General features: G+C 45.0%; 4 protein-coding genes across 4 annotated transcripts in view; 2 read left to right on the forward strand and 2 right to left on the reverse strand.

Annotated features, from left to right (window-relative positions):
* The first annotated feature begins 2,328 nt into the window (after positions 1-2,328).
* Positions 2,329-29,863, forward strand: LOC311116809 (cohesin subunit SA-1). Its single transcript, XM_084191845.1, has 26 exons — positions 2,329-2,474; positions 17,479-17,682; positions 17,879-17,999; positions 18,113-18,362; positions 18,508-18,584; positions 18,826-19,030; positions 19,372-19,523; positions 19,600-19,673; positions 19,754-19,877; positions 19,973-20,151; positions 20,285-20,392; positions 20,492-20,724; positions 21,033-21,319; positions 21,469-21,743; positions 21,875-22,136; positions 22,473-22,647; positions 22,940-23,079; positions 24,953-25,054; positions 25,153-25,301; positions 26,270-26,398; positions 26,482-26,690; positions 27,351-27,528; positions 27,607-27,717; positions 27,840-27,954; positions 28,095-28,175; positions 28,290-29,863. The coding sequence occupies exons 2-26, from the start codon at positions 17,654-17,656 to the stop codon at positions 28,311-28,313; spliced, it is 3,789 nt and encodes a 1,262-aa protein (XP_084047971.1). The 5' UTR covers positions 2,329-2,474; positions 17,479-17,653; the 3' UTR covers positions 28,314-29,863.
* Positions 29,864-36,279: 6,416 nt separating this feature from the next.
* On the reverse strand, positions 36,280-39,840 carry LOC311116808 (propionyl-CoA carboxylase beta chain, mitochondrial-like). The gene is made up of 13 exons (XM_084191844.1): positions 39,580-39,840; positions 39,366-39,485; positions 39,171-39,239; positions 39,013-39,069; positions 38,804-38,917; positions 38,533-38,643; positions 38,186-38,415; positions 37,965-38,046; positions 37,764-37,887; positions 37,498-37,605; positions 37,123-37,322; positions 36,880-36,979; positions 36,280-36,803 (listed from the first exon to the last, which is right to left on the reverse strand). Exons 1-13 carry the CDS (start codon positions 39,823-39,825, stop codon positions 36,682-36,684), a joined length of 1,683 nt encoding a protein of 560 aa, XP_084047970.1. The 5' UTR covers positions 39,826-39,840; the 3' UTR covers positions 36,280-36,681.
* Positions 39,841-40,351: 511 nt separating this feature from the next.
* On the reverse strand, positions 40,352-44,308 carry LOC311116810 (neutral cholesterol ester hydrolase 1-like). Its single transcript, XM_084191846.1, has 6 exons — positions 43,864-44,308; positions 42,659-42,902; positions 42,356-42,425; positions 41,989-42,160; positions 41,738-41,877; positions 40,352-41,646 (listed from the first exon to the last, which is right to left on the reverse strand). The coding sequence occupies exons 1-6, from the start codon at positions 44,002-44,004 to the stop codon at positions 41,160-41,162; spliced, it is 1,254 nt and encodes a 417-aa protein (XP_084047972.1). The 5' UTR covers positions 44,005-44,308; the 3' UTR covers positions 40,352-41,159.
* A 9,197-nt stretch (positions 44,309-53,505) lies between these two features.
* Positions 53,506-60,000, forward strand: part of LOC311116807 (serine/threonine-protein phosphatase 2A regulatory subunit B'' subunit alpha-like) — a gene marked incomplete at its 3' end in the record, with an annotated part of 28,545 nt that continues 22,050 nt past the window's right edge. The window contains exon 1 of the mRNA XM_084191843.1: positions 53,506-53,685. The remainder of the gene's footprint in view (positions 53,686-60,000) is intronic.

The following is a 60,000-nucleotide window of genomic DNA, read 5'->3' on the forward strand; positions in this document are numbered from 1 at the left end:
GGGAGAGAGACTAAAAAAGGTTTGGAAATTAAATTAAAAATAGAGCAATACAGACACACACACAAGCACGCACACACCCACATGCAAACGCACACTCACATACACACACACACACACACACACACACAGTGGCTGTTTCTGCAAGGTATAGAAACATCACCATTACATAACTCTGTAAACAGAGTAGTCCACTGCTGTTGTTGTTGTCTGGCAGTCCTGCTCTGGTTGTTCCTTCTCAAGCGCTACAATACTTTTTATGTAAACATCATTTTAAAATGTCCACAGTGATGTTCTATTACCATGGAAACACAGGGTCTCTATATGGGCTGTGACCTCGTGTGTGTTTATTTGTATTTGCAAGTAGGAGTGTGAGTGTGTTACAGAGAGAGAGAGAGAGAACATTCAGTGTAATTGGATTTGAGAATCTCCAATCCATGAAGTTGCTTACAAAAAAGAATGACACAGTCACACACACACACTCAGTCTTTCTTTCTCTCTCACACAATACACCATAATGACAAAGTGAAAACGTTTTTAGAAATATTTGCAAATTCATTGATAATGAAATACAAAAATATCTAATTATATTTCTAGAGCACCTTTGGCAGCGATTACAGCTGTGAGTCTTTCTGGGTAAGTTTCTAAGAGCTTTCCACACCTGGATTGTGCAACATTTGCCCATTATTCTTTTTAAAATTCTTTAAGCTTTGTCAAATTGGTTGTTGATCATTGCTAGACAGACATTTTCAGGTCTTGCCATAGATTTTCAATTAGATTTAAGTCATTACTGTAACTAGGCCACTCAGGAACATTCTTGGTAAGCAACTCTAGTGTAGATTGGCCTTGGGTTTTAGGTTATTGTCTTGCTGAAAGGTGAATTAATCTCAAGTGTCTAGGAGTTTGCCTGTGCTTAGCTCCATTCAGTTTATTTTTTATCCTGAAAACACGATGCAGCCACCACTATGCTTGAAAATATGGAGAGTGGTACTCAGTAATGTGTTCTATTGGATTTGCCCCAAACATAACATATTGTTCAGGACAAAAAGTGAATTGCTTTGCTACATTTTTAGCAGTATTACTTTAGTGCCTTGTTGCAAACAGGAAGCATGTTTTGGATTAAGTTTATTCTGTACAGGCTTCCTTCTTTTCACACTGTCAATTAGGTTAGTATTGTGGAGTAACTACAAGGTTGTTGATCCATGCTCAGATTTCTCCTATCACAGCCATTAAACTCTGTAACTGTTTTAAAGTAACCATTGGCCTCATGGTGAAATCCCTGAGCGGGTTCCTTCCTTTCCGTCAACAGAGTTAGGAAGAACGCCTGTATCTGTAGTGACTGGGTGTATTGATACACCATCCAAAGTGTAATTAATAACTTCACCATGCTCAAAGGGATATTTAATGTCTGTTTTTCTTTATTTTTATCTACCAATAGGTGCTTTTCTTTGCGAGGCATTGGAAAACCTCCCTGGTCTTTGTGGTTGAATCTTATTATGTGACTTGTTAAGCACATGTTTACTCCTGAACTTATTTAGGCTTGCCATAACAAAGTGGTTGAACACTTATTGACTCAAGACATTTCAGCTTTTCATTTTTTATTAATTTTTAGAAATGTCCTAAAACATCAGTCCACATTGACATTATAGGTTTTGTGTGTAGCCCACTGACAAAAAAAATCTAAATGTAATCATTTTAAAATTCAGGCTGTAACACAACAAAATGTGGAAAAAGTCAAGAGGTGTGAATACTTTCTGAAGGCACTGTATGTCGCAGATATTGAGATAGTCTCACCTCAGCAGGACCAACCAGTGTAGACAAGCAAAATAAAACCAGAGAGAGAGAGAGCTTTTTGATGGATCAGCTATTGAACAAAGGTCGTCTTTGCACTTCAAGACCATCTTAGCCCATTGAGCTAAAGCCTAGACATTACAACTTGGAGCTAACATGAGTCTTCAGGTCTCAGGCAAGATACTGCACTAACACTGTGACATGTGTGTATTGTAGCCTGGTAAATTGTGTTTTGAGGGGTAACCTACATGTTACAGACTCCTACATATGCACTCTGTTTAGGCCTATTCACCATCAAACCACTGACTAAAACACTGCCAGCTGAGCTCGCCCCTCCCCTTCTACGCGTGCCCGTGGCTCTTTGCGCGCCCCCCACTGTTTCCCTCTTTTCGCGGGGTCCTGCAGTGCCTCCCCTCTCCTCGCCCCCGCGGCGCGCCCCCGTTGCTGTAATCCCGTCTGTGTCCGCCAGGAGGCAGTAAGGTTGCAGTGAGAGGCTACGCCACCAGAGCAGCATTACAGCGAGGAAGGCTCCACCAGATGGCAGTTTAGGATTGTTCCTTTCTGTTCCAAGGCGCGGTTCCCGCTTCTCACGACATATTTACAATATTAAAATCTACACACTTTTATCAGATATATCGATTTTTTATTTCGGAAGACAGTAATCGATTGGTCAATGGCCGGTAAAGGTGAGTTTGTTGGTATTTTGGTTGTGTTTTCGGCTTGTGGGAAAAGGGAGACGGGTCTCAGAATCAAAATGGTGGATTCAGAGAGCGAGAGAGAGGGATGGGGAGAGAGGTGGGGGATGGGTGCTGCTCTGCAAGCTAGCGGAGAGAGAACTGGATGTGCTTTCTCTCTTCGGCTAGCTAGCTACATTATCGAGAGCCATTAGCAGGAATGTCTCAACATGTCAGCTTGGAAGAACGCACGAGAGACTTGACCGCTGTGTTTTGCTAGCGTCACTTTTCATCACTCGCCCTTAGTTTTCCCGTTATTAAGGCAATGGGTGTGACTTGTTTTATTGCTCTTGATAGACGGACAGAGATTCAAAGCATCAACACAATGTTGTATGCAGACTCTTATTGTAACGTTAGAGTGCCGCCTGCGCGAGCTAGCTAACTAGCCAGACATATTGCTATTGTTGCTAGCTAACCCTAATTCATTGCATATGTGTAGGGTTTACGGATGATATATTTGGGAGCAATGTAGCGTTAGTGTTCTATCGCTTTAGCTAGGTTGCTGTCACCAGTGTTATTTGACATCCATCCTTGCCAATCTATCACGCGATTCATAGAGATTCTGTAGAATTTTCACCAGTAACATTAGCCTCCTCGTTTTCCCACCCATTGATTTGACATGTTACTTATTGTACCGAAGTTCAACGTTGGCATTCTTGACAAATTGCAATATATTGACTAGTATATTATGTTTTGTAGGTGCATCTAGCTAACCCACTCCGCCCCCTTCTCTGCTAAACGAAATTTAGCGGGGAAGTGTGGAAGGGGGATGGGTTCCAAATCCAACCCTATTTACAGTCCAACCCTGTTGATTTCCATTCTCCCCACTCCAGACCTCACTTTCCCAAGGATCCATTCTAATGTCAGAAGTCAGTTATGGGTTATTGAGGATATCTGTTCACTTATACCATTTCAAATCTACATCTTTCTTTATTAATGAACTAGGAAATCTGGAGTTTGCACCTGCTAGCTAACTTTATCACATATGCTAACTTAAGCCTAACTCTTTGATGTTTGTGTTACACACCCAGAGTATAGAGTCTTGAGTCTGATGTTTAGGGTAAAGGGCTATACAGCCAACCAGCTTGTGTCCTAGGGATCATTCATTGATTGTAAACAGGGTGAAACAAGCTGAGCCATATGACTTTCCACCACCAGATTGAACTAGCAGCCTACCACAGACTATGCAGCCTGGAAAACCAACTGACTGTAAACTACCACTGGTGCTAGAGATAAAATGAAACTTTATTGTCCCACATTCCAATGTTGCTCGTCTCCTTTTGCGTACAGCATACAACATAGACTGGCAATATTTAAAACACCACACACTGCAGGCCAGGATATGATCATCACTTGGCAGGGCTGGTGTTGACACAGCTCTTGGTTGAGTAGTGTGACTTGGTAAGATTTCCAGTGTATGAGTAACCAATTACATAAGGCAAATTAACTTGAAATGGGAAACGTTTCAATGCAATGGGCTATACACTGTACTTCTCTGAGCAGCCTAGTTATTGACTTTGTTGAGTCGGGGGCTGGGCTACAAGTCTACAAACCTAACATTTTAGCAATTACAGCAGAGATGCCCATCTTCTGCAACTGTCTGAAAGTTTATCTCTTCAGACAGCACCTTGCCTCCTCTACCACTCTTACCTATTGGACTTGTATTGCCACCACTTTCACCAGTACTGATTCTGCTCTTGATCATGATGTCGTTGTTTTATGTACTCTAGTTGAATGCACAGATTGTATCATACATGTTCAGCTAAAAAAGGTTGATGTCAAGCCCTGGTTATGTCCATGTGGATAAGACTGTCTGCTAAATTACTACAATTTAAAGTAGCGTCATTTTAGATTTTATTTCATGGTTCTAGAAGAACATGGGAGTAGAAATTCCCTTTCTTAATACCTAAATAATATTATCCAAAAACATCTGTTGGAAATAGGCTAGAGCTGTAGGCTAATAATGTTTTCAATGAATGTGAACCAATCATGAAACAATAGCAAGCTGCTGTTTACACTAAAGTTAGCCGGATGCGCTAGTTGTGGATTAAAAGGCAACGTTAACGCTTTAAACAGCATTATATTGTTTTTCGTATATTTTTATTCCTTTACTACTAATAGTAGCTGCTAATCTGCATATACTTGGTCGCCAAGCTCATAGTCGCCAACCATTAAGTTGCAGAATGTAACCTTGTCTGCGCCACCCATTGAAACTGGATGGTCTCTGGTAGACCATTAGAGGTAGTGACTGGTGTAATCGTGGCATTAGGCTAGGCCACATGTAAGACCTTGAACTAAAAAATTCATTTTCAACTGATTTGAATTTGTTTAGACCAGGGGAAGAGCTAGGTGGGAAGCCTTCCCTACCTCTTCAAAGGCAGGGGAAACACTGGAGTGGCTGTTCTGTAAGGAACGTTGGCGGAAGTTGCCGTCACTCTCTCATTTGAAAACAATGACATCCGGTCATCCTGCTGTTATGTAGCAGACATTATATGAATGCAGCAATATAGGTCAGGCAGATGCATCTTCTGCCATATGGGGTGGAGTCTACACTAAAGCAGGGGTAGGCAACTAGATTCAACCACAGGCCGGTTTTTGTCAGAGCGGATGGTTGAGGGACCGGAACATAATTATAATAATTTGTACACTGGATATTGAGCACAACTAAGCCCAAAAAGTGGTTGTATTTTAAAATTAAAATAATGTAATATCTTGCTTACATTGAGACACGATCACAGATGTCTCTTTTTATTATTCATGGTAATACTTGGGAACACATTTTTAGCTGAATTCCTTTAGATTTTTTTTAAAACTAAAGACTTTGGGGGGGGGGGGGGGGGGGGGTCTGAACACATCCCTCGCGGCCCGGTTTTGGCCATCGGGCCGCCTGTTTCCGACCCCTGCACTAAAGCGTAACGGCTACAGTGTGGGTTAGATGTAAAATCTCTGGCTCAAGCCCTGCTCAGACTACCACTGCCTTTGCCACTGTGTAATGACTAGTGTATTTATAGTAAGTTATTCATTTGTAATAGCTAGTTGGTTTGTGCGGATTAACCCGTTTTGATTTGTAACTGAATGAGTATTTTATAGTCTGGCCAATTACACCATAAATGATACTTTAACGTTGCCATTCCACAGCTCCAGAGTGTTTCCCTTGACTTCAGCAGACTCAGCTTAGACATTGTTATTGAATCCAAGCTGAATCCAGATTTAGCACTGCGTTTGTGAAAGTGTGTGTGTGTGAAGAAAGTAATGATTTCAGTTTTAGGGAATGACCGTTAACAAGCGTGTTCGCAAAAAGAATAATGAGAACATCTTGAAGCTAGCTAAAGCAAATAGTATGTATACAGGGAAGCTGTCAGGACCACTCGCAGGTAAAATAAAAACTTTATAGCTTCAATTGACATTTGAACAATCTGCTGCTATTAGTTAGCTGTCTGGTTGTGTTGCATAGTAAGCTGTGGTGTAGTTAGCAAGCTGGTTGTGGTGTATTTTGCTAGCTGGTTGTTGTGTAGTTGGCTGTGGTGTAGGCCTAGTTTAGCTAGCTGTTTGTGGTGGAATCAGCTAGCTGATGTTTAGCGGGATGGCTAGCTGATGTTTAGCGGGTTGGCTAGCTAATGTTTAGCGGGTTGGCTAGCTGACCTGTAGCATCAGATGGAGGAAAATAAATGTGGGGCTGAAAATGCTTGGTTGATTAATACAATTCCCTGAGACCTAGTAGACTGGTGTACTTGTTGGCTACTTGGTTCAACACCCAGTTGGTTGTACTAGTGTAACATTAACTGTATGTATCTAAAGGCATTGAAAGCACACAGTCAAGCATGTTTCAGCACGGCAGCATCGCATTGCATCTAAAGCTAACATGATGCTGCTAATATTTCTCCAACCGATGCTTGGCTGATTGTTTTTATAGCACAGTATTCTCCAACACTACTGCTGCTGGTGACAAACTTAATGTAGCCCTACCCTCGGGGGATCAATAAAGTACATTTATACACACATTTTACATAGTTGTCTGCCTAACCTATATCATGCTCCTGAGATTTTCTGGTGGAGAAAGCCTGCTCACACTTAGATTAAGTGTGTGTGTGTGTGTGTGTGTGTGTTGTCCACTTCATCTGCCCTCATAGTCTCATGTAGGATTAAGGGTTTCCCTGTAGCACAGTAGATTAAATAACCCTTCTAACCCCAGATTACCCCATTACCAGTGTATCAGCAGTGGTCTGGTAAACTACACTCATGCATGATGAACATTGCCTGTTTGGGACCTTAAGACTAATGTTAAGATGTTTAGACTTTAGCTCAATGGGCTAATGCAGTCTTGAGTTGAGATGAAGAGAGGTCAGGCCCTAGGTTCTATATTTGGACAGTCACACCAGCACATTGACAACCTGGAAATGTAACTTTCCCCCAGTAGCATCTCAAGGTAATCCAAACACCTTTGGCCAAACAAACATCTAGCTTATAAACAAGTGCAGCAGAACATTACAGACTGGACCTTTAGCCGTATGTAGGCTGCCTTCATGACCGGGCTGCAGAGAGTTCAGCCCTGGTGGATATGCAGTGCTCTTGAACCCACAGTCTTTAACACACACACCGATTCTGCTAGTCACAGTAATGGGTTCTCTGTAGTGAAATGATAACGTTCTGGTGCCTCTTATGTCATTAGGATATAATAGCCTCAGCTGGAGAAATCAAAGTGTGTGTGTGTGTGTGTGGGGGGGGGGGGGGAATAGCAACAGACCGTGAATGTGGGCCAAGGTGAGAGAGACAGAAAGATGAGAGACAAACTAATGAGTCTCTCTCTCCCAGCTCCCCCCCAGCCCTTCTCGCCTCCTCCTCTGCTCCCGCTGCTCTCCCTCTGTGCTCTCGTTCTCTCCTCCATTTCACTCTCCCTCCCTCCCTCGCTCTCTCTGCGTCTCCATTTTGCGATAGCTGCAGTGAGCCAGGCGGCCATTGCAGAGAGAATCTTCTTTCTTTCCCTTTTTTCTTTCTTTCTCTTGAGATAAAAAAAAGACATATTTATTTAGGCCAAAGCCTACACTAGAGCTCTGTAAAACCACTGTATTACTGTAGAGCCTACACTAGAGCTCTGTAAAACCACTGTATTACTGTAGAGCCTACACTAGAGCTCTGTAAAACCACTGTATTACTGTAGAGCCTACACTAGAGCTCTGTAAAACCACTGTATTACTGTAGAGCCTACACTAGAGCTCTGTAAAACCACTGTATTACTGTAGAGCCTACACTAGAGCTCTGTAAAACCACTGTATTACTGTAGAGCCTACACTAGAGCTCTGTAAAACCACTGTATTACTGTAGAGGCTACACTAGAGCTCTGTAAAACCACTGTATTACTGTAGAGCCTACACTAGAGCTCTGTAAAACCACTGTATTACTGTAGAGGCTACACTAGAGCTCTGTAAAACCACTGTATTACTGTAGAGGCTACACTAGAGCTCTGTAAAACCACTGTATTACTGTAGAGGCTACACTAGAGCTCTGTAAAACCACTGTATTACTGTAGAGCCTACACTAGAGCTCTGTAAAACCACTGTATTACTGTAGCGGCTACACTAGAGCTCTGTAAAACCACTGTATTACTGTAGAGCCTACACTAGAGCTCTGTAAAACCACTGTATTACTGTAGCGGCTACAGCCCAAAGCCTACACTAAAACTCTGTAAAACCACTGTATTACTGTAGAGGCACTCTATATTATAGAGACCATGATACTGCATTATTAACTGAGCCTCCACTACAGATACCTTAGAGCAGGCCAGGGGAGCACCACTCATTTGTCAAGGGGGCATGAGTTTATTGACATGATTCAAGGGACCAGAGAATGAAAATTAGGAAGGTACTTTGTTATGGCTAATGGGCTGGAGACAGTGAGGAGACATGTTATTCCCTTATTACATTTTACATTTGAGTCATTTCGCAGATGCTCTTATCCAGAGCGACTTACAGGAGAAATTAGGGTTAAGTGCCTTGCTCAAGGGAACTTCGACAGATTTTTCACATACACACACATTCACTACAATATCTACTATGCTGATGTTTAAAGACTCATTCCATGTGGGATTGGCAGAGAGAAAGAGATAGAGAAGAGTAGGAGAGGGAAAAGATGGAGGAATGGGGAGTGAGTGAAAGAGAAATAGGTTGTGTGTGAGACACTTAATCCCATCATGTCGGAAGTTTACATACACCTTACCCAAATCCATTTAAACTCAGTTTTTCCACAATTACTGACATTTAATCCTAGTAAAAATTCCCTGTTTTAGGTCAGTTAGGATCACCACTTCATTTTTAAGAATGTGAAATGTCGGAATAATAGTAGAGAGAATGATTTATTTCAGCTTTAATTTCTTTCATCACATTCCCAGTGGGTCAGAAGTTTACATACACTCAATTAGTATTTGGTAGCATTGCCTTTAAATTGTTTAACTTGGGTCAAATGTTTCGGGTAGCCTTCCACAAGCTTCCCACAATAAGTTGGGTGAATTCTGGCTCATTCCTCCTGACAGAGCTGGTGTAACTGAGTCAGGTTTGTAGGCCTCCTTGCTCGCACAAGCTTTTTCAGTTCTGCCCACACATTTTCTATAGGCTTGAGGTCAGGGCTTTGTGATGGCCACTCCAATACCTTGATTTTGTTGTCCTTAAGCCATTTTGCCACAACTTTGAAAGTATGCTTGGGGTCATTGTCCATTTGGAAGACCCATTTGCGTCCAAGCTTTAACTTCCTGACTGATGTCTTGAGATGTTGCTGTAATATATCCACATAATTTTCCTTCCTCATGATGCCATCTATTTTGTGAAGTGCACCAGTCCCTCCTGCAGCAAAGCACCCCCACAGCATGATGCTGCCACCCCCGTGCTTCACGGTTGGGATGGTGTTCTTCGGCTTGCAAGCAACCCCCCTTTTCCTCCAAATATAATGATGGGCATTATGGCCAAACAGTTCTATTTTTGTTTCATCAGACCAGAGGACATTTCTCCAAAAAGTACGATCTTTGTCCCCATGTGCAGTTGCAAACCATAGTCTGGCTTTTTTATGGCGGTTTTGGAACAGTGGCTTCTTCCTTGCTGAGTGGCCTTTCAGGTTATGTCGATATAGGACTCGTTTTACTGTGTATATAGATACTTTTGTACCTGTTTCCTCCAGCATCTTCACAAGGTCCTTTGCTGTTGTTCTGGGATTGATTTGCACTTTTCGCACCAAAGTACGTTCATCTCTAGGAGACAGAACACATCTCCTTCCTGAGCGGTATGACGGCTGCGTGGTCCCATGGTGTTTATACTTGTGTACTATTTTTTGTACAGATGAACGTGGTACCTTCAGGTGTTTGGAAATTGCTCCCAAGGTTGAACCAGACTTGTGGAGGTCTACAAATTTTTTTCTGAGGTCTTGGCTGATTTCTTTTCATTTTCCCATGATGTCAAGCATAGAGGCACTGAGTTTGAAGGTAGGCCTTGAAATACATCCAGTGTGTACACCTCCAATTTACTCAAATTATGTCAATTAGCCTATAGTCCCGTGTAGCTCAGTTGGTAGAGCATGGCGTTTGCAACGCCAGGGTTGTGGGTTCGATTCCCACGGGGGGCCAGTATGAAAATGTATGCACTCACTAACTGTAAGTCGCTCTGGATAAGAGCGTCTGCTAAATTGCTAAAATGTAAATGTAAATCAGTAGCTTCTAAAGCCATGACATCATTTTCTGGAATTTTCCAAGAAGTTTAAAGGCACAGTCAACTTAGTGTATGTAAACTTCTGACCCACTGGAATTGTGATTATAAGGGAAATCATCTGTAGTCTGTAAACAATTTTTGGAAAAATGACTTGTGTCATGCACAAAGTAGATGTCCTAACCGACTTGCCAAAACTATAGTTTGTTAAGAAGAAATTTGTGGAGTGGTTGAAAAACAAGTTTTAATGACTCCAACCTAAGTGTATGTAAACTTCCTACTTCAACTGTATGTGTGTGTATATATAAACTCAGCAAAATAAAAACGCCCTCTCACTATCAACTGCGTTTTTTTCAGCAAACTTAACATGTGTAAATATTTGTATGAACATAACAAGATTCAACAACTGAGACACAAACTGAACAAGTTCCACAGACATGTGACCAACAGAAATGGAATAATGTGTCCCTGAACAAAGGGGGGGTCAAAATCAAAAGTAACAGTCAGTATCTGGTGTGGCATCTCCTCCTCATGGACTGCACCAGATTTGCCAGTTCTTGCTGTGAGATGTTACCCCACTCTCCCACCAAGGCACCTGCAAGTTCCCGGACATTTCTGGGGGGAATTGCCCTAGCCTTCCGATCCAACAGGTCCCAGACATGCTCAATGGGATTGAGATCCGGGCTCTTCGCTGGCCATGGCAGAACACTGACATTCCTGTCTTGCAGGAAATCACGCACAGAACGAGCAGTATGGCTGGTGGCATTGTCATGCTGGAGGGTCATGTCAGGATGAGCCTGCAGGAAGGGTACCACATGAGGGAGGAGAATGTCTTCCCTGTAACACACAGCGTTGAGATTGCCTGCAATGACGACAAGCTCAGTCCGATGATGCTATGACACACCGCCCCAGACCATGACGGACCCTCCACCTGCAAATTGATCCCGCTCCAGAGTACAGGCCTCAGTGTAACGCTCATTCCTTCGACAATAAACGCTATTCCGACCATCACCCCTGGTGAGACAAAACCGCGACTCGTCAGTGAAAAGCACTTTTTGCCAGTCCTGTCTGGTCCAGCGACGGTGGGTTTGTGCCCATAGGCAACGTTGTTGCCGGTGATGTCTGGTGAGGACCTGCCTTACAACAGGCCTACATGCCCTCAGTCCAGCCTCTCTCAGCCTGTTGCTGACAGTCTGATCACTGATGGAGGGATTGTGCGTTCCTGGTGTAACTCGGGCAGTTGTTGTTGCCATCCTGTACCTGTCCCGCAGGTGTGATGTTCGGATGTACCGATCCTGTGCAGGTGTTGTTACACGTGGTCTGCCACTGTGAGGACGATCAGCTGTCCGTCCTGTCTCCCTGTAGCACTGTCTTAGGCGTCTCACAGTACGGACATTGCAATTTATTGACTTGGCCACATCTGCAGTCCTCATGCCTCCTTGCAGCATGCCTAAGGCACGTTCATGCAGATGAGCAGGGACCCTGGGCATCTATCATTTGGTGTTTTTCAGAGTCAGTAGAAAGGCCTCTTTAGTGTCCTAAGTTTTCATAACAGTGACCTTAATTGTCTACCGTCTGTAAGCTGTTAGTGTCTTAACGACCGTTCCACAGGTGCATGTACGTTAATTGTTTATGGTTCATTGAACAAGCATGGGAAACAGTGTTTAAACCCTTTACAATTAAGATCTGTGAAGTTATTTTGATTTTTACGAATTATCTTTGAAAGACAGGGTCCTGAAAAAGGGACGTTTCTTTTTTTGCTGAGTTTATATATATATACACAGTGCCTTCAGAAAGTAATCACACCCCTTGACTTTTTCCACATCTAGTTGGTACAGCCTGAATTTAAAATCAATTAAATTTATATTTTGTCATTGGCCTACACACAATACCCCATAATGTCAAAGTGGAATTATATTTTTAGAAATGTTTACTAATTAATTAAAAATGAAAAGCTGAAATGTCTTGAGTCAATAAGGATTCAACCCCTTTGTTATGGCAAGCCTAAATAAGTTCAGGAGTGCAAATTTGCTTAACCCTTTGAGCATGGTGAAGTTATTAATTCCACTTTGGATGGTGTATCAATACACAGAGTCACAACAAAGATACAGGCGGTCTTCCTAACTCAGTTGCCGGAGAGGAAGGAAACCACTCAGGGATTTCACCATGAGGCCAATGGTGACTTTATAACCGTTACAGAGTTTAATGGCTGTGATAGGAGAAATCTGAGCATGGATCAACAACCTTGTAGTTATTCCACAATACTAACCTAATTGACAGTGTGAAAAGAAGGAAGCCTGTACAGAATAAAATTATTCCAAAACATGCTTCCTGTTTGCAACAAGGCACTAAAATAATACTGCAAAAAATGTGGCAAAGCAATTCACTTTTTGTCCTGAATACAAAGTGTTGTGTTTGGGGCAAATACAACACATTACTGAGTACCACTCTCCATATTGTCAAGCATAGTGGAGGCTGCATCATGTTATGGGTATGCTTGTCATCGTTAAGGACTGGGGAGTTATTCAGGATAAAAAATAAATGGAATGGAGCCAAGCACAGGCAAAATCGTACATGAAAACCTGGTTCAGTCTGCTTTCCACCAGACACTGGGAGATGAATTCACCTTTCAGCAGGACAATAACCTAACACACAAGGCCAAATCTACACTGGAGTTGCTTACCAAGAAGACAGTGAATGTTCCTGAGTGGCCGAGTTACAGTTTTGACTTAAATCTACTTGACAATCTATGTCAAGACCTCAAAATTGTTTGACAGAGCTTGAAGAATTTTGAAAAGAATAATGGGCAAATGTTGCTCAATACAGGTGTGGAAAGCTCTTAGAGACTTACCCAGAAAGATGCACAGCTGTAATGGCTGCCAAAGGTGCTTCTACAAAGTATTGACTCAGGGGTGTGAATACTTATGTAAATGCGATATTTCTGTATTTAGTTTTCAATTACTTTGCAAAAAATTATAGAAACATGTTTCACTATGGGGTATTACATTTACATTACATTTTAGTCATTTAGCAGACGCTCTTATCCAGAGCGACTTACAGTTAGTGAGTGCATACATTATTTTTATATACTGGCCCCCCGTGGGAATCGAACCCACAACCCTGGCGTTGCAAACGCCATGCTCTACCAACTGAGCTACATCCCTGCCGGCCATTCCCTCCCCTATCCTGGACGACGCTGGGCCAATTGTGCGCCGCCCCATGGGTCTCCCGGTCGCGGCTGGCTACGACAGAGCCTGGATACGAACCAGGATCTCTAGTGGCACAGCTAGCACTGCGATGCAGTGCCTTAGATGGGTGAAAAAACAACTTTTAATCAATTTTTAATTCAGGCTGTAACACAACAAAATGTGGAATAAGTCAAGGGGTATGACTACTTTCTGAAGGCACTGTATCTGTTTGGGATTTTTGCGGTCAAATTATTTATAACTATGTTCTGGCCCCCCGACCATCCGCTCAAGGAAAACTCGGCCCATGGCTGAATGTAACTGGGGACCCCTGCCTTAGAAGGTGTGTGTCTGCTTCTCCTGGCCTTCCTTGTATGACTGGGTTAGGATAGTTCTATATCTCTCATTTACCTGCATGGGGCTGCTACTGGCCGCCTCCTTTTCCTATCAGTTCTTAATTTATTCTCACTCTTCTCAGGCTCTCTGTTGATCGGTATAATTTGATCCTCCTTTCTATTTGTCATTCCCCTTAGGTGAAAACTCTTGTTATTATACCACTGAAGGATGCTATGGTCTCTCTGTCTTTCTCTCTCCCATGCCAGGCTTGTTGGCTCTCATATAGAACCTCAGGGATAAGAACCCCACAGTGGTCAGTGTTCAACTGAATGGGCAGTATTGAAATGAGACATAAGTAAATAGCTGGAGCGGTCAGTGTCATCCGAGTCCTAGTCGTAGCTAGTGTAGCGTGGTGTTAGTACCACGACTGAGTCCTCTGGTCTCTCTCTGCCCTCATTTCTCTGCAGTCTACAACTGTTTTAGATCAGAGGACAATTACACGGCAAAAATTCCTCATCCAAATGACATGATATTATGTTTCAGAAAAATATATAATCATGTCCTTTTTTACTAGTAGGCCTAGATGTCTTTGTCCAGATTGAATGGGCCAGTAATTGCAGGCAGCAGTGCTGTAGAGAGCTGTCTTTTAATATGCTATTTCTCTCTTTCTCACCTCCGTCTAGTTGCCGTTGGAAACACCTGGGGTGTTTCGGACAGGATTATTTTCTTATGAGTGATGCTCTTTAGAGTGCAGAAGCTTTAATCGTGGGTCTGCTCGCAGCAGCAAGGGAGAAACTGAGATTTCTGCATTGTTCCTCTGAGGATGTGTGTGTTTTGATCTCTAAGAAGAAGAGTACCTGTTCAAATGCATTATTGATGTAGGCAACACCTTTTCTCTCACTATCACATGGAGCTGTCTGTGAGTGAAGCTTCATGCTCTGCCAAATGAAAGGATATTTGACAGTAGACTACTGTCCTCCTCCTCCCAAGAGATGTGTTTTCCTCATCTTCAGTGCTGCTGTTAGTTCCCACAGCTTTGTTGGACAGAGGCAGCCTAGCGGCAGGTCTCTCTTTCCTTGTTCCCATTATGACAGCATTCTCATGGCCGACTTTATTCAGGTGAAATATGATTGTATAATGTAGGTGATTGTCATAAGGATAATGTGTTATTATCTGACAGGTCATCATAGTTGAAAGCAGTGGAGATTCTGAACAACTGCAGTGAAGGGACTTCTAACGGATCCCCAGAGATCACAATGGATCTCTTCATCTCTTTTGTGCCATCTTACCCCCTGTCCCTCTCCCCCTCCTCTTTCCCCAATCTCCCCCTTCCATCACTCTCTCTCCCCCTCCCCACCCGGTCCCTTCTCTCTGTGCTCAGCTCACTGCTCAGCCAATCAAATCAGTTGGGGGGGGGGGGGGCTTATGACCCACAAGGGTTGCCATGGTAATGCCTGCCTGCCTCCCGGAGTACATGTCATGCATGTTAAGTGGCTTACACACACACACACACACACACATAGTTATATGTGTGTTCGGTCAGACCACAGATGATAAAATATGAGCACTGGATAACTGTCTCTGTAACCTGTTATACAAGCCCTTGCGGCCTGCCTCCAGGTTTGTGTGTGTGATCTCTCACATTGATTCTAAGCAGGATTAGCCTATTATAGCAGAGGAAGCTCTGGTTATTCTGTGTAGTATGACACACACATTCCTGTTGCCACAGCACCACCTGGAATGTCAGGGTGAGGGCTTCAGAGTGCTCTGAGCAGTACAATCACACAATTCCACTCTCTCTGTCTCTCCTTGTGGAGCTGCTCTGCTCAGTGACGAAGGGACACACACACACCGACCTCTCACCCAGGCAGCTCCCAAAGCAGTCAGAGCCCAGTAACTGGAAAACAGAGACCACAGGTGTACGTGTGTGTTGGCTGCTCTCTTTTTAACAGGGAACAGACACTCCCTCCAGGCTTCGTTGTGTGAGACGGAGAGAGAGAGAGATCTATGTTAATTAAGGAGTAGTAGTAGTATTCAGTTGATGGTCAATAACAACTCTGGCAGACACCCATCTCTGGCCTTCTGCCAAGGTGATACACAGCACAGCTTTCAAATACTGTCTGAACCCAGTCACACAGATTTTCACTGTTGCTTTAGCCTTCTTTCTCCAGAGAGAGAGAATATAGAATTGGGGAGGGATGGAAGGAAGGAAGGAGAGGGACAGATGAGAAGGAGAGCACATTTCAGCCAACAGTGGGAGCGTAGTGATCCTTGGAGAGATGTTGCTAGAAGTGTGGTGGTGGTAGGGGGTTGTACTACATAATGACAGTAGCTGATGGTTTTCACAGATCTTCACAACCCACAACCTTTTATTAGTTAAAACCTCAAAATGTGTACCAATGTTATTGGGTAAAAAATAAACGGACATCTTCTACCTACAAGTCCAATCAACAATTTACTTTAATCGATAAAATAAATCAATAAATGATCATATGTATATTATTATATAGCGGTACAAACTAGCTATATTTTGTAAATTATCTCAAACATCAAATACATTGTTAGACTATAAACAAGAGTAGATAGACCTAGCTATAGCTGAGATAAAGCTGAGAATCCATCATCTCTTCCCTCTCAGTACTTCTCTGTGTGCCCTGCTGTGTGTGACAGACAGACAGACAGAGGGGTAAGTGTGTGCAATGTGCATGTGTTGGTAACAGACTCTCTCGGCTGGTGTGCTCAAGCTCTCACCAGTTTCTCTGTGTGTGAGAACATTTAAATACAGTCTCTCCTAGCCTGCCCCCTACTGTTGTTTAAGGCCAGTCTCAGCCACACACACACACTCACACACACACTCACCCTCCATAATACTCCCTAGACACACTCAACTAAGAGACAAAACACTACATAAACTCACGTTTAACTTATTGAGAGGTTAGAGGATTTTTCAAATAATTAAAACCTTGTTAAAGCCGTATAAAGTGTGTTTATGTTGGTGGAGGTGAGAGGACTTTGTGGATCATACTGCCACTGGTGGCTGAAGAAGGGTACTGCATCCACTCATAATATATATTTACTACACTAGGCCTTATATTTAGTAATGACTGTTATTTTGTATAAATAGGGTCAGACAAGCAACCTGACTAGGACAAACTTTGAATCTTACTTATAGCCTATAGAAGGAGCCCTAGAGTTTTCCTGACCTTGCAACCATGAAAAACTCTGGGGTCTGACCAGGAAAAAATGATTGTCCCTTTTCATAAAGGATCAGATTTGACAGCAAAACATTCTGGGTTTGTTATGGGATTCGTTGTGAAGATTTTTTTCAAGATACTTTTTCTTCACTTTAAAAGTTGAACTCATGTTGTTTGAAATGATTATAATTTGTAATGTTGTGGTTGAAATGATTAAATGTAATTGAATTGGTTAGAATGTTGTTGAAATGATTAGACCTCTTTCGGGTTTGCACACTCTTGACACGCCCCCTCTAGACTTTACTGTTGCACTTCCTAAAGTGGCCAGTTGGTGTCTCCCTTTCAACTCTTTCTCCTCTCCTCTACCTGCTTTCTTTCTCTCCTCCTCCCTCCCTTCTATCTCTCCTCTACTACTCACTCTTTCTCCTTTCTCTCCTTTTTTCTTTCTCGTTTTTAAGTTGCATAAATGTTGAGAATATTCCCAACTAAATCACCAGGCATTTGTGACAAATGACTAAACTGTGTGTCTCTCCTCTCCCTCTCTCTCTCTCTCTAGGGGCTGGTGTGTTGTGAGAGCTGTGTCCCCAGTGTTGAGTGAACCCCCCCCCACACACACACACACACACACGTGCGCACGGCTGACCCGCACCCGAGCCACACCCCTCCCTCCAGCAGACCACATACACACATCCTTTCCTGAGGACACATATCCCTCCCCTGCAGCAGTCAGGATGATCACCTCTGAGCTGCCTGTCCTACAGTGAGTCTTTACCTGTTGCTTCGTCAACCAAAGCCTCATTAAGAGTTCACAACACATCACAACACACCCCTGATGCGGTAATTAGTCGAACGTAGGTGTGTGTGTAATGTATGTTGTGACCGCTGAGTGTGGGTAGAATTATGTATGTGTATCCCTCTCGGTATAAGTATATTGTGTGTGTGTGTGTGTGTTGCAGGGACTCGTCCAACGAGAGCGGAGCGGCAGACACAGTGAGTCTGAGTATGAGTGTGAGTGAGCTGGAGGACCCGACAGACACTAAAGGCAAGAAGAAGAGAGGGAGGCCTGGGAGACCACCGGTAAGAACACCTTTCTATGGGTGCGTGTGTACGAGGGAGTGAATGTGTCCGATTCCATCTCTGTACATAGTTTCTTCCTGTATATCCGAACCCTTTGCTCCGCCCCCTTTTAGGCAGCCAATAAGAAGCCTCGGAAGTCCCCAGCGGAGAAGGCTACAGGCGGTGCTAAAGGGAGGAAGGCCAATGGGGTCCCTCAGACCAACGGAGAGGGAGGAGACCCCGTCACTCTGTTTGAGGTGGTCAGAATGGGGAAGAGTGCCATGCAGTCTGTGGTAGATGACTGGATAGAGTCATACAAGCAGGACCGAGACATCGCTTTACTGGACCTCATCAACTTCTTCATCCAGTGTTCTGGCTGCAAAGGTGTTACTCATAGTCTACTGTTAGTTAACATACTGCTATCTACACACGAGCCAATATTCTGATTCTATAGGCCTAATTTCGAGGTTGAATGGTTGTATTGTGGTTGTTAAAAGGTTGTATTGTGGCTATGTGTAACCCTCTTCAGGCACAGTGCGCATCGAGATGTTCCGGAACATGCAGAACGCTGAGATCATCAGGAAGATGACGGAGGAGTTTGACGAGGTAATACATCGACGCTGTCATTGGTCGGATGAGTGGATGGTGGGAGGGAGGGAGGGAGGGATAGGTGGGGGGATATAGACTGATGTATGTATTGACGTATTGATGTATTGACCCTAAGGACAGTGTGACTGCTGATATAAAAAGGGCTTTATAAATACATCTGAATTGACTGACTACTCTCTCTATGCCCTCACCCCGGTAATAGATAAACATATTGATCATGTCTGTCTGTGGTCTACAGGACAGTGGGGACTACCCTCTCACCATGCCCGGGCCGCTGTGGAAGAAGTTCCGCTACAACTTCTGTGAGTTCATCTGCGTATTGATACGTCAGTGCCAGTACAGCATCATCTATGATGAGTACCTCATGGACACGGTCATATCCCTCCTCACGGGACTATCTGACTCGCAGGTCAGAGCCTTCAGACACACCAGCACACTGGCAGGTAAGAGACTCCCTTTCCCTCTCTCTTTTTGTCCCCTCCCTATCTTTCTCTCTCTCTCTCTCTCTCTCTCTCTCTTTCTGTCTCCTCTCTCTCTCTCTCTCTCTCTCTTTCTGTCTCCTCTCTCTCTCTCTTTCTGTCTCCTCTCTCTATCTTTCTGTCTCATGTCTCTCTCTCTCGCTCTCGCTCTCTCTGAAAGAACTGGAGACCAGTGTCATTGCTCTGTGTAGATTACAAGATCTATCTAAAAGTCTCTGGAATATATATTTTTGGTTCTTGAAGATCAGTTTTATTGTGGCCCTGTCTCTCTCTCTTTTCATCTCTCACTCTCCCTCTCCCTCCAGCAATGAAGTTGATGACAGCGTTGGTTAATGTAGCGTTGAACCTCAGTATCCACCAGGACAACACCCAGAGACAATATGAGGCTGAGAGGAACAAGATGGCCGGAAAACGAGCCAATGAGAAGCTAGAGCTGCTGTTGCAGAAGAGGAAGGAGGTACGTGATTGGTCTGCTGGTGGTTGGACACACACACACACACACACTGACCTAACTATGTTGTTTCCCCCAACAGCTCCAAGAGAACCAGGATGAGATTGAGAACATGATGAACTCCATCTTTAAAGGAATCTTCGTCCACCGCTACAGGTACACACACACACACACACACACAGTAATGAAAGTAGTGATGATGGTGATGATGTTAAAGGTATTGGTGTGTGTTTCAGGGATGCTATAGCTGAGATCAGAGCTATCTGTATTGAGGAGATTGGAGTTTGGATGAAGATGTACTCTGACGCCTTCCTCAACGACAGCTACCTGAAATATGTAGGATGGACCCTACATGACCGGGTAGACGCACACACACACACACACACACACACACACACACACACAGGGGCATGCATGTATACACTTACACTCTTTCTCTCTCTCTCTCTCTGTAGCAAGGTGAGGTACGTCTGAAGTGCCTGAAGGCTCTCCAGAACCTCTACACCAACAGAGAGCTGTTTCCTAAACTGGAGCTGTTCACCAACCGCTTCAAGGACCGCATCGTGTCCATGACTCTGGATAAGGAGTATGACGTGGCTGTGGAGGCTATTAGACTGATCACACTCATCCTGCAGTACGTATCAACACACAGACACACACGTTTGCCTTTACACACATACTCCTATAATGGGACCCTGTGTGTTTATTGTAATGGTTTGTGATTGGCTGCGGTGTTTAATGTAACTGTTTGTGATTGGTTGTTCTAGGGGCAGTGAGGATGCGTTGTCCAATGAGGACTGCGAGAATGTCTACCACCTGGTTTACTCCGCCCACAGACCTGTCGCCGTGGCAGCAGGAGAGTTTCTGCACAGGAAGTGAGTCTGTCTGAGTGTTGGAACCCAACCGATAAATCCATTCAGCAATATTATTGGCTGATATTGACCTTTTCCAGCAACATTCCACTTTGTGTGCAGGTTGTTCAGCAGACATGACCCCCAGGCGGAGGAGGAGTTGGCTAAGAGGAGAGGGAGGAGCAGCGCCAACGGAAACCTCCTCCGCATGCTGGTACTCTTCTTCTTAGAGAGTGAGCTCCATGAACATGCAGCCTATCTGGTGGACTCTCTGTGGGAGAGTTCTCAGGAGCTGCTGAAGGACTGGGAGTGTATGACTGAATTACTGCTGGAGGAGCCTGTACAAGGAGAGGAGGGTAAGACACATACATCTCTAGAGTTTTACCATAACTCAGTGGTTAATTGTTTTTATCACGATATCTGTTTATATCACGATATTTGTTTATATCACGGTATTTTTTTAGATCACGGTATCTGTTTATATCAGGATATTTGTTTATATCACGGTATTTGTTTATATCACGATATCTGTTTATATCAGGATATTTGTTTATATCACGATATTTGTTTATATCACGATATCTGTTTATCACAATATCTGTTTTTAAAGAGTTGATTGACGATCAGACAGTGACCTCTCTCCCTTTCCTCGCTCTCATCACAGTGCTGTCAGACAGACAGGAGAGCTCCCTGATAGAGTTGATGGTGTGTACCATCCGGCAGGCAGCGGAGGCTCACCCACCCGTCGGCAGGGGCACTGGGAAACGTGTTCTCACGGCGAAGGAGAGGAAGACTCAGATAGACGACAAGAACAAACTGACAGAACACTTCATCATGGCCCTGCCCATGCTCCTGTCCAAGTACCAGGCCGACTCTGAGAAGGTGGCTAACCTGCTACAGATCCCTATGTTCTTTGATCTGGACGTGTACAGCGCCGGGCGTATGGAGAAGGTAGGAGTGTGTGTGAGACAGAACGGTGTGTGTGTGTGTTCATGCTTGGTTTTGTGTGTGTGAGAGGCCTAGTTGACGTTTCCGTGTGTGAAGTTTTCTTTATGGGTGACTTTATGTACTGTAGTTACTGACCTCCCTCCTTCTCCCAGCATCTAGATGCCTTACTGAAGCAGATCCGCCTGGTGGTAGAGAAACACATCGAGACAGACGTCCTGGAGGCCTGCAGTAAGACCTACAGCATCCTGTGTTCTGAAGAGTACACCATCATGAACAGAGTGGACATCGCCCGCTCACAACTCATAGACGAGATGACGGACCGATTCACACACTCTGTAGAAGACCTGCTGCAAGAGGCAGAGGAGGCTGATGATGACGACATCTACAACGTTCTGTCGACCCTCAAGAGACTCACAGCCTTCCACAAGTAAGACCATCCTTCCTCTCTTTCTCCCACTGTCTCATTTCAGACTCCCTCTCTCCATCCCTCTCAGTAAGTCTTGAAGATACAGGTCCTCCCTGGACTCTGACTGTCATGCTCTGTGTGTGTGTTCCCAGTGCCCATGACCTGACGCGGTGGGACCTGTTTGGAAGCTGCTACAGGCTGCTGAAGGCTGGTATCGAGCAGGGGGCCATGCCTGAGCAGATTGCTGTCCAGGCACTACAGTGTTCACACTACTCCATACTGTGGCAGCTGGTCAAAATCACAGAGGGAGCTCCTAGTAAAGATGACCTGGTGGCTCTGAGGAGAGTGGTGAAGTCCTTCCTGGCTGTCTGTCAGCAGTGTCTGTCCAACGTCAACACACCTGTCAAAGAACAGGTACAAACCAGTTTACACCTGTTGGACCAGCCTTAATCGAGTTCAATAAACCAGTCTCACTCCAGTTACACCTGACTAATCTTACTCCAGTTTAAACTGATGATGAGGGCAGTGTGTGTCCTCCCTGCTACACCAGTCTCAAACCTGTTCAACCAGTCTTTTTCAAGTTTAGTAAACCAGTCTCAAACCAGTTTAAACTCCAGTTTACACCTCTTCGACTAGTCTCACTACAGTTTAAACTGATGATGGTAGTGATGATGGTGATGTTAATAATAATGATGATGATGATGATGGAGAAAGGTGTTAATGATAGTGTGTTCTCTCCCTGTACAACAGGCCTTCATGTTGTTGTGTGACCTGCTGATGATCTTCAGTCACCAGTTGGTCTCTGGGGGCAGAGAGGGACTGGAGGCCCTAGTGTTCAACCCAGACAGCACCTTACAGAATGAGCTGCTCACCTTCATCCTGGACCACGTCTTCATAGACCAGGATGATGAGAACCAGAGCATGGGTTAGAGCTACACAGACACACACACACACACACACACACACACACACACACACACACACAGGGTCGCCGTCAATAATGGCTGACCCTGGCCGTGGCCCCACTCTGAGGGTGTCTCGGGGAGTGGGATATGCATAAAACACATTTCCAATTCACACCACACACTTGTACATGTGTGAAATAGGACAATTGTAAGCACCCACCTAAATATTATTATTATTACACACACACAAATGTGTGCACACACGCATATACTACACACACAGACCACTAAGTGTGTATATTCTGTCTCCAGAAGGTGATGAGGAGGATGAAGCCAATAAGATAGAAGCTCTCCACAAGAGGAGAAACCTTCTAGCAGCCTTCAGCAAACTCATCATCTATGACATCGTGGACATGCCCGCTGCCGCAGACATCTTCAAACATTACATGAAGGTACTAAACTGTGTGTCACCAGTCTATTTGAAAGTGAAATGTGTCGTGACGTGACTTGCATTAATGCGATGACTGTTATTTATCGAATCAACTAACTGTTTAACTGTCATGTAACAATTGACTCATTAGGAATTTGGGGCACCACGGAAGAAGTTGTTTTACCATCTCCCAAATTAAACTCTTAGAAGATATATATATATGGTATATGGTATATATCGATAAAAGGTAATCTATTAAATCATTACCTCATCAGTCTCATTCTGAACGTCGCATAATCCTTGGCCAGCCGGCAGGGATGTAGCTCAGTTGACAGAGCATGGCGTTTGCAACGGCAGGGTTGTGGGTTTGATTCCCACAGGGGGTATGATTTTTTTATTTTTTATTAATTAACTGTAAGTCGCTCTGGATAAGAGCGTCTGCTAAATGACTAAAATGTAAATGTAAAATGGATATATTTACGCGTAGCTGTCCTTGATCGTCGTCTCTCTGTTGAACCACTTTCTCAAAAAGGGTTTGAGTGTCCTGTCCCACTTCGGTGAGACTCTGCTTGTCTTCAAGTGGAGTGTTTGTTAGATAGATACTTCAGATGTACCAACGGTTGTCGGAAGATGGGATTGTCCTTCCCAACTCGTGTCTTTAGTGAAAGTTCTAGTACTTTACATGTACAGCTGCAGACTGATATGATAAGGTCTAGTGTGTGGTTGTAGATGTTGAGTTTCACCATTTCAAACGTATGGACTACCGTCTCACGTTTTCTGGTCTGTAGAGTGTCAACCATTTTAAGCCGTGTAGCTTCCTGGTCTGTAGAGTGTCAACCATTTTAAGCCGTGTAGCTTCCTGGTCTGTAGAGTGTCAACCATTTTAAGCCATGAAGCCACCGCTCCACGCTTCCTGGTCTGTAGAGATTCAACCATTTGTAACGCGAGCTCGCGCTTCACGTCGGCTGGTCTTTCTCATTCAAAGTTCTAACCATTTTAAACGTGCAGTCGCCACTCCGCGCTTCCTGGTCTAAAGGCTTTTTATGCACTCTGGGTAAAAGGGGCATTCCATCGTGATGACACGATCTCTGATTTCCACTTGGGCGTGGTTACTGACTGGCAAAAGTTTATATGAAAAACAATTCTCATTTAGAAGGCTAAAATCACATTGCTATCTTCACAGACGTATTCTCATACTTAATCATATATTTTATACAACATTTAGATGCAAACCTGATAACTGAAATGTGTACACTTTCAGAGATACAGTTATTTAGTAATATCATCGTTAATGACATCACAAAACAATAAACAATATGACATGATTATTCTTTAGATCCCCACCAACCATTCCAAACATTTGGATCTCAACAACAATGTTCCAATGTCAAATATTTTGGAGAAAAAGGTTTTGGTGGCAAAAGTCTCTCTATAACAAAGAGATTTCAGTCTTACTATACTAGAGAACCAGAGGGAGAGTTTCTGCAAACTATTTATGACCGGCTGTTAAGTCATAAAACCGGCCCAACACACCCCCCCCCCCTCTCCACTCCTGTGGGAGAGGGGGGGGGGTCTGGCTATCTGTCAGCCATTTGCCAAGCTGATCTGGCACCTTTGATCCTCACCAAGGAGAGAGTCATGACAAATGAAAATGACAATTGTTGTTTCCGTCCCTGATCCCTGTATGCTTTCATTTCATGTCTGATAGTCACACGTCGTCATGCTTGCCTCCTGTATCCTCAACCAAATATTTGACTGGTTTCTCTCTCTCTCTCTCTCTCTCTCTCTGTCTCTGTCTCTGTCTCTCTCTCTCTCTCTCTCTCTCTCTCTCTCTGTCTCTGTCTCTGTCTCTGTCTCTCTCTGTCTCTGTCTCTGTCTCTCTCTGCTGTCTCCAGTATTATAATGACTATGGTGACATCATCAAGGAGACTCTCAGTAAGACCAGACAGAGTGATAAGATCCTCTGTGCCAAGACCCTCATCCTCAGTCTGCAACAGGTACACACACACCCGCACCACACACACCTACCCGCACCACACACACACTGACACACACTCCCGCACCACACACTCACTATTCACTGTCTGTGTTGTAGCTGTTCAACGAACTTCTTCAGGACCAGGGTCCTACTCTGGACAGAACGTCGTCTCACGTCAGCGGCATTAAGGAGTTGGCCCGACGCTTCGCCCTCACCTTCGGCCTGGACCAGATCAAAACCAGAGAGGCTGTCGCTACACTGCACAAGTAACACCCAACACACACACATGCTGTTAGAAACACCCAACACACACACATGCTGTTAGAAACACCCAACACACACACAGGCTGTTAGAAACACCCAACACACACAGGCTGTTAGAAACACCCAACACACACACGGTCTGTTAGAAACACCCAACACACACACGGTCTGTTAGAAACACCCAACACACACACAGGCTGTTAGAAACACCCAACACACACACGGTCTGTTAGAAACACCCAACACACAGGCTGTTAGAAAGATGATCAACTCATTGTTTTCTCTGGTTTTATTATTTAACCTCCAAGAATTGACCCAGTTTCATCATCTGAGTGCCCTGTTACAATTGCTCCTCCGAGCTTATGGTGTCTCTCTCTTCCTCTCTCCCCCCTCCGCCCTCTTCTCTCTCTTCCTCTCTCTTCCTCTCTCCCCCCTCCGCCCTCTTCTCTCTCTTCCTCTCTCCCCCCTCCACCCTCTTCTCTCTCTTCCTCTCTCCCCCCTCCGCCCTCTTCTCTCTCTTCCGCTCTCCCCCCTCCGCCCTCTTCTCTCTCTTCCTCTCTCCCCCCTCCGCCCTCTTCTCTCTCTTCCTCTCTCCGCCCTCTTCTCTCTCTTGCTCTCTCCCCCCTGCGCCCTCTTCTCCCTCTTCCTCTCTCACCCCTCCCCCCTCATCTCACTCTTCCTCTCACCTCTCTCCCCCCTCGTCTCTCTTCCTCTCACTTCTCCCCCCTCGTCTCTCTTCCTCTCTCCCCCTCGTCTCTTTTCCTCTCACCTCTCCCCCCTCGTCTCTCTTCCTCTCTCCTCCCTCGTCTCTCTCTTCCTCTCACCTCTCTCCCCCCCTCGTCTCGCTCTTCCTCTCACCTCTCTCCCCCCCTCGTCTCGCTCTTCCTCTCACCTCTCTCCCCCCCTCGTCTCGCTCTTCCTCTCACCTCTCTCCCCCCTCGTCTCTCTCTCCCCCCTCCGCCCTCCACAGGGATGGTATAGAGTTTGCCTTTAAGTACCAGAATCCTCATGGTGCAGAGTTCCCTCCTCCTAACCTGGCCTTCCTAGAGGTCCTCTCAGAGTTCTCCTCCAAACTGCTGCGACAGGACAAGAAGACTGTGTAAGTACCTACCCTGTGTGTGTGTCAAATTATTATGGCACAATAAGTAGACTGTGTGTAACCCCTCTCTCTCCTCCCCCCAGTCACTCGTATCTGGAGAAGTTTATGTCAGAGTCGATGTCGGAGCGTCGTGAGGACGTGTGGCTGCCGTTAATCTCCTACCGGAACAGTCTGCTAACAGGAGGTGAGGATGGGGACCGGCTGTCGGTAACGTCAGGCGCCAGCAGCAAGACCAGCTCCATCCGCAGCAAGAAGGGACGGACGCCAGTACACAAGAGTAAACGCATCGAGGGTGGGTCTATCTCACACACACACACAGAGATACACACACAGAGACATACACTCAAGTGTACAAAACATTAAGAACACCTTCCTAATATTGAGTTGCACCCCCCCCACACTTTTACCCTCAGAACAGCCTCAGTTTGTCAGGGCATGGACTCTACAAGGTGTCGAAAGTGTTCCACAGGGATGCTGGCCCGTGTTGACTCCAATGCTTCCCACAGTTGTCAAGTTGGCTGGATGTCCTTTGGTTGGTGGACCATTCTTGATACACACAGGAAACTGTTGAGTGTGAAAAACCCAGCAGCGTTCCAGTTCTTGACACAAACCGGTGTGCCTGGCACCTACTACCATACCCCGTTCAAAGGCACTTACATATTTTGTCTTGCCCATTCACCCTCTGAATAGCACACATACACAATCCAAGTCTCAATTGTCTCAAATCCTTCTTTAACCTGTCTCCTTCCCTTCATCTACACGGATTGAAGTGGATTTAACAAGTGACATCAATAAGGGATCATAGCTTTCACCTGGATTTACCGGGTCAGTCTGTCAAGGAAAGAGCAGGTGTTCCTAATGTTTTCTACACTCAGTGTATAAATACAAGCACCTACAGATGTTGCTAAAATGTGTCTGTGTTTTTCACCATCTGTCTCTGTGGGTCCACTAGAGGAGAGTAGTGTGGAGGCCTCGTGGCTGCGTGGTAATGACAGCCTCCAGACACCGGGTGCGCTAGCCACTCCTCAGCTCACCTCCACCGTCCTCAGAGAAAACCCACGGCAGGCGGCGGACACACACCTACCTGACCCCGACTCTGAACCTGGCTCAGAGAACGACTATGTACACAAGTAAGTGTGTGTTTGTGTGTACGCACGTGCACTGTGTGTCTGTGTGTGTGTAAGTGTGTGTAACCCTCTCCTCTGCAGTCCCCAGATGCAGATGTCTTGGCTAGGCCAACAGAAGATGGAGGACAGTAGAAAGGATAGAACAGCCATGAACTACATGAAGGCCCGCAACCAGACTGTCAGACAAACTGTGTACGTGTTAATGTGTGTCTAGTGTGTGTGTGTGTGTGTGTGTGTGTGTGTGTGTGTGTGTGTATGTGTGTGTGTTTACTGACCCCCCCCCCCCCCACCTCTCTCTCTATCTCTCTCTATAGTCGTGGTCTGATGGAGGATGACGCGGAGCCAATCTTTGAGGACGTCATGATGTCATCGCGAGGTCAACTGGAGGACATGAACGAGGAGTTCGAAGACACCATGGTCATCGACCTGGTCAGTGACGTCACTTCCTGTCGCTGTGACATCACTTCCTGTCTATCGTGTTTGATTCTGTCGTTTCGATCGTCGATTCTGTTGTGTAATTCGTCCAGTCTATCGCTTCATATGTTCATTCTCGTGTTCTGTCGTTCCAGCCTCCCTCCAGGAACAGGCGTGAGAGGGCGGAGCTCAGACCAGACTTCTTCGACTCAGCAGCCATGATCGAGGACGAGTCGGTAAGGAGAACACACACATTCAGCCTTGCAGTGGTTAACTAGTGTATCACCCTAAGACATCTAAAACGTGATCCAATCTGTCATTAACAACATCCCTTGTCTCCGTTATCCCAGGGTTTCACCATGCCCATGTTCTGATCCAGTGTTCCGAGACCTTCCTGAAAGGGGGAGGGGCCTTCGACAGGATGAGCTGTCAATCAAACATCAGACTGTCAGAACTTATATCACACACACTCAAACACCCAGATGAACTCTGACCAGCCAGTTGACAGCTTTGTGTGTGTGTGTGGAGTGGATCCCAGTGAAGGATGTGGATCTGTTGGGATCTACCCTGAAGCTCCAGGGATCCACTCACTGGTCGGCCGAAGGATCCCGCTCAACCCTGAGAATATCGGACAGAATATCGTACAGAGTATCTATCGTACATAGAGAAGATCTTTTATCGTTCAGTGGACGTGTGGGTGTGTTGGCTACAAACCGGACAGAATATCGGACAAAATATTGTTCCACATTTCTTTAAAAATATTGTAAACTTTCGTCCCTTCCTGTTGGTTCCCACTGACTTGTTTTAACTTCCTGTTATTGTTAGCGTTGTTAGCGTTCTGGCTAATCTCACCGCTAGCTCTGTGGTACTCATGGCCCTGTGCTCCCGGCTATACAGTCCCCCCTTCCACACAGTTGTATGGTTGTTTCGTTCCACTTCCGATGTCATGTACAGTCCTCCCACCCCCCCCCAGATGGAACTTGATATTAAATGTGATAAATCTTTACTCTTTTATTTGTTAGCTTTACTCTCACTCCTGTCTCGTCTATCTTTACTCTCTCTTCCCCTTCGATAGTGTTGAGAATATCCTGTATTTTGTTTTATTGGCAAATGCACCAAACAGCAACCAATGTGGCCAGAACTAGAAGAGTTCTCATTGGCCATACAAGAGGCTGTGACGTCATAGCCAAATCCCAAGCCCCTCCCCCTCAGAGCTCCAGACAAACACACCCACGGTGGAATCGCGGCTTTTTAAAAACATAATAAATAAATATATTTTGAATTTCAGTAGCTTTAGTACAAAGTTTTAAATCAAGTGAGTTTTTAGTTTTTATGTCCAATATTTGTTTGTACAGTTATCTTTCTGAAAACGTATCTTGTTTGTTGCCAAACGGTTGCCTAAATGCTTATATCTGATGAGTCCCTACTGCTCAGGCTGTTGCCATGGATACCCAGCCTGTTAAGCGCCATATAAGGGTGTGTCCAGTGCGACTGTAGATGTTGTGTAGACTCTCAATAGTCTAAAGTGACTTCCTCTCCTTCATCCTGCACTGATGAGGAATAACTGGACAGGTAACAGCTAATATCCAGTAGCCTTCTACCATATTCATTTCACCTGTCCTCTCTTTTCAGATCAGTGCATATGAAGGTGGAGGAGACCAGCAAAGAGTGCCCCTCTAGTCTTAAGATGAGGCTGTAGTTACACACAACACCGTCACTACAAGTTGATTGGTTGGCTTATCACTTTGACCCACCCCTCTTCTTCTTCTACTGGCTGGTTTGGCTGCCCTTCTGTAAATATCAGAGATGATTGGTTCTTTCTGTAGCGATGGCATCACGTGCCCTTTAACCTTCTAAAATACTGTTTTTGTTTTCTGTGATCTTATTGAAAATCTTTTTTAAATAAATAAAATCTGTAATCTATTTCTGGATTGTGTGTGTGTTGCTGGATTGGACTCGTTCTAAAAGTAGACTCCATATGTACACTACCGTTCAAAAGTTTGGGGTCACTTAGAAATGTCCTTGTTTTTGAAAGAAACGTTTTTGTCCATTAGAATAACATCAAATTTATCAGAAATACAGTGTAGACATTGTTAATGTTATAAATGGCTATTGTAGCTGGAAACGGCAGATTTTTTATGGAATATCTACATAGGCGTACAGAGGCCCATATCAGTCCTGTGTTCCAATGGCACGTTGTGTTTGCTAATCCAAGTTTATCATTTTAAAAGGCTAATTGATCATTAGAAAACCCTTTTGCAATTATGTTTGCACAGCTGAAAACTGTTGTGCTGATTTAAAGAAGCAAAATGGCCAGAAACAAATAACTAACTTCTGAAACTCAGTCTATTCTTGTTCTGAGAAATGAAGGCTATTCCATGTGAGAAATTGCCAAGAAACTGAAGATCTCGTACAACACTGTGTACTACTCCCTTCACAGAACAGCGCAAACTGGCTCTAACCAGAATAGAAAGAGGAGTGGGAGGCCCCGGTGCACAACTGAGCAAGAGGACAAATACATTAGTGTCTAGTTTGAGAAACAGGCGCCTCACAGGTCCTCAACTGGCAGCTTCATTAAATAGTACCTGCAAAACACCAGTCTCAACGTCAACAGTGAAGAGGCGACTCCGGGATGCTGACGACCTAGGCAGAGTTGCAAAGAAAAAGCCATATCTCAGTCTGGCCAATAAAAATAAAAGATTAAGATGGGCAGTCTGAGATATGGCTTTTTCTTTGCAACTCTGCCTAGAAGGTCAGCATCACGGAGTTGCCTCTTCACTGTTGACGTTGAGACTGGAGTTTTGCGGGTACTATTTAATGAAGCCTGCTAGTTGAGGACCTGTAAGTCAAACTAGACACTAGTTTGTCCTCTTGCTCAGTTGTGCACCGGGGCCTCCCACTCCTCTTTCTATTCTGGTTAGAGCTAGTTTGTGCTGTTCTGTGAAGGGAGTAGTACACAGCGTTGTACGAAATCTTCAGTTTCTTCACAATTTCTCGCATGGAATAGCCTTCATTTCTCAGAACAAGAATAGACTGACGAGTTTCAGAAGAAAGTTATTTGTTTCTGGCCATTTTGAGCCTGTAATCGAACCCACAATTGCTGATGCGCCAGATACTCAACTAGTCTCAAGAAGGCCAGTTTTATTGCTTCTTTAATTTACATTTACGTCATTTAGCAGACGCTCTTATCCAGAGCGACTTACAAATTGGTGCATTCACCTTATAGCCAGTAGTACAGGGGGGCGGGTGGGTTGGGGTAAGGGGGGGGTAGAAGGATTACTTTATCCTATCCCAGGTATTCCTTAAAGAGGTGGGGTTTCAAATGTCTCCGGAAGGTGGTGAGTGACTCCGCTGTCCTGGCGTCGTGAGGGAGCTTGTTCCACCATTGGGGTGCCAGAACAGCGAACAGTTTTGACTGGGCTGAGCGGGAACTATGCTTCCGCAGAGGAAGGGGAGCCAGCAGGCCAGAGGTGGATGAACGCAATGCCCTCGTTTGGGTGTAGGGACTGATCAGAGCCTGAAGGTACGGAGGTGCCGTTCCCCTCACAGCTCCATAGGCAAGCACCATGGTCTTGTAACAGATGCGAGCTTCAACTGGAAGCCAGTGGAGTGTGCGGAGGAGCGGGGTGACGTGAGAGAACTTGGGAAGGTTGAACACCAGGCGGGCTGCGGCATTCTGGATGAGTTGTAGGGGTTTAATGGCACAGGCAGGGAGCCCAGCCAACAGCGAGTTGCAGTAATCCAGACGGGAGATGACAAGTGCCTGGATTAGGACCTGTGCCGCTTCCTGTGTAAGGCAGGGTCGTACTCTCCGAATGTTGTAGAGCATGAACCTACAGGATCGGGTCACCGCCTTGATGTTAGCGGAGAACGACAGGGTGTTGTCCAGGGTCACGCCAAGGCTCTTCGCACTCTGGGAGGAGGACACAACGGAGTTGTCAACCGTGATGGCGAGATCATGGAACGGGCAGTCCTTCCCCGGGAGGAAGAGCAGCTCCGTCTTGCCAAGGTTCAGCTTGAGGTGGTGATCCGTCATCCATACTGATATGTCTGCCAGACATGCAGAGATGCGATTCGCCACCTGGTTATCAGAAGGGGGAAAGGAGAAGATTAGTTGTGTATCGTCAGCGTAGCAATGATAGGAGAGGCCATGTGAGGATATGACAGAGCCAAGTGACTTGGTGTATAGCGAGAATAGGAGAGGGCCTAGAACTGAGCCCCGGGGGACACCAGTGGTGAGAGCACGTGGTGCGGAGACAGCTTCTCGCCACGCCACTTGGTAGGAGCGACCGGTCAGGTAGGACGCAATCCAAGAGTGAGCCGCGCCGGAGATGCCCAGCTCGGAGAGGGTGGAGAGGAGGATCTGATGGTTCACAGTATCAAAGGCAGCAGACAGGTCTAGAAGGATAAGAGGAGAGAGAGTTAGCTTTAGCAGTGCGGAGAGCCTCCGTGACACAGAGAAGAGCAGTCTCAGTTGAATGACCAGTCTTGAAACCTGACTGGTTTGGATCAAGAAGGTCATTCTGAGAGAGATAGCAAGAGAGTTGGCTAGAGACGGCACGCTCAATAGTTTTGGAGAGAAAAGAAAGAAGGGATACTGGTCTGTAGTTGTTGACATCAGAGGGATCGAGTGTTGGTTTTTTGAGAAGGGGTGCAACTCTCGCTCTCTTGAAGACGGAAGGGACATAGCCAGCGGTCAAGGATGAGTTGATCAGCGAGGTGAGGTAGGGGAGAAGGTCACCGGAGATGGTCTGGAGAAGAGAGGAGGGGATAGGGTCAAGCGGGCAGGTTGTTGGGCGGCCTGCCGTCACAAGTCGCATGATTTTATCTGGAGAGAGAGGGGAGAAAGAAGTCAAAGCATAGGGTAGGGCAGTGTGAGCAGGACCAGCAGTGTCATTTGGCTTAACAAACGAGGATCGGATGTCGTCAACCTTTTTTTCAAAGTGGTTGACGAAGTCATCCACAGAGAGGGAGGAGGGGGGGGGGAGGAGGATTCAGCAGGGAGGAGAATGTGGAAAAGAGCTTCCTAGGGTTAGAGGCAGATGCTTGGAATTTAGAGTGGTAGAAAGTGGCCTTAGCAGCAGAAACAGATGAAGAAAATGTAGAGAGGAGGGAGTGAAAAGATGCCAGGTCCGCAGGGAGTCTAGTTTTCTTCCATTTCCGCTCAGCTGCCCGGAGCTCTGTTCTGTGAGCTCGCAATGAGTCATCAAGCCACGGAGCTGGAGGGGAGGACCGAGCCGGCCGGGAGGATAGGGGACATAGAGAGTCAAAGGATGCAGAAAGGGAGGAGAGGAGGGTTGAGGAGGCAGAATCAGGAGATTGGAGGGAGAAGGATTGAGCAGAGGGGAGAGATGATAGGATGGAAGAGGAGAGAGTAGCGGGAGAGAGAGAGCGAAGGTTGCAACGGCGCATTACCATCTGTGTAGGGGCAGAGTGAGTAGTGTTGGAGGAGAGCGAGAGAGAGAAGGATACAAAGTAGTGGTCGGAGACATGGAGGGGAGTTGCAGTGAGATTAGTAGAAGAACAGCATCTAGTAAAGATGAGGTCAAGCGTATTGCCTGCCTTGTGAGTAGGGGGGGACGGTGAGAGGGTGAGGTCAAAAGAGGAGAGGAGTGGAAAGAAGGAGGCAGAGAGAAATGAGTCAAATGTAGACGTAGGGAGGTTGAAATCCCCCAGAACTGTGAGGGGTGAGCCATCCTCAGGAAAGGAGCTTATCAAGGCGTCAAGCTCATTGATGAACTCTCCAAGGGAACCTGGAGGGCGATAGATGACAAGGATATTAAGCTTAAATGGGCTAGTGACTGTGACAGCATGGAATTCAAATGAGGAGATAGACAGATGGGTTAGGGGAAAAATTGAGAATGTCCACTTGGGAGATATGAGGATTCCTGTGCCACCACCCCGCTGACCAGATGCTCTCGGGGTATGCGAGAACACATGGTCAGACGAGGAGAGAGCAGTAGGAGTAGCAGTGTTTTCAGTGGTAATCCATGTTTCCGTCAGCGCCAAGAAGTTGAGGGATTGGAGGGTAGCATAGGCTGGGATGAACTCTGCCTTGTTGGCAGCAGAACGGCAGTTCCAGAGGCTGCCTGAGACCTGGAACTCCAGGTGAGTGGTGCGTGCAGGGACCACCAGGTTAGAGAGGCAGCAGCCACGCGGTGTGAGGCGTTTGTGTAGCCTGTGCGGAGAGGAGAGAACAGGGATAGGCAGAGGCATAGTTGACAGGCTGCAGCAAATGGCTACAATAATGCAGAGGAGATCGGAATGAAATGAACTAAACATCTGGGAAAGGAGAGAGCGGGGCCTCCCTCACCACAACTCCCAAATATAACTCTCCCAACTTCCACCTCAGAAACTATAATTGTTGTAAACTACAGCGGTTCAATGTTTTCTAAGAATAGGCTAACTCAGCTAGCTAACTAGGCGCAGCATTATTCCGTGAACAGCTAGTTAATCAGCACAACAGTTTTCAGCTGTGCTAACATAATTGCAAAAGGGTTTTCTAATGATCAATTAGTATTGTGTGCAATGCTGTCATCAAGGCAAAGGGTGGCTATTTGAAGAATCTCAAATATAAAATATATTTTGATTTGTTGAACACTTTTTTGGTTACTACATGATCCCATATGTGTTATTTCATAGTTTTGATGTCTTCACTATTATTCTACAATGTAAAAATACAGAACAACCCTTGAATGAGTAGGTGTGTCCAAACTTTTGACTGGTAGTGTATATACAAAAAATATATATGGGGGATTGGAAATGATGCAGACAATTACATTGATGGAAGCCACAATCTATCTGCAATATTAAAGTTGATCTACCCCCTAAAAAAATATACAGTGCATTCGGAAAGTATTCAGACCCCTTGACTTTTTCCACATTTTGTTACGTTACAGCCTTATTCTAAAATTGATTAAATAAATAATAATTCCTCATCAATCTACACACAATACCCCATAATGACAAAGCGAAAACAGGTTTTTAGAAAACTGATATCACATTTACATAAGTATTCAGACCCTTTGCTATGAGACTCGAAATTGAGCTCAGGTGCATCCTGTTTCCATTGATCATCCTTGACATGTTTCTACAACTTGATTGGAGTCCACCTGTGGTAAATTCAATTGATTGTACATGAATTGCAAAGGCATTCGTTGATATATACAGTGAGGGAAAAAAGTATTTGATCCCCTGCTGATTTTGTAAGTTTGCCCACTGACAAAGACATGATCAGTCTATAATTTTAATGGTAGGTTTATTTGAACAGTGAGAGACAGAATAACAACAAAAAACTCCAGAAAAACGCATGTCAAAAATGTTATAAATTGATTTGCATTTTAATGAGGGAAATAAGTATTTGACCCCTCTGCAAAACATGACTTAGTACTTGGTGGCAAAACCCTTGTTGGCAATCACAGAGGTCAGATGTTTCTTGTAGTTGGCCACCAGGTTTTCACACATCTCAGGAGGGATTTTGTTCCACTCCTCTTTGCAGATCTTCTCCAAGTCATTAAGGTTTTGAGGCTGACGTTTGGCAACTCGAACATAACAAAATGTGGAAAAAGTCAAGGGGTCTGAATACTTTCCGAATGCACTGTGTATATTTATACAAATAAAAAAAGTATATTTGACTCCAGGGGGAAGGCGTAAGAGCGGGAGGCCCAAGACAACGTGGCGGAGAACTATGGAGACTGAGCTCCAACAGAGTATCTGTACTTTACTCTATATTTTTGACAACTTTCACTTCACTACATTCCTAAAGAAAATAATGTAATTTTTTCTCCATACTTTTTCCCTGAAACCCAAAGTACTCATTACATTTTCAATGCTTAGCAGGACAGGAAAATGGTCCAATTCACACACTTATCAAGAGAACTTCCTTGGTCATGCCTCTGATCTGGCGGACTCACTAAACGCTTCGTTTGTAAATGATGTCAGAGTTGGAGTGTGCCCCTGGCTATCCGTAAATGGAAAAACACAAGAAAATGGTGCCCTTTAGTTTGCTTAATATAAGGAATTTGAAATTACTTTTGATACTTAAGGATATTTAAAACCCAAATACTTTTAGGTTAGACTTCTACTCCAGTAGTATTTTACTGGGTGACTAACTTTTACTTGTCATTTTCTATTAAGGCATCTTTACTTTTACTCAAGTATGACAATTGGGTACTTTTTCCAGCACTGGTGACAGGGATGAGTGAGTGTGCTTGGCTGGTTATTACACAAAACCTCGATATTACACACACACACACACGTTCAAACTGTCATTGGGATATGAAACGTGTCAGCACACACATTCAGCACATTCTGTCTCACACACGGACAAACACAGACATTTGTCTTTACAAGTTCAATCATTTTATTTAACAAACTAGTCTATGGATTCACGGCAGGTGTGCTACTTTGACCAGATAGAAAAACGCTGATTTTTCCAAACAAGTCCCACAAGGGTAGGGACAGATAAGTGTATCTAAGCCAGGGCTCTCCAACCCTGTTTCTCGAGAGCTACCCTCCTGTAGGTTTTCAATCCAACCCCAGTTGTAACTAACCTGATTCAGTTTATCAACCAGCTAATTACTAGAATCAGGTACGCTAGATTAGGTTTGGAGCAAAAACCTACAAGACGGTAGCTCTCCAGGAACAGGGTTTGAGAGCCCTGAGCTAAGCTATAGGTGAAATGACAGACAGACGGAGGTGATGGTCTTGGAGACAGACAGGTCGGGTGGGAGAGGGTGTGTGTTAGAGTGGGATGTTGGCGTGTTTCTTCCAGGGGTTGGTCTGTTTCTTGGAGGCCAGAACCTCCAGGTCCCTACAGATCCTCTTCCGGGTGGTCGACGGCACGATGATGTCATCCACGAACCCTGAAACACACACGGTTACGATGGGGGAGTGTGTGTAAGGTTTGTTGGAATGAATGGGGTGTGTATGTGTGTGTACCTCTGACAGCGGCAGGGAAAGGGTTGGCGAACTTCTCTACGTATTCAGCCTCCTGCTCTGCCTGGTTGGATTTCCCTCTGAAGATGATCTGGACAGCACCCTGATTAAACACACACCATGTTAGAGAGGCAGCCATTTATTATGAATGTATTAAAGTGATTCATTTTGACATTGTGAATGTTGCCATGGCTAGAAGGATGTGTGTGATACCTTGGTCTTGTGTAGAAGGTGTGTGTGTGTTACCTTGGCTCCCATCACGGCCACCTCTGCAGACGGCCAGGCATAGTTCACATCTCCTCTCAGGTGCTTGGAACTCATCACGTCATACGCTCCTCCATAGGCCTTCCTAGTGATGATGGTGATCTTGGGGACAGTAGCCTCAGCGAAGGCAAACAGTAGCTTGGCTCCGTGTCGGATGATACCTCCATACTCCTGAGACGTACCTGAGAGAAACAATGAGGAAGGTGGAATTCTCGTTTGAAAAATCTAACTTGTTTCGATTTTTAAATGCTGGTTGATCGCAGTACAACAGTTTGACAATTAAAGTGAAAGCTGTCAAATGACATTTACTTTTTGACGTGCCAATTATTCATGAGGAAAGTCAGACTTGCGTCCTACCTGGCAGGAAGCCGGGCACGTCCACGAAGGTGAGGATGGGGATGTTGAAAGCATCGCAGAAACGAACGAAGCGAGCTCCCTTTACTGACGAGTTAATGTCCAGACAACCTGTACACACACACACACACACAGGAGAAGTATCATCACCACCACAACAACCATCATCATCACAACCACCATCATATCATCAGCACCACCACTACTCATTATCACCATCATCAGCACCATCATCATCACTAATCCATCCATCCGATTCTTCGACTCACCAGACGCTACTTTAGGTTGATTCCCTACGATTCCAACAGTTCGACCATTCATGCGAGCAAATCCCACTACGATGTTTTTAGCGTAGTTGGGCATGATCTCAAAGAACTCCCTCTCGTCCACAATCTAAAGTTAAAACCACAGATGAATACATAACAGGCTGTGTGTGTGTGTGTGTGTGTGTGTGTGTGTGTGTGGCGTACCCCCTGGATGATGTCCAGCATGTCATAGGCTTTAGTGGTCTCAAAGGGAACGATGGTGTCCAGACCAGGAACCAGTCTATCACTGGAGGAGGAGAGGAGAGAGAGGGATGAGAGGGGATCTAACATCCTCCAAAGGCCCTTTCTATGGATTACATTTCAGGAAAATCCCAAATGTCCTGTGATTGGCTAGTCTGTCTGAGAGGAGTTCTGTGGTTGGGTACCTGGGGTCGTGGCACTCTGTAACGGGGGCGGGGTCCTGGTTGCTAAGGGGAAGGAAGTTGAAGAAGTTTCGGAGGTTGAGCAGAGCATCGATGTCGTTCTCAAACGCACGGTGAGCGACGCCTGACACGGCTGTGTGTGTCTTAGCTCCTCCCAGTTCCTCCTGAGTGACGTCTTCATTGGTGACAGACTTCACTACGTCAGGGCCTGTGATGAACAGGTATGAGGTGTCCTACACACACACACGCCATCAAAGATCTGGATATAACCCATGTTAGTTGTATTAATTGTACAGTACATCTATGCAGGAGGGGTCCTGAAGTTATCCTATACTGTGTGTGTGTCTTACCTTGACCATAAAGGTGAAGTCGGTCAGGGCAGGAGAGTAGACAGCTCCTCCAGCACAGGGACCCATGATCAGAGAGATCTGAGGAACCACACCTGAAGCCATCACATTCCTCTACAGAGACAGAGATACCGGGTGAGACAGGGAGACAGAGTGAGACACGGAGAGAGAGAGACAGAGCGAGTGAGACAGGGAGAGAGAGTACATTTAGAAGCCATTTCTTTGCTGTCATCCTCATCCCAATAACCAGTCTAATCAAGCCCCGCCCCCTTACCAGGAAGATGTCAGCATATCCAGCCAGTGACTCCACCCCCTCCTGGATCCTGGCTCCGCCAGAGTCGTTCAGACCAATGACTGGAGCACCCACCATCATGGCCTGGTCCATGATCTACACAGACATAAAGGGATGTGATTAGAAGTAATGAATGAGAAGCAGGAGTTGTGTGAGCCACCAGGCCCTGGAGAGTGAGCCTGTCCTCCTACCTTACAGATCTTCTGTGCGTGAGCCCCAGACAGACTGCCTCCAAATACGGTGAAGTCCTAAGAGAGAGCGAGAAACATTTATCATAAAAATAAATGGTAACTACTTTGATGTGTGTGTGTGTGTGTGTGTGTGTGTGTGTGTGTGTGTGTGTGTGTACCTGACTGAAGACATACACCAGCCTTCCGTTGATCCTTCCCTGTCCAGTCACCACACTGTCCCCTGCGAACTAGAGAGAGAGGGGGGGAGAAACCATGTTTATAATGAGGACTGAATCAACATACAAATTAATCCGTTTATTCCATTTTGTCCGAAGGCTGGATAAAATTGAGGAACCTCTATTGTGACATGTTACCTTGTTGTGGTCCTCTTCCATGCCGAAGTCAGAGCAGCGATGTTCCACAAACATGTCATACTCCACAAACGAGTCTTTATCCAACAGAAGCTCAACTCTCTCTCTGGCTGTCAGCTTCCCCTGTGGAAGACAGACAAAACGTTATACGGACAGACAGACAGGCAAACAGATAGATACACTATCAAACTGACGTGCGCATGCATAGATTATTTACCCTTTTGTGTTGCGCGTCAATTCTCTTCTGACCTCCTCCGACCAGGGCAGCATTCCTCTTTCGGTCTATCCTCTCCTGAACGGAGAGATGACTGACAGAATACCACCGCCGCGACTGCTGGTGCAGCTGGGACTGTGCAACGGCTGCCGCAGCCACGCCATGTTTTACCTGTCCGAATGTTTTAAAAGAAGCTTTTAGTCCAGAAAGCTGACCACAACTACTCCGTGCTACAGCGAAGGCCGCCATTGCTGTCTGACTGACGTATGAGAGTGGGTGGGCACTGTAGGAAAGTGACGCGCGTTTGAGCCAATCACCAGACGGTCTTTTTTGAATAGGCTGTGAAGAACGAGGTAGATCTGGAGGGGGATTGACTTGAAGTGTGAACATATTTAGAACCGTGTATGATAGGTCAACCTTGAGGGGTTGTAGTTTTATATTGTGTGGTCTGAATGTCATGGAAATAAAAACTACACTCCCCAGAAAGTTGGTTTGGTATCTCCTCTGTGATTGGTCGGTCAGACTGACGCCCATTGCCCCCTCCCTCCTAACCACAACTCCTTTCCTAAGCACTGTTGTAGAGCTATCATTGGATTGGTAGAATAAGCAACATGCTAAAAGTATCATGATTTATACATGTCACTCATCTATATGTTGAAATCGTTTTGAAACTCAAGTGTCTATATTGCACTTGCTGTGTGTGTGTCTGTGTGTATGTGTGTCTGTGTGTATGTGTGTAACAATGTAGGCAAACACTATAAAACAAGAGAAACACTCAAACTGATCAGTATTTATTGGAGGGTTAAAAATCTATCAACCATTACAATCACAATTGCACATAAAGTGCTCACACCCAGCAGCAGTTACTGGGGACAACTGAGATCATTCTGTTCAGTGGAAACCAATCAAGCTCTCACAGTGTTGTGGGTTGAAAAGTGTGTTAAATACAGTCAGGTTGTAGATGAAGTCCGCACTCAATACCTTGTCTAAAGAACATACTTTTTCATGTTTTGTTATTGCTTTTTACAGCACCAGGGGATCGTGTTGTATGACACTACCTTTTGAGTACTCATTGTTTTTCCATGTAGGCACAATTCTATTTAGATTGCATTGATGCATAACCCAGTTGTACACATAACATAATTTAACCCAATCTAGTCTAGAACTAGGACTGTTATGGGGTCATCAGATTACCCAGATTACTACATTCTAACACTGCGCATTGATTGGCTTAGATGGAAGTTTATTTTTGTGTATTAGTTTGAGCCTCCTTTGTTTATGGATTGCATCCTGTGACCAGAGGGGACAGACAGATAACAGACTGCACATTTAAAACGCAGCATATTTATTGTTCAGGTCAGGTGAGCAGCGCTGAGATAGGATGACCTGTGTGTGTGTGTGTTTAATGGAAGCAAACGTATTGCGACACATACACACACACCCCAGAGTGCAAACAGCTACAATCAGGGAACAGTATCTGTGTTATATTCTTCCATTCTAACGCAGTTTAAAACACCAGTCCAACCCAGTTTGATGGTGCATAGACACACACACACACACACACACACACACACACACACACACTATAGGTTTTCCTGCAGCCAGTCCATGTATCCTCTGATCATTCTTTTCCCCACATCGAAGAAAAACGGCCAGTGCACAAAACTCAAGGCGCCGTGGAAACCGTCGTCATAGTGATCGCTGGAAACCGTGACGCCCGCGTCCTGTAGCCTCCTGGTGTACATCAACCCATCGTCTCTGAGCACATCATACTCACACGTTAGAATGTAAGCTCGCGGGGTTCTACCCAGAACCCCCTGCTCCGCCAGCAGCGGCGCCGCTCGGACATCCAGCAACCCCGGGAGAAGATCTCCCTCCTGCCCCGTGACCTCCTGTGACCCCGTCTCCATGCCAACAGGCTTGTAATGCTTCATGTGTTTGGCCGGCAGAAGGGTGGTCCAGTTGATATGGGAGCGGATGGAGGGAGGGATGGAAGGATGGTGGAGTAAGGAGGGGGACAAGAGGAGGGGATGGAGAGAGGTATCAACCCCCAGGTAGAGCAGCCAGAACCTACAGAGAAAGAGAGAGAAGGGTTACTAACACAGGTGTGTGTGTGTGTGACTGTGTGTGTGTGTGTGTGAACATGTGCATGTGTGTGTACCTGGCCATCATAAAGCGGTGTAGGATGGGCATGTTGTGGTTCTGTTGGTGGGATGGAGTGTTGAGGTCTAGACCCTGGAGGACTGGGTAGATCAACGCTTGAACACTGAACTTCACACTCACACTGTCATCTACCGAGATCTGTGAAGAGAGGGAGAGTGTGTTAGTGTGTCTGTGTAGACAGGTGTGTGTGTGTGTGTGTGTGTGTGTGTGTGTGTGTGTGTGTGTGTGTGTGTGTGTGTGTGTGTCTACCTGCTGTGCGACGGCTGCAGCCAGGTTTCCTCCAGCGCTATCGCCTGACACGGCCACTCGCTGTGGATCCACAGACAACTTTCCCAGAATGCCCAGATCCAGGAAATGCTTGGCCGCGGCCAGACAGTCCTCATACTGCACAGGGAAATGCACTGCTGGAGCCAAACGGTACCTACACACACACACACACACACACACACACTTATGGTAAAAGTTACAAAAAAACTATTTTTAACAGTTATGTCCAAACCTTAACTTGTTACTATGGCGTTATAAGAACCCAAGACTTTCATGTTGAGTGTGTGTGTGTGTGTGTGTGTGTGTAGAACTGAAGCTAATACAGTGTGAAAAGAGGAGACACACTTACTCAACAGACACAACCACTGCATTCAGCTCATCAGACATCTGCCTACACAAGACATCATAGCTTCCCATCTCTGAGAGGAAGACAGGGAGAGGGGAAAGATATAGAGGTGGGGGGAGTAGAGAAGGAGAGAAAGAGAGAGGAAGACGGTGAGAAACCAAAGGTTGTTGCATTAGGGTTACATCATGAACTAGATGTATTTATGCTTGTAAACAAACACACACACAGACACGTGTACATGTGTGAAATAAGATAAATATAAGCACCCACCAATTTTTTGTTTTATTTATTTAGTTTTCCACTTACTGGCGGCGCCCAGGGCCCATCCTCCTCCATGGTAGAACATCACAGCCCTCCTCAGCCCCCCCTCTCCTCCCCCCACGGCGGGGGGCTCGTACAAGCGCACCGGGACTCCGTCAAAGTCCACATCACTCACCCTCACCCCACCTCCCTGCCCTCCCGCCATCTCCCCCAGGAACTCCAGCCCCGATACAGACCCCCGAATCACTGGGATGTGATGACTCAGACCCAGACACTGGCACAGGTCACCCTGGGGCAGAGGGGGGATGGAGAGGGAGAGAGAAGGACAGAGAGATAGGGGGAGAGATGGAGAGAGAGAGAGACATTTGAATGAGGTCTGAGAGAGCTGGAGTATCCCTGGTAGTTTAGTATGCTAACCCTGTTCTAGAGGCTAGGGGTTTGTTCTGTCCTACCAACTCTTATGGTCATTGTCACACCCTTAGCAAATACCACCATAGGAGTTGGCAAGACTGCACAGATCTTTGACCAGGATAGGGCTCCCCAAGGACACTTTTAGCAATCTGCTTCCGTCTGTCCTTTCACCTACTAGCCTAAAGCCTACGTTGTGAATGTTGCTCACTTCTCCACTGGCACTAGTTACAACATGGCTAAAGTTGCTCTGTTCACCCCAGTGTGTGTGTTTACGTGTATTTACCCCAGGCACTACTTACACCATGACTGTGTGAAATCTAGGTGAAGGGCCACACACACCCACCCACCCACCCACCCACCCACCCACCCACACACACACACCCACACCCACACTAGAAAAGAGCTTGTGCTGTATTTAGCTAGTTCAAATCAATTATCCACATATGATTTCACACAAGGGCTGGAGAAAGCACAATAAAGCATTGTTTTACTTCTACAAAATCAGTTCATATGTTCTACTTGTTCAGACTAACTAACTAGCTTTACAACACGTCACATGTTAGCTGCATTATAAGCTATCTAGCTAGTAAAAATGTATGCACACATGACTGTAAGTCGCTTTGGATAAAAGCGTCTGCTAAATGGCATATTATTTATTTATAGCCTCCAATTCAGTGTCTCAAACCAATAGGCCTAAACCTGCTGCACCTGACTGCGATACATAGGTCGAGTAATAGAAAAAACATTGCATTGCCTATTACTCGTTCATATAAAAAAACGGTCAAGTTAATGCAATGTAAAGTATGATTTCGCTTATAGCTATTCTTCTTGTTTCTTACCACTTGCAGCACAGCACGGAATAAGGCGTCCAGCAGCATCAGTTTCAAAGGCTCCTCGATGGCAGCAGGTAACGGTGTATATATGTAATATGGAATACCCACCGTTAATATCAATGTTACTACAACAGAAGACAACTTCATCTTTTAAACACCAGTATTACTAGCTAACTCCCCACCATGAGACGTAAATCACCCGCTACAGAGGGCAGCGCAGTCAGAATGTGAGAATGCGGTGTAGTTAGCTTTATATTAAAGATTCGGACTCGTTAATACCTCTTAAACGGAACGTGCAAGAATGATATAAATTACATATGAACCAGCTAACGATAGCGAACAAGTTACACCCCTTGTTTTTGCAATTCGGTGTCGTATTTTCTTTATGGAGTCGAAGTGTACATAAAACGCTGCTCTCCTCCGCTCAGCCGTAACGTTTTAAAACTGCAACGCCTACTTTTGTATGTTAATGAGACATGTCAATCGTTTTTCAATCACATGACATCGCTCTCAAATCAACTTGACATTGTTCATAGACCTCTTCTCTCGAATCGACGAAAATGTTTTAACTTTATCCCCCAAATTTTTTTCACTTTACAGATAAATACTTCCAAAAAACGTAAATACTTCCACCCCAAATACTTCCACCCAATACAACCAATTTTGGTTCAGGGACCTCGACCATCCAATCTATGGCAATAACTTTTGTATATATTTTTAACTTTGGCTGTTTTCAATGATTTTTTTCTCTTAATGTATAAAACATATTTGTTTAAAAGTTCAATAGCTTCCACCCCATATGACTAACATGAATTCAACCAACTTTTATTGGTTCAGGGACCTCATCAATACAATGTAAGGCAATTACTTTTTTATTTTTTTACTTGGGCTATTTTCTATTAATTTAATATCATTACATGTAAAAAAAGACTTGATTAAAACTTAAATAGCTTCCACCCCTAAGGACTTTCATAAATAAAACCAACTGTTATGAGTTCAGAGACCTTGTCTGTACAATCTACAGCATATACTTTACTATTTTCTATGATATTGAATGGACTTTTAAATTAAAGACACTTCCTTAAAACGTCAATAGCTTTCACCCCATATGACTTTCATGAATACTACCAGGTGTTATTGGCTCATAGACCTTGTCTGTACAATCTACGGCAATTATTATTATTATTATTTTTTTACTTTGGCTATTTTCAATTAATTTAATTTCATGAATACAACCAACTGTTATTGATTCAGGGACCTCGTCTGTACAATCTACGGAAATTACTTAGTATTTTTTGACTTATGCGATTTTCAATTAATTTCAATTGAATTTACATTAAAAAATAATTCCTTAAAACTTCAATAGCTTCAACCCAATATGACTTGCATGAATACAACCAACTGTTATTGGTTGAGGGACCTCTTCCCTCCAATTCACAACAATAACTTTTGGGCTTTTTGACTTTGTACATTATTATCAATGTTAATTGTATTTACATGACAAATACTTCCTTAACTTCAGTTTTTTCCATCCTATATGACTCTGTCCCCCTGAAGGCCAGTGCTCTGCTCCAGTTCTAAGCCTCAGACAGCCCTCCACACACCTGAGGCCCAGTTGGCAACAAAAAAAGCGGGGACAGTGTGGATTAAATCGACTTTAGTACATGCTGTCAAAAGGCTGAATTCTGCAAAATGGACGGGAGTAACAGCAACCAAAACAGTGCTTTTTTTTGTTTGTTTGTTTTTGTACAGTTTTATAAACTCAGCGAGAACGTTCTCTCTCTCCATTCAAATCAAATCAAATTGTATTTGTCACATGCGCCTAATAACTCAGGTGTAGACTTTACCGTGAAACGCTTACTTACAAGCCCTTAACCAACAATGCAGTTTAAAGAAAAATAAAGAGTTATGAAAAATATTTACTAAATAAAATACAAAATAAAAGAGCAACAATAAAATAACAATAACGAGGCTATATACAGGGGGTACGGGTACCGAGTCAATGTGCGGGGGTACAGGTTAGTCGAGGTAATTGAGGTAATATGTACATGTAGGTAGGGGTGACTATGCATAGATAATAAACAGTGGGTCAATGCAGCTCCTATAATTTTAAGGGGCGTTTCTTTAAAACATGCATCCAATTCCCTTGAGCACTTACATAAATATACCAATCATATGCTTCAATGTGACGCGGTTCACAGTGCTATCACTAGACAGGACATTGATAGAGGTTCCGCTCGTGATGTTAAATTGCAGGCGCAGATGCTCCGATTTCGAAACGATTTGGAACACATTTGAAAAGTTAACGCGCTGACTATACATTGGACTAATAGAAAAATAAAGGCAGTACTTTTCAATGCGTGAGATATAAGAGGTGTGCCGTGAGAGCGTGAGAAGAGGGTCAAATACTTGTGTCTCACGGCGTGAGAGTTGGCATCTGGTGGTGCAACTTGTTCGCCATCGTCAACTGATTTAGAATATGACATTTATATAATCCTGGCATGTTCCGTTGAAGAGGTATTGACGAGCAAAGTCCGAATCATTAGGCTAACTACACTGCACTCCAAAGTCCCTGAACTACCACAGTGTGGGAGAGACTACAGCGAATGGAAGTACGGGAAACTAAGTTTTTCGTTCGGACTGCAGTTGACTAGTACGACCAGTAGATAACGCTATTGGTCTCAAAATTTCAAACATGAAGTAGTAAACGGTGTGGTCTGTACTGGCATTGGTAAGTTTAGGACACCAGGGGTCGTCAGTGGCCAGCCACTGAACCAAAAGACAGCTACAGCAAGGGTTTGTCCTGACCATCAGTCCTGAGTCCTGACCAACTGAAAAACAGCTTCTGTTTCCAGGCCATCAGACTGTTGAACAGCAATCACTAGCCGGTACCCTGCCCTGCACCTTAGACACTGTCGCTAGCCGGCTACCTGCCCGGTACTCTGCCCTGCACCTTGAGACTAATGCCCCATAGATAGAGTCATTGAACGCTGACCACCTCATATTCATTTACATTTTACTTATTTAGCAGACGCTCTTATCCAGAGCGACTTACAGTTAGTGAGTGCATACATTTTTACATATTCTGTTTATATACTGTATTACTCACTGTATGTATATACTGTAATATACCTAGCCTAATATACCTACTACTGTACATACCATTTTCTTTCCAAATTATACACTGTCTATACACACCATGTATTTATATTCTAGATTCTGACACATGCTCACTCTAATATACCTACTCTGGGCTGTTGATTGGACCCATTCTGTAATTTCTTGATTTCTTGTTTCGATTGATTTATTATTTGTGTATTTGTATTGTATTTGCGAGACATTCTACTGCACAGTTGCAACTAGAAACATAAGCATTTCGCTGCACCTGCTATAACAACTGCAAATCTGTGTACGCGACCAATCAACTTTGATTTGATTTGACCAGAAATATACCCTCCCTAATAGTATTTAAATGCTCTCTCTCCCTCAATTCTATCTCTCTCTCCCTCCATTCTCTCTCTCTCTCTCTCTTCCCACACTGTATCTCGGCCCCTGGAGACCATCCTGGAAACGTAAACAAACAGCAGAATAGAATTTTAGATCTGAACTCTCCCCCTCATTTTCCAAAACACAACTGTGTGTGTGTGTGTGTGTGTGTGTGTGTGTGTGTGTGTTTGTAGACCACCAGCACTAGACCGTGTCAGATTATGGAAGATGGGTGTATTTATTTTCTCTCCCAGAAGTGTGAACTTGCTCACTCCCCCTCATGTGTGTTTATGTATGTGTCTCTTGCTCAACTACTGGAAACTAGCTAGTCAGAATGCTATGTGTGTGTGTGTGTGTGTGTGTGTGTGTGTGTGTGTGTGTGTGTGTGTGTGTGTGTGTATGTGTGTGTGTGTGGGTCTTGTTCCCAACCCGGAGGCTAGCTTCTCTGTCTCCTGTGGCAGACGAAAGGGTTGAGTTGTGAGCCAGAGGCTGACTGGAATGGAAACACATTTCTGTCTCATGCATTTATTCATGTTAGATTACTTTAACCACCACCTCAGTCTGTGTGTGTGTGACAGAGAGAAATGCTGAAATGGAAAAATGTGTAATTTACTCATGTTAACTTACTGTAATTCCAGTCAGCCAGAGGCAGTCAGTCTGCCCCCAATGCCACACACCCACACACACACACACACACACACCCAACCAATACCAAGAGACGACAGTCCAAGAGACGACAGTACAAGAGAGGGAGGAGGGAATAAAAGAGGGGAAGGAGGGGGAAATGGGGAGAGGGAAGTGAGTGGATTTGCTAAATTTGTCCAGTGGAGAAAATTAGAGTGTGTCTCGAGTCTGAACTGCCATATGGAAGACATGGGTGACCTCGCCATTTACACACACACACACACACACACACACACACACACACACTGATTACTACAGTATAACTCTGTAATGATCTTGTAATAATGTGCTTGGGGCAGAAAGACAAAGCCACGCTCATCCACACACCTGTTTGCAAATCTGAGTCAACATTCAAACATTGAAAAAAAATCTACTCAAACTCCCAAACAGTGTAGTGGTAAGGTAAGGCTTCCATTATATTTCTTCCATATTTACGACTTTCAAACATCAAAGGGTTAGGGCCAGAGGGAAGGGGTAGGGAGGGAATAGGGCAGGCTAGTAGGATAGAAATCAGGCTGGCAGAGAGAGGTTTGGGTTAGCGGTTAGGGGTTAAGGGTCAGGGGTCAGAGAGCTGCTTTCTGTGAGTCAGAATCTTAGCCCTGAACTTTGAAACACAAAGAGGCCTGTCTTCTACTGTTCTATTGGTAGTCACACAAACACACACACACACATACACACACACACACACACACACACAAACACACACACATACACACACACACACATACACACAAACACATACACACACACACACTTCCTCTCACCATAGCCAACGCCCAATCTATCTCCCATGAGCCTCTCTGCTTCTTGATGTGATCCTGATGTTCTGTTCCCTCCTCCCCCCCCCCCCCCCCCGCCCCCCATCACCGCGGGAAGTAGTTGGGGGGTGGGGGTGCTGCGATTGTTTTGGTTGCCGTGCTGAAGACATCTATATCGGTCCGCTAATACATGACTAGTAAAGACCCATTGCACTACTTTTGTGAAAAAAATGTATTTGAGTGTTTACCAGCATTTGTAACTTGAGTCTGATAATTATCTGTACAAAACAGTTAATCTGATAACGCTTGAGATATGTTTCTTGAAATACACTGAATTTTTTAAAATTTTATTTTACTGAGTTACAGTTCAAATAAATTCATTAGGACCTAATCTATGGATTTCACATGACTGGGCAGGAGCGCAGCCAAAGGTGGACCTGGGAGGGCATAGGCCCACCAAATTCCGATACAGGCCCACCCACTGGGGAGCCAGGCCCAGCCAATCAAAATGAGTTTTTCCCCACAAAAGGGCTTTATTACAGACAGAAGTACTCCTCAGTTTCATCAGCTGTCCGGGTGGCTGGTCTCAGACGATCCCGCAGGTGAAGAAGCTGGATGTGGAGGTCCTGGGCTGACGTGGTTACACGTGGTCTGCAATTGTGAGGCTGGTTGGACGTACTGCCAAATTCTCTAAAATGACGTTGGAGGCGGCTTATGGTAGAGAATTGAACATAACTTTCTCTGGCAATTGCTCTGGTGGACATTCCTGCAGTCAGCATGCCAATTGCACACTCCCTCAAAACTTCAGACATCTGTGGCATTGTGTTGTGTGACAAAACTGCACATTTTAGAGTGGCCTTTTATTGTCCCCAGCACAAGGTGCACCTGTGTAATGATCATGCTGTTTAATCAGCTTATTGATATGCCACACCTGTCAGGTGAATGGATTATCTTGGCAAAGGAGAAATGCTCACTAACAGGGATGTACACAAATTTGTGGATTTTTTTGGAGAAATAAGCTTTTAGTGCATATGGAACATTTCTGGGACCTTTTCTTTCAGCTCATGAAACCAACACTATTACATGTTGCATTTATGTTCAGTATACTTTGCAAATGTAACTTTTTTCTATGTGAAAACTGAAATGGTCTATTCATTCCTTTTCCATTTCAGTAGATACTCTTATCCAGAGCAACTTACAGTAGTGAGTGCATACATTTTCATACTGGTCCCCAATGGGAATCAAACCCACAACCCTAGCATTGCAAGTTCCATACTCTACCAACTGAGCCACATCATCACATCACATCAGCACAAACCACTTGATGTCTCAATGGACTCAATTACTGTATTGTGCATTGTTTTTCTTCATGGTGATGGAAAGTCTACAGGGACAAACCTAGATGACCAGTCTATGTACAATACAGTAAAGTACATTTACATTAAGTGGTTTGTAAGGATGGTAAATTAATACTGCACAGAAAGTGGTTGTTTTCCATGTTATTTGATCAAGACAAATATTTAATTTGATGTGGATGTTTTGTGTCTTTGCCCATAACTTTGCACCTTTTGATGTAAATGCTTGAGGACAGGGTTTTGTTCTTTCTGGATTCCATTAGAATAACAATCGCAGAGAAAGGGACAAGGCAACAACTCTTACAATTCCAACTATTGAATCCTGCAAGATACTGTTCTTAATTATACAACTACCTTTTTTGCCAAAGCAGAGATGCTGAACATTTTTTTTTGCCCAAGCTAAAGACCTCTATATTGGTCCACTAATACTATTAAAGGCCCAGTGCACTACTTTTGTGAAAAAAATAATATATCAAAAAGAATGTATACATTTATTTTATTCATATTTTTTTGAAATATGCAGCACCCTCAGCACCCCTACTTCCCACGGCTATGCCCCTCCCTCTCCCTGTAAAAATAAATCATAATATGCCATTTAGCAGACGCTTTTATCCAAAGCGACTTACAGTCATGTGCGCATACATTTTTACGTATGTGTGGTCCCGGGGATCGAACCCACTACCCTGGCGTTACAAGTGCCATGCTCTACCAATTGAGCTACAGAGGACCCCTGCAGTTAAGCGCCCCACAAACCGAAGCCAACAGATAGGCTGTTAAACCTAGTTTCACACCCTCTCTCTCCCTCTCTCCCTCTCTCTCTCTCCCCCCCCCTCTCTCTCTCCCTCTCTTTCTCTCTTTCTCACACTCATTCCCCTCTCTCTCCTCCCTTCTGTTGTCATGGTGACACTGATGAGAGGCAGCTGTTGTTGGGGATAACAGGGTAATACAGGAAGCAGAGAACCCCTCAGTTCAATTAAACTCAACTTCATTGGTATGAATGTTCAGGTACAGCAATGTTACCTAAGTCAGTCAATAATGATAAGCAGTGTACTAATGTAACAAACTAAATCACAAATTAACTAACAAACTAATTAATTAACTGACCAAAACACAGAGAGGACTGACATAAAGGGGAAAGAGAGTAAACAGTGGAGAGATAGAGATAGAGATAGATAGAGATAGATAGATAGATAGATAGATAGATAGATAGATAGATAGATAGATAGATAGATAGATAGATAGATAGATAGATAGATAGATAGATAGATAGATAGATAGATAGATAGATAGATAGATAGATAGATAGATAGATAGATAGATAGATAGATAGATAGATAGATAGATAGATGGGTGGGTGGGGGGGTTAGGTAGATAGGTGGGTGGGTGGGTGGCTTGGTAGGTAGGTAGGTAGGTAGGTAGGTAGGTAGGTAGGTAGGTAGGTAGGTAGGTAGGTAGGTAGGTAGGTAGGTAGGTAGGTAGGTAGGTAGGTAGGTAGGTAGGTAGGTAGGTAGGTAGGTAGGTAGGTAGGTAGGTAGGTAGATACATACAGAGAGAGAGAGAGAGAGAGAGAGAGAGAGATAGAGAGAGAGAGAGATAGATAGATAGATAGATAGATAGATAGATAGATAGATAGATAGATAGATAGATAGATAGATAGATAGATAGATAGATAGATAGATAGATAGATAGATAGATAGATAGATAGATAGATAGATAGATAGATAGATAGATAGATAGATAGATAGATAGATAGAGAGAGAAAAAGGATGGAGAGAGAGATGTTTATCTCTGTCCGAAACTGTTCAAAATGACCAAGGGTCTGCCTGTAGGGAGGATACATACACACCCTCCTTGAGCTGTGTGTGTGTGTGTGACCTGGTCGTCCTTGCCCATCTGCATGTTTGTGTGAGTGACGCTGTATTTCTGGCATCTGTTGCTTTCAGCAGGAGCTTAGACACACACACACACACACACACACACACACACACACACACACACACACACAGGGGTCGTGGGCAAAGGGAGAGGACAGGAAGGCAGTGAATGTACTGTATAATGCTGACAGATCAGTCAGTTAAACCGTACAGTGTGTGTTTGTGTTTGAAGACGACCAGGGACACTTGTTGTGCAGAGCGTTCCTGGTATGAGACCAGGTCAAGACAGGGATGGGATGGGGGACCTACTCTCTTATTTTTATTTGATTTGATTTTACCTTTATTTAACTAGGCAAGTCAGTTAAGAACAAATTCTTATTTACAATGACGACCTACACGGGCCAAACCCGGACGACGCTGGGCCAATTGTACGTAGTTATTACCGTGGGGAGCTAACACAAGTCATCAGGTGTCAGGCAAGGTTTTCACGCAACCATAGTTCACTGAACCACCTCTGTTACTGTGTTGACATCTCTTCTAGTGTTCGGAAGTCTGACTGGCTCCCTTAATTGAGCCTCAATGTTTATTTTTACTGTAGTGTGGGAAGACCACGTTACTGCCCATACACACACACACACACACACACACACACACACACACACACACGGACATACACACACCCTGTGTGTCATTGATGCGCCTTGTGACCACTGATTTGGTTATAGGAGCCACATTCCAGTAGGGATTTGGAGAAGGATCCAAGGTGTGTGTGTGTGTATTAGAGGTGTGCGTGTGTATCAGAAATGTGTGTGTGTGTGTGTTTGAGATATAGTTGTTGGCTTATATATGAATATAACTTTGAGGTACCTGGTTTCTATAGTAACAGAGATGTATACCTGGCTGGTTCCCATAGCAACAGACATTGTGAGCCTGTCAGGTGTTAAAGGGGTTAATTTCAGGTAGATTATAAAATTCAAATATATGTTTGAGATGATAATGAGATTTAAACAGAAAGAGGATGATGCTGTATGATAGCTAATTTATAGCCCCACCGCCATACACACACACGCATGCACGCGCACACACCCACACACGCACACACACGGTTCAATAATACAATAACACAACACAAAGCACATCATACACAAAAAAACTAATGTAGCCTGGCCTACTTCGACAAGAATATAGCCTGCCCTAATCTCTGAGCTCTGACTCAGTGTGACTCATTGACAGGTCAATATATATATTAAATGGGTTAATATGTGTATGCGTGCGTGTCACTCCATACAAATTCCCGCCCCAGTTTGCTCACGGGCATGCTGCTCGTTCTCTCCAGGAGCTGTCACTTGTCTCTCTCTCTCCCCCTCTCTCTCACACTGACACACAATACCACACACACACACACACACACACACCGAACAGCTCGAGCCCCAGTGGAGACGCTGCTGACGCTCAGCTCGCTCCACCGACAACACCAAATCACGTTCTGTTCTTCTCTGGCGGAACGGACCGACAACACCAAATCACGGTCTGTTCTTCTCTGGCGGAAGCGGAGAGCGAAAGGCTTTTAGGATTCTACCTATCGCGGGCGATATGTGGAGCTGAACGACCGGTCGTGACGGAGGACACGAGGGGAAATAAAAAAAAAGAGCGAAAGGGATAAAAGAAAAGGTAGGCTACGCGTGCGTTATATCTTATTTGCAGTATTTTCGGTACGAGCCGAGTTTTACTGATCGCAGTGTGTGAGAACCGCGGGAGGCAGTTAAAATGTGTGTGTTTTGCAAGTTTTTGTTGATAGTTGAGTCGAGTCGCAGTGTTGGTTGTAGGCTAGGCTACTTCCATTGGCTATAATGCCGCTTGAGTTGGTGTGTGGGTGTGAGAGTGTGCTCTGATAGTGCTGGATCATTGGTTTGGGTTGGGATGGGCGGGGGGATAACCTCTACTAAACTAAGACGTTTTGAAACGGATTTCTACCTGAACTTGACCAATAATGACACACATGTTAGTTTCTATTCTAATCTGCATGACAGTAGACTATATATCGTGCCCTACTGAACGTAGCAAAGTGCCCATTTGATGCACTGAATATACAGGCAAAAACGGAATATCTTAGTTGTTGCTTATATTTTGCCATGTTAGACTATTTTGTAACACTGTTGGTAGGGCACCGAGCTACCTACATAAGGATTCCTAAACACGTTGATAACCATACATAAGCACTGCATAATCATTTAATAGAGAGTTGGTTGACATTGACACTGCTTATGAATGTGTTATGGGTTATAAATGTGTTAGGAAGTCCTTTTGTAGGTAGCCTTCAAATAATGTGCGACAGACAGAGAATATCCCTCCCATCTTTCCCTAGAGGTCCTTTCTCAACACAGACCTGGAGGTTTTCATCCTTCACTCATAATCAGGGATTCAGACCTGGGACACCAGGTGAGTGGACTCCAAGTGTCCGCCCTGAGATTGGAAGGTTGGGGGTTCAATCCCCTGTTGAGTTATACCAAAGACTCTCAAAATGGGACCCAATGCCTCTTTGCTTGGCAGTCAGCATGAACCAAGGAGATGGATTGGGGCGTAAACTAGTCTCGCGTGGCCAGGCTTCCAAAATCCTGTCTAGTTAGAAGCCTGTTTCTGAGGCTTAGGGGTAACCAAGCGATAAAGTGGCGTCCTGTCCAGCGGGTGTAGATCAAGCTGCTTTCCTACAGAATAGGAGATAGGCTCCTGCTGTACTGGCTCAGACAAGGCTACTTACTGAGACTGAATGTAGCAGATAGAAATGTCATGAATAGATCTGACATGATGCCTTATGTAATGGAGGTGCTTCTCTGTCACCCTGTGATACATCCTGTTAGTTCCTGGGGGGAGGAGTCAGTCACAGGGTCTCCCCTCTGGAATTCTCCCAGAATAGACCTGGAACACACACACACACACACACATGCACACGCATACACTCCCATAATGCTAATTTTGTGCTATCTAGATTTTGCTGTATAGTTCTGTGAGTGGACGTGGCTTTGGGGTGTGTGTGTGTTTGAAAGTGTGTGTGTGTGTGTGAATCAGAGATCTGGTAAAGCCGTAACTCGACCCTGGCTGGATAGACCGACGCTTGGACTGCCACAGAGACCACTCTGGCAGGGCTGTGGTGTGTGCGTTTGCGACTCAAACAAACACACACACACACACAGTCAGCCAGACCACAGAGGCAGGGGAGGAGACTGGGGATGTATTGCTGTGGGGGAATGACTATTCAGATAATCACTACTGGGATTCTGAAATAAAGATACTGTTATATACCAGTACTATAAGAGTTATGATGTGATATAACATTCAGACAACATTGCCCACCCTTATCCCACTGTGGCCTTGTGGTGTATTAGAGAGTGTGTTCTGTTGGTGAGAGTGTGTGTGTGTTTTGGAAAAGTGCTTGTTAGGGTCCAGATTTCTCACAGTTCTTTATAGAGGTGCGTCTTTTCACAGACAGTTGTTGCTCTGGGCAGTGTGTGTGTCTGTGTGTGTGTGTCTGGGTGTGTGCGTTGTGTGTGTGTGTTGTGTGTTGTGTGTCTGTGTGTGTGTGTCTGTGTGTGTGTGTGTTTGAGTTGGAGCGTGTCCATTTCAGCCGTAGGTGACGGAGGATAGCGAGACTGTTTCCATATTGCTGAGACACAAACACACACACTCATGCGTGATTCATCTATTGAGCAGGTCTAAAGATGTGTTAGTGTGTGTGAGATGTAATTGGTGAGAGAACAAGGACATTTGGACACACACCCTTCAGTTCAAGTCAGGGCAGCTCTAATGAGTTAAGTCCTTCTGTGTGTGTGTGTGTGTGAGAGAGAGAGAGACTCCCTGTGATAAGAGTTCTCCTGTCTGGACTTTCCCCTGCAGTCAACCTGTCCTACACCCCTGAACACACTCACATACACACTGGCCTACGCCCCTGAACACACTCACATACACACTGGCCTACGCCCCTGAACACACTCACATACACACTGGCCTACGCCCCTGAACACACTCACATACACACTGGCCTACACCCCTGAACACACTCACATACACACTGGCCTACACCCCTGAACACACTCACATACACACTGGCCTACACCCCTGAACACACTCACATACACACTGGCCTACGCCCCTGAACACACTCACATACACACTGGCCTACGCCCCTGAACACACTCACATACACACTTGCCTACACCCCTGAACACACTCACATACACACTTACCTACGCCCCTGAACACTGGTGTATGTACCTTGAGATTGGTTACAATGACGACACAACAAGTGGAAAGGCTGTGAGAAAGAGAGAGAAAGAGAGAGAAAGGGAGCGAGAGAGAGGGAGAGAGAGAGAGAGAGGGAGAGAGAGAGAGAGAGAGGGAGAAAGGGAGCGAGAGAGAGGGAGAGAGAGCAATAGATTGATTCCCATCTCATTGACTGGCCTCATTGTCGCTTTGACAGCACTGGGATCTGTTGCCTCTGGAATGTGCGTGTGTGCGTGTGTGCGTGTGTGTGTGTAATGAGTTAATAGCTGTCCTCAGTGGCCAATTTCCTCCTATACACTGGCTCTCTTTGTCCGTCTGTCCGGTACACACACACACACTGGCGTGCACACACACATGCACACACTCACATGAACGCACTGCCACACTATCCTGGATCAGGCATTCATCCAGCAGTGGCAGAAGATGACAGAGAGAGAGAGAGAGAGAATACAACCCATATTTATGTTGATTTATTTTCCCTTTTGTACTTTAACTATTTGCACATCGTTACAACACTGTATATAGACATAATATAACATTAGAAATGTCTCTATTCCTTTGGAACTTGTGTGAGTGTAATTTTTACTGTTCATTTTATATTGTTTATTTCACTTTTGTTTATTGTCTATTTCACTTGCTTTGGCAATGTAAACATATGTTTCCCATGCCAATAAAACCCCTTGAATTGAATTGAATTGAGAGAGAGAGAGAGAGAGAGAGAGAGAGAGAGAGAGAGAGAGAGAGAGAGAGCCGAAGGATGAAGTGAAATACAGAAAGTGAGAGAGAAGAACTACTCCATTGTATAGTGTAGTGTGTGTAGTGTAGTGTTAGTGTAGTGTAGTGTGTGTAGTGTGTGTTAGTGTGTAGTGTAGTGTGTGTGTGTTAGTGTAGTGTAGTGTGTCAGTGTGTAGTGTAGTGTATGTGTGTTAGCGTAGTGTGTGTGTGTTAGTGTAGTGTAGTGTGTCAGTGTGTAGTGTAGTGTATGTGTGTTAGCGTAGTGTGTGTGTGTTAGTGTAGTGTAGTGTGTGTGTGTTAGTGTAGTGTAGTGTGTGTGTGTTAGTGTAGTGTAGTGTGTGTGTTAGTGGCTCAGTGACAGCATGAATGGGAGAGGAATTCAGGAGGAGTATTTTAGACCGAAGCTAAAAATGTTTTATTGTTATTTTTCCCTCTGGCCTCAAATCAGTAAATTGTCTTTCCGGAGAGCGCTTTGAGAAGTGCTGCTGCTGTGTAAATAAAGACTATCTGGAAACTATCCTCTACAATCGATTGAACACCGGCCTTAGGGTCAATGCTGATGTCGGGATTTATTGCTAAGCTTTCGGTAAATGGGGGCCATTTGTGTGGATGGGGCCTCGTCACTCTATAGGACATTTCTTTGTTCTCTGTAGTAACCGAGAGAGATGGGAAAAGGGATTCTGAGCTTTTGTGAGTGTGTGTTGACATTTTAGTGGTGAGAATGAGTTCTTTACCAGACTGACTGACAGGCCGTGTGTTGGTGTGTGTGTGTGTTGGTGTGTGTGTTGGTGTGTGTGTTGGTGTGTGTGTTGGTGTGTGTGTGTGTTGACATTTTAGTGGTGAATGTGGGTGGACCATGCGTATCTGAAACAGATGAAATAGTTATGAAGATAAGAGGAAGAGAGAGGGAGAGAGAAAGAAAGAAAGTTGGAGAGAGATAGAGAGCAAGAAGTCTGTTTGTGTGTTTGTGTAGTTAGTGAGTGTCACAGTTGAACACAATGACCGGTGCTAGCAGAGCTAAGTACTTTAACATATGATAACAGATGGAGGGAGGGAGGGAAGAGGAGGGAGGGAGGCCCTCCTCAGGGAGAATATGACCACCCCTCTCCCCCCTTTCTTTCTCCATTCTCTTTCCCTCTTTCTCTTTCGTCCAGTATCCACCCTCTCCACCTCCATCCATCTCTCCCCCATGGCTGACTTTTAGAACTCTTTCTCAACTCTCAGTCTTCTCTAGACAGTTCCAGGACTAAACTTTGTCACCCTCCCTCCATCCCCCACTCCTTTCTGCGTCTTTCTCTTTTTCTCCCTCGCCCTCCCTCTCCCTCGCCCTCCCTCCCTCTCCCTCCCTCTCCCTCCCCCGCCCTCCCTCTCCCTCCCTCTCCCTCGCTCTCCCTCCCTCTCCCTCCCTCGCCCTCCCTCTCCCTCCCTTTCCCTCGCTCTCCCTCGCTCTCCCTCCCTCCCTCCCTCCCTCCCTCCCTCCCTCCCTCCCTCCCTCCCTCCCTCCCTCCCTCCCTCTCCCTCTCTCCCTCCCTCCCTCTCCCTCCCTCTCCCCCCTCTCCCTCTCTCCCTCCCTCCCTCTCCCTCCCTCTCCCTCCCTCCCTCTCCCTCCCTCTCCCTCCCTCCCTCTCCCTCCCTCCCTCTCCCTCCCTCTCCCTCCCTCCCTCTCCCTCCAGTGGGAAAGTATGTAGCGAGCATCAGAGAGAAAGTGGAAAAGAGAGAGATGATAGAAGGAGAGTGGTTGTAAATCGAATGAGTCCCAGGGGTGTGTGTGTGTGTGTGTGTGTGTGTGTGTGTGTGTGTGTGTGTGTGTGTGTGTGTGTGTGTGTGTGTGTGTGCACTAAAGCAAGGACAACACACACACACACACAGTGGTGTTCAGACTGGCTGGCGAGATAGAGGCTCCAGAGCTGTGGGCCCGAGACCAGACAGCCCACCTCCATGCTATTTCCTGCCAACGCTACACGCAACAGACCCTGCTATGTCCAACCTCAACCGTGTGTGTGTGCCCGGGGATAAACAGGGTAGTCTGGTATCAGTTCCATTCTTTCACCAGTGACGTGATTCTCCAGCTATGCGTCTGATCTCATTCCCGTCAAAGATCTGTGTGTGTTTTCAACAATCAAAGACATACCTGCACCTGTAGCCAGTAACTCTAGTATGAGACGTGTCCAGATCTTTATATTGAAGAGATGACATGTAACTGGAGAATGCAGACTTGAACTGTAATCACAGTTAAATCAACAGGGGATACAGTTCACATTATTATACTGTTGAACGAGAGAACAGAGCAGCCATTCAAGCCTGTTGAAACGTGTACTTACTGTAAGTGTGTGTTTAGGGTGTGTAGGTGTGTATTTGTGATGTGTGTTTAGGGGTCAGAGGTTGGCTGGAGTGTTTATGTGATACGGTCCTTTATGATAGACTGTAGAAAGGGTTATCTTAAACGGAGTGGCTGCAGATCCGACTTTTCCCAGACTTTTCTTCCTGACACCTAAAGGTCCGAGAGGTCCTGCACATGTGAGGGATTCTCTACGTAGATTATTTACATAGCTGCTGACCACCCTTCTGACGTTTCCCCCTCCTCCCCGCGGCCATGATCGCACATCTTTGTCTGGTGTAGTCTACAAACTTCGAAGATGTTGTACAATGGACATGATCGACATGTTGTACAACAAACGTCTTTGTCTGTTGTAACAGTAGGCTATTGGAAACACAAGCACAACACAACTAGGCAGTCTAAAGGCTTCCGCATGCTTCCCAGCTGAAACGGTTTGGAAGAGTTTGTGCTTATATTATGACAACGTTTTGGACTTTGGTAAGAGTTTTTTCAGCTGTTCGGGCACGCAAAACATTTTTCTCGAGGCAAGCCGAAGTCGGTAGCCGAAGTCTATGCACCTTCGTCGGTGATTGGTCAGCAGTAGGGATTCTGCAGTGAAGTCTTTGTTGTCGTTCAACGAGAGACGGCTCATTTTC

This window comes from Coregonus lavaretus (genome assembly GCF_964263955.1).
Source record: "Coregonus lavaretus genome assembly, contig: HAP1_SCAFFOLD_2331, whole genome shotgun sequence".
NCBI lineage: Eukaryota > Metazoa > Chordata > Actinopteri > Salmoniformes > Salmonidae > Coregonus > Coregonus lavaretus.

What these genes read in the sequence shown, in the direction of transcription:
- LOC311116809 (XM_084191845.1), top strand. Translation starts at nt 17,654, where the DNA reads ATGATCACCTCTGAGCTGCCTGTCCTACA. An exon ending in GGAGAGTTTCTGCACAGGAA is followed by an intron (nt 20,393 to 20,491) that starts GTGAGTCTGTCT and finishes CTTTGTGTGCAG; the next exon opens with GTTGTTCAGCAGACATGACC. An exon ending in GCGCCGGGCGTATGGAGAAG is followed by an intron (nt 21,320 to 21,468) that starts GTAGGAGTGTGT and finishes TCCTTCTCCCAG; the next exon opens with CATCTAGATGCCTTACTGAA.
- LOC311116808 (XM_084191844.1), bottom strand. Translation starts at nt 39,825, where the DNA reads ATGGCGGCCTTCGCTGTAGCACGGAGTAGTTGTGGTCAGCTTTCTGGA. An exon ending in ACGCACAGAAGATCTGTAAG is followed by an intron (nt 38,918 to 39,012) that starts GTAGGAGGACAG and finishes ATGTCTGTGTAG; the next exon opens with ATCATGGACCAGGCCATGAT. An exon ending in TGGCCGTGATGGGAGCCAAG is followed by an intron (nt 36,980 to 37,122) that starts GTAACACACACA and finishes GTGTTTAATCAG; the next exon opens with GGTGCTGTCCAGATCATCTT.
- LOC311116810 (XM_084191846.1), bottom strand. Translation starts at nt 44,004, where the DNA reads ATGAAGTTGTCTTCTGTTGTAGTAACATTGATATTAACGGTGGGTATT. An exon ending in CTGCAGCCGTCGCACAGCAG is followed by an intron (nt 41,878 to 41,988) that starts GTAGACACACAC and finishes CTCTCTTCACAG; the next exon opens with ATCTCGGTAGATGACAGTGT. An exon ending in CACCGCTTTATGATGGCCAG is followed by an intron (nt 41,647 to 41,737) that starts GTACACACACAT and finishes CTTTCTCTGTAG; the next exon opens with GTTCTGGCTGCTCTACCTGG.